This window comes from Nelumbo nucifera, chromosome 1, assembly GCF_055504915.1.
Source record: "Nelumbo nucifera cultivar China Antique chromosome 1, China Antique-T2T, whole genome shotgun sequence".
In the NCBI taxonomy this organism is placed as follows: domain Eukaryota; kingdom Viridiplantae; phylum Streptophyta; class Magnoliopsida; order Proteales; family Nelumbonaceae; genus Nelumbo; species Nelumbo nucifera.
Window position 1 is genome coordinate 174,200,160 of NC_142649.1, and position 72,089 is coordinate 174,272,248.

At 38.0% G+C, this 72,089-nt stretch overlaps 2 protein-coding genes and 1 pseudogene across 4 annotated transcripts; all 3 read right to left on the minus strand.

The window, feature by feature from the left end:
• Positions 1-12,576: 12,576 nt before the first annotated feature.
• LOC104596634 (zinc finger protein CONSTANS-LIKE 5-like) lies at positions 12,577-13,828 on the minus strand (annotated as a pseudogene).
• Positions 13,829-20,922: 7,094 nt separating this feature from the next.
• On the minus strand, positions 20,923-30,366 carry LOC109114641 (CBL-interacting serine/threonine-protein kinase 9-like). Its single transcript, XM_019197615.1, has 4 exons — positions 30,277-30,366; positions 22,890-22,979; positions 22,305-22,445; positions 20,923-21,063 (listed from the first exon to the last, which is right to left on the minus strand). The coding sequence occupies exons 1-4, from the start codon at positions 30,364-30,366 to the stop codon at positions 20,923-20,925; spliced, it is 462 nt and encodes a 153-aa protein (XP_019053160.1).
• A 3,544-nt stretch (positions 30,367-33,910) lies between these two features.
• On the minus strand, positions 33,911-54,324 carry LOC148804176 (uncharacterized). Of its 3 annotated transcripts, none has more exons than XM_088902902.1 (4): positions 54,031-54,324; positions 34,904-34,949; positions 34,414-34,599; positions 33,911-34,086 (listed from the first exon to the last, which is right to left on the minus strand). In XM_088902902.1, the coding sequence occupies exons 1-4, from the start codon at positions 54,124-54,126 to the stop codon at positions 33,962-33,964; spliced, it is 453 nt and encodes a 150-aa protein (XP_088759028.1). In that variant the 5' UTR covers positions 54,127-54,324; the 3' UTR covers positions 33,911-33,961. The 3 variants fall into 3 exon arrangements, 2 of the variants coding, with proteins under 2 accessions (XP_088759028.1, XP_088759026.1); XM_088902900.1 differs by having other exon boundaries at positions 33,911-34,272; XR_016085391.1 differs by lacking the exons at positions 34,904-34,949; positions 54,031-54,324 and adding an exon at positions 34,746-34,886 and having other exon boundaries at positions 33,911-34,272.
• Between the last annotated feature and the right edge of the window lie 17,765 nt (positions 54,325-72,089).

The window sequence follows — 72,089 nt, forward strand, 5'->3', positions numbered from 1 at the left end:
CCTACAACCCTATATAATTTCAGTTTAACCTTACTAAAAATAAAATAATAGCAATTAAATTAAAGCTAATGGGAAAAAAACTAAGCAAACCTGCATATATCAAGTGATCTTGAAATCAGACTGCCTCCTTATTCAAGAATTGAAATATCCAGCGATTAAGCTAGAGCCCACTTATTAGCCATCCATTTATCTAGTACATTTAAACTGTGATAAACTTTTTCTCTTCTACTCCATCTTCTCCTTTTCTTTGTCCATGGTAGAGCTTGGTGTATAGGAGACAGTGGTGACTGAGAATCGATGAGACACAAGAGACGGTGATGAGAAACTTTCTCATAGAAAGCGAACGTGATGAGGTAGAACTTTAGAAGCTAAATCCTCAAAGCAAAACAAAAGGGTAAAAGCCAAAAGGTTTTGAGCTCGAGGATTTTAGGTGTTAAAAGTAAAATTACAATTTTAGACATATCTATAAATCTAAAACATGTATATATAATTAATTCGGGTTTAATCAATTCGGAACAGTCAAAACCGATCTCAAATCAACATTAATCGGAACACATAAAATAAAACCAGAACCAACTCATCGGAATGGATCACAGAACCGGAACTGATATATACGGTTCGGGTCTATCAGGTAAACCCAGGCTTCCGGAAAGCCATTTTAGAAAATAAATGGGGCAGAGGTTGATTACAGAAAGGAGGACCTAGTGGCGTTCATTTAAAAATATAATTACACTAGCTTCACCAAGCCTCAAAGTGTCTTTAGGTGCTCATTGGGATCCTCAATTTTCATTCCTAGTATCTGCGATCTTACGCGCAAGTTAATTAGGTGTGAGTGGACGCTGACTCAACTAGACCTGTTAATGGGCTGGGCCGGGCTTTTACTCTGTATTAACAGATTTTTTTAAAACCCGAGCCCGAGTCCGGTCTGACCATCGGGCCTACAACTTGGACCCGAGCCCAGCACTCATAAAAAGCCCGAAGGCCCGGGCCCGAAATTTAGCCCATACTGTTACTATTGCTGAAGGACTGAAGAGAGAGAGAGAGAGAGAAATTATAAAGAAAAGAATAAAAAATGTATATATTAAATTATAAATATATATTTTAATAAATACTATATTATTTATATATTTTTATATAATATATAAAATACATATTAATTATTTTATAAAATATATAATGCTGAATCGGGCCGGGCCGGGCTCGAGCCAGACTTTTTTGACAAATCCCAAGCCCGATCCAAAACACAGTTGAGCTTACTGTGTTAGGCCCAAGGTCAGGCTCGCGGGCGTAATTTTATGACCAAGCCCGACCGGAGTGTGGGCCGGACCATCGGGCTACCCAGCCCATGAATTCTACACTCAAGTAGTCATTTTAGGGGTCTCAGTCTCACCATTAAGGCATTACTCCATTCACATGATCATCATGGAGCTTTAATGGCAATCTATTTCTCATCATCATGACCATGAATCTGCACTGCAGGGACCAGGTATGAGCATCTCAGTTCTCTGATGGGCAGAATCCCATTTTCTTATGGGCACCATCAGTGTGTGAGGACTGAGGACTGAGGAAAACACAAAAGGAAAAGCTGGCCAAAGGTCTCCCCCACTCTGTAAGCCGGACAAACAGGTCCGGAGCACCATACAATTTGCAAGCACCCATTTACAGCTTTTGGAATTTGGAGGGGGACAAGTGGTTGATGGAAACATTCTTTTCCAATGGTGATAGAGACTACTCGATTTTACTTACATCTCTTCCTTCTTTAGGCTTGCTTCCTACTTAATAGCAAGACCCTCATCTGAGGTATTCAGACCGATGAAAACGAGTCTGAATAGTGAATACAAATTGGGTTTGATATTTAATACAATTAACTATAGTTGTGTTTCATATAATTACTGTCTCTATTTTAAGCATTGGCATAGCTTAAAGATGGAATTAATCAATTTAGTTGAAGTGATTTTCATATGTGATATGATAACGCAAATTGAAACAACAATGGTATCAAATACAACGAAAATTTATATTTATATTGTAAGGGGGGAAGGGTAGATATATAAATGATCTTTTCTGTGTACAGCTTACAGTCAAAAAGCGACCACCCAAAAGCGTTAAGTGCTTCCATTTTCTCTGTCTCTTCATTTTTCTTCATATCTAGAATATCTCATGCATTGAATAATTGATATTGAACAAAGTTTCAGCTTTTGATAATTAAAGGCGTATGGCTAAATCATATTAATTTTAATTTTTTGCTGTATTTATCTAAAACCCCATTTGGGTGAGGAGAGATGAACATTCAGCTATATGCTGCAGGCTCAAACTGCTTTGAGGCACTCTCAAGAGTAGGAGTAGTCACGAGCCGAGCCTTTTACGAATTATTTAAGTTCGGCTCATGCAAAGCTCGATATATATGCTATTTGAGTCAAATTCGAATTTGATATATAGACTCATTTATTAATCGAGCTAAATTCAAGCCCAATAAAACTGGATTCGTGAGACTCGCAAACCTAATATTAAATAAATAATTTTTATTATTTACTCCAAAAAATAAGTGACTAGCAATTCATTTGGGCTCTCCATTTTTTTTTCCGGCAAACACAGCTTAAATCCAACCTTGAAAAGCCTGAACATGCTAGAATTCAGTCCTTTTGAACAGTCGCCAAAGTTGTATTTGGTACCCAGTGTTGTCTCTACCTGATACATTTGTGGTTGTCATTACAAATTTTTAATAAATTGTCTTGTTATATCATATAAGATAGCCACTTCCACCAAAATAGCATTTATATAATGAAAACATGAAATTTAACATTTCATAAAGAAACAACAACAATACTAAATATTGTATTTATCAACACAAATTTGTATTAATCAACCTCAAATGTTGCAAGCAAAAGCAGTACAATGACATCATGCCCAAAAATTACCAGCCACCATGTAAAAAGAGGATCTTGTATTGCCCATTATTTAATTTCAAAAAGTGAAAAATTGATCAGACCCATAGTCTTTACTTTATTTCTTTCAACAAATTCCTTGTGGGCTCTTTCTATGGGCGCAGCTGATGGTATCTTTGTTCTTCTATATATAATATAATATTTTCTTCGGGGAGACAATGTTCCCATCTCCATACTTTCTTGTTTATACTTAATCGTATAATCCTTAGTTTTCATCAACTAAAGGGACATTCATAAACACAGCTAAATACTTTGATTGCTCATTTATGCTGGATAAATATTAAGAAAAGAAGAATGATACCATTGTATATTGATGTTCGTATAATCCTTAATCAGTTCGTTCTTTGAAGTATGGTTTTCAAAATCAGATCGAATTAGATGATTGGACTAAAAAAATTGCGAATTGATCAGGTGATCGGTTCCATTTTTCTTTAAAATCGGATTTTTGCTGAAAACTGTTGATTTTGGTCAATAAACCGTTGATTCGGGCAGTTAATCGTTCGAACGGTTTTGATCATTTTTTTTGTCAGAATGAACTGACCATTCGGTTTGAACGATTAGACCGTTTGACCCAAGAACCAGACCCCTGACCGATTCATTCTCCAAATTGATTTTAAGAACCTTACTTTGAAGAAAATTATCTTAATGGGAGAAGAATGATTGGGCAGCTTATGGCTTTTGAAAACAGCCAAAATCGCTGAACTGACTGATATTTGCTTGTCTCATTCAGTAATTGTCGAAAGAAGGGACGACACCTAGCAAACTTTTGAACTATACATGTAGCGTAGTGATGTGAAGATGGGTAGATTAAATGTCAGCATATACATTTCTTAAAACATTAGTTCTTTGTTTGTGGTCTGCAATTGCATGACTGCATCCAAAGAAAGATGTAGTTAATTTAAAATCATAAAAGGGAAAAAAAAGAACCATTTTTATTTTTGTTATATATAGGTGAATATCAAACCTCACATTTTGATTTCGAATCTTAAATTATTCCATTATTTATGTCCACTAATCAGTAATTATGGAATTTAACTTTTATATTTCAAAAGTTATTTAGGGCTGACTCTAATTATGTCATACCTACATATGAAATTAGTAATTATGGATTTTAAAATCTATCAAAATAAAATGCCCATATTAACAAAATCTAAATTAACACTAAAATGAGACATTTAATTCAAGTATTATATATAAATGTTAAGTAAATTATAAAGACCCCACCAGGCTATGGAGTCGGCAGTTATCCTTATATTTGCAACAAAAAGTCAAAAACCCCCCTCTACTATGGGGTCGGTGGCAATTACCCAATAAAGGTCCTCTAAACGTTAGTTAACTTTGAAAAAAAATATTCTTTTGCAGTTATTTAAAAATTTTTAAATATCTAAATTATTACTTTTCTTATTTATTTGAATGATTCATGATTCGGTTAATTTTCTAAATATAATATTGGAATCCTCTCGATCACTCTAATAGATCATTGCAGATTCCTGATAGAGGCTTCTTTTTTATACATAAAAATTTAAGGTTTTTTATTGGAGAAAACAGTGGATAATTTTTATTTTAAAATAAAGAGAGACATTCATGTCAATGAATTGAAACAAGAATTTAAAGGAACTTGTTTTTCTATGTTAGTGAAATGATTATTGTTATTTTAGCTAGTTTTGTTTATAAAACATAGAAGTATTTTTGGGTCAATTAGGGTTTATGAGAAAAAGGGCAAGGAAAAGAAAATAAGAAAAGTTCAAGTGGGAATTTTAGTAAGTTAATGCATTAGGGGGTTATTGTTGCGGACCCTATAGTAAACAGGGGGTTTTTGTAATTTATCCATAAATGTTCAATTACGAAATTAAAAAAAAAATATTGTCATTAATTTCAATATTTCACAAATATTAATCAAATTAATTAATGATATATAAATGATTAATTGAATCCATTAATCCATATTTATGTCACAAAAGGTTTTTTATACTTCTGGTAATTTATAGAAATAAAAGTAATAAAAATATAATAATTATTTTAGTATTTAAAATTTATGAATTGCTTATGACTTGTATCCCAAAAATTCTAATGGATTTGATATATTTTTAATTTAAGATTATACATTTCTTAAATTAATAATTAATTATTGAATTTATAGTAATTAAAACCTATCAATTATTTACATAAATAAATATATCATTTACATAATTCACCTAATTTACAGTAGAAACTTTTAGGAAGTTACTTAACTATTGGCCAGCACATTAAAAATTGAAGGTGCATAATAGTTTGTCTTGGACTCTTGCATTTATGGATCTTGGTTGGTGCATTATTAGTGTTTTATAATATATATCTAGGTATGTTAATTATAATGTATTTCTTCATGTAAATTATTACAGAATGTATTTTTTTTTCTTTCATGATTATTCTTGGTGATTTGTTCATAATTGTTTCAACCCTAAAATTAGTGATATTAATGCACTTGTCAACATATGTAGGTATGCCAGTGAGTTAAGTGATAAACCCATGCTAAAACTGACCTGGCAACGTTGTGGCATTGAAGAGTTTGGCTTTGATCAGGGCAAAGTCTGTTTGAACAGCCTTTATAGCATTGCATTAAGAATATCTCTGTTACTTGTATGCTTTATTTCATGGGAAGATATTATCAATGCAAGGTTGTAAAATGTGGTTGGAATGATGTGGGCACGGGCTTGCCCTGACGGAAGCGGACCTCGGCATTGAAGGGTAAGGTTCGATACTTGCTCTCCATTTTGCCAGGCCAGGTTGGAGTGTTGATGGATCGGATTCGGTTGAGCCAAACCCATACCGAATCTGATCCATTGACATTCCTAGACTTACCAAGTCATATTGCAATATGTATTCATTCTCTACCTTTACAATATCAATTCTGGTATTTTTTGGCCCCACTCTGTAATCAACAATCTAAACCCTATTTTTTCCCAACCCCACTCTGGAATTAGCATCAACTTCCCATGTACCTGTTTTATTCTATGGGATCAGACCGAACTCATCTATACCTTGAGGCTGAGGCTGAGGAGTTGCATTTGCCCACTGGAATACATGGTCGTTTGTTGAGATCTATTAAATAGGACCAGTTTTGTGTGTGCATATATGTGTGTTGATTGAGAGAGAGATTATTTCGGGTGGGGGTTCCTGAGTGCCATAACTTATTTGGCTTTCAGTGAATAAGCCATTAAGTAGTTCATGGGTCCTTGATGGTTTGAATGGCATGTTGGGTTGATTACCATATCCATATCCTAATAAACAAGTCGTTCAGTTCAGCCACCTTCCGCCATTCAGTGTCCCCCTTGAGACTTGGAGGAATGCTCTGCCAGATTTGATTCTTTTCTGAGGCAACAAGTTGAGACCATACATTTTATATGCAAGTACGTTTGCATTATTCAATGAGATCCACATTGTGTTAAAATTGGACAGCCTCATGTTGAGCATTTGTTAAAATTTCAATGGGCCTGATGGAAGAGTCCAGGCCCAGATAATCAAATGGGGTAACAGGCATACACTCTTACATTCATTTAATGCATTGTGATAAATAAGAGCATTGACCCTACGGCACTCACTATGTCAAATTGTCAATACTAACTAGAAGATGAAGAAATAAACCTGTGGGTTAAATAGGCTTTCTGTTTCATATCAAATATATCTCTATAAATTGATCAAATTACATAATAAAACAAGACAGATAAAATCTTATCAAGGTTTCTGGACAGATTCAACGTATTCCAGGGACAAATTACTCAATTTTATCCATTGGGGTTTCCATGGATTGGACAAACCTTGTTGATTAAAGCTCTGTTTGGATAAGTTTTTGCTTTTTAAGTTTTATGCCGTGGGAAACAAACAATAATATAGCCATTGGGGTTTCGCTTTAAGGCTTTGAAAGCACAACTCCAGTAGCTTATCTAAACGCAAAATGAGCGCCCCTTTGGTCCACAGGAATAGGGGTATGGAATTGGAATCGGAATAGACCACTCTAACTCTAACTGCTTGGTTGGGTGGAATTGGAATGGGTTTCAGGTGGGATGGCATTCCCTCATCCCTCTCCCTCCTTTGGAAATGAAATTCCATTCCAGTTGTTTCTATTTATGAGAATAGAACATTCCGATTCCAATCCTGAAGGATTTCGAGTCCGATTCCAAAAGCAAACCAAATGGACCCTAAGTTATATTTATGTATTGTGAGATAAAACAAAAGCAATGGCTAAGGCCCTGAGTAAGCAAATGGCTATAAGGTGGCGTTTGATAAATCTGAAATTTAAAAGTTATTAAAAGTCTCTAAAATCTGAAAAGAGACATAGATGATTTTCTACATTTTAGAGGCTATGAATAGATAAGGTTGTTTGTGTTGGATCAGCCCTTTAACATTTGAAATTCCCTGATTTTACTATTTTACCCCTAAAATAGACTATTTGGTAATTTTGAGTTCAATTTGCATTATTTCATAAAAAATAATTTATTGAATTCAAAATAATATTTAAAATATGAGTAAATTATAAAAAATAATAAGAATAAATTTGAAAAATACATATAAATTTCTAAATTAAAAAATAAATTATTAAGAATTAAAATAATTATGAAAATAGTAATAAAGTCCATGAAGCAATGAAAAAAACTATTTATTAATTATGAAATTTATAACTTATAACTAGTAAAATATTTAATAATTAATTAAAATTAAAATAATTTATACAAAATAAAAAATAATTTACTAAAATAAGAATAAAATTAATAAAAAATACTTAATAATTAACAAATTAATATCTTAAAAACTATTAAAATAGTTAATAATTAATAAAAACTAAAATAATTAATAATTAATTATTATTAATATCAAACGGCTCAAGTGGCTAAAGATAGGACCGCAAGAAGACAGGGGAGAGAAAGAGGGGGGAAGGAAGGTGCTAAGGGGCAGGAAGATGGTGTCCGCCACTAGTTGATTCAAAATCGCCACTACAACTTTGTTGTAGCGATGGAAAAGGCCGAGTGGTGGTTGAGGATGTTGCCAAGGGAAAGAGAAGAGATGAAATGGAGAGAGAGAGAGAGAGACCGCCACTAGTTTTGGGTTTTGTCGAAGAAGATGAACAGTGCCAAAGTTGCAGCAATGGTGGCAGGAAGACAGGGGAGAGAGAAATCAAAGACAACCGCCGCTTCTGAGAGTGATAGGAAGAGAGAGAGAGAGAATAATATGTCAGGAAATTGAATGGGGCTTCTATGGAATTAAAATAGGGGTATAATATGTCATTATAAAAATATTGAGAATATTTTAGACTTTCGCTAGATCTGAAACGCATTTGACCGCATTCATTGCTTGACTTGGGTCTTATGATTTTAGATTTAAAAATGCATTTCGAGTCTTTTTTCAGACTCAAACCCATACATAGGTGGTGTTTGAAAAATAACATTTTCATATCTCTCCTGCAATTAATCCGCCATCATATATAGGACCTTGCGTTACATGCACCCAACAGATATTTGGCGAGCTTCTGTGGCTGTAGCCAAGTATCAAACATGAACTCTACCCCCATATAGCGCAAATTCAATCTGGATTGTTGTCAAATTCAATCTGGATTGTTGTCAATTGTCAAAACAATAAAGCCCAACCCCAAACTGTTGAGAACAGGGCAACGTACTCTACCCCCATATAGCGCAAGCTACAACTGCGCTTCACCACCCTCGATCATTTATTTTTTATTAATATCAGCATCTGCGGGATAATGCACCACCAAATCGCCAGAGCAAATATGAACTCGAGGTGAGGTGTTGAGCAATCTCATCTTCCCCAAAATTCTTCCGCAAGACGATCCTAATTGTCTTGTGAAAGATTTCAGAGAATGCCATTTCATTGATTATTGAATGTAAAAATCAGAAGATATATATAGAGAATGATCAATCCAATTAAAAACAAATTAGTAACTAAGACTTACTCTAGTCTCATTCTTATAAGAGTTTGATTTTATCTCAACTGCTTAACACACCCCTTCAAACACATGGGGACAAAAGATCTTCATGTGTTTGTGTTTGATCAAAAACTTCTATAATACCATGTTTTTCCGCATCATAGATTTTCTCACGGCAACCTCAATGGGATATAAGTGAAACATGTAAATGGGCCAATAAAGACCACGATGGGTCAACAAAATGCATGCCTTGGTAGGCTAAATGTAAAAACCAGAGCTTTTCTGGTTTATGTTTTTCTGTCTATTATTCATTGAGAATTCAAATATATATACATGAATACAACCACCGAACTCCTAAGCTTATGGCAACTAGAACTCCTAAGTTTATAGGGACTCAATCTTTCTTATCCTATCTGAACTATTCATGATAAGGAAAGAAGATATATACAAAGAGGATATATACATGAACGGACTCCTAATCCTAACACCCCCCTCAAGTTGGAGCATGCAGATTGTGAATGCCCAACTTGTGGAGAAAGTATTCAAATTCTCTGCGACCTAGTGCCTTTGTAAAAATGTCAGCCAGTTGAGCGGTAATCGATACATAAGCAGGACGAATGTAACCATTTTGAATCTCATAACGTGCAAAATGACAATCAACTTCAATATGTTTCATACGCTCATGAAACACTGGGTTTGCCGCAATATGCAAGGCTGCCTGATTATCACAATATAATCGCATTGGGTTTGAATGCGTAACTCCAAGAGCCAATAACAAACCCTTCAGCCATTTTAATTCACACGTGGCCATGGCCATAGAACGATACTCTACTTCCGCTGAAGAACGAGCCACAGTGTGTTGTTTCTTAGTTTTCTAGGAAATCGACGATTTCCCAAGTAGAATAAATCATCCAGACAGAGAACGTCGGGACATAGGACAGCTCACCCAGTCTGAATCACACCATGCATATAACTGCAAGTCACAATCTGAACGCAAAAGAATTTCTTGACTAGGATTTCCTTTCAAGTAGCGCATCACTCGCAATGCAGCCTCCCAATGTCTTTCTTGCGGTTGCTACATAAATTGGGACAGAACATGTACACAATAAGACAACTCTGGACGAGTTGCTGAGAGATAAATAAGCCTGCCCACCAAATGCTTGTATCGCTCAGGATCAGATAAGAGAGGCCCATCTGTCAAGGCGAGATTGTGATTCTGCTTTAGAGGAAAAGGAGTAGGTTTTGCACCAAGTAATCCAACTTCAGAGATAATATCCAAAGCATACTTTCGTTGAGACAGAAAAATTCCTGTTGAGTTTCGAGCAACTTCAATGCCCAAAAAATATTTCAATGGTCCAAAGTCTTTCATATGGAAGCAGTCACTTAAATATTTCTTGAAGACTTGAATTGCCATATGATCATTACCTGACACGATAATGTCGTTCACATACACGAGAACAAGCACATGCACCCTGTCTCGACGAAAGGTGAATAGGAAGTAATCTGAACATGATTGCTGAAACCCATATGTCTTCAAGGATGCGGTTAATTTAGCAAATCAACATCTTAGCGCTTGTTTCAAGCCATACAGAGATTTTCGCAACCGACAAACCATACCTGGTTTATCTGATTGAAAACCAGGAGGCATTCGCATGTAGACTTTCTCATGAAGGTCACCATGCAAGAATGCGTTGTGTACGTCCATTTGATGAAGCTCCCAATTTCTAGCTGCTGCGACTGCAAGAAAGGTACGGACAATAACCATTTTTGCAACTAGGGCAAAAGTTTCATTATAATCAATTCCCTCAACCTACTTGTTCCCAAAAATCACGAGACGGGCTTTGTATCTTTCCACTGTCCCATCAGCGTTATACTTGATTCGATACACCCATTTGCATCATATGGCTCGTTTTCCAGATGGAAAAGGCTCCACGGTCCATGTCTGATTATTTTCAAGTGTCTGTATTTCTTTCTGCATTGCATCCCTCCATTTTCCATCCTTTACGGCCTCAGCATAAGAAGTAGGTTCAACTCCTACAGTAATAGCTGCCAAGAAAGCACGATGTCGACAAGAAAAATTGTTACAGTTCACATAGTTATCTATGGGATAAGGACTACCTATAGAATGTGATTAGCCAAGTGAGCTTGCAAAAGCACGATGTCGACAAGAAAAATTGTTACAGTTCACATAGTTATCTATGGGATAAGGACTACCTGCAGAATGTGATTAGCCGAGTGAGCTTGCAAAGGGACGTGGAGAGGGACTCAATCGCTGTATGGTGTAAAGCACATAATCTCTCAACCTTGTGGACTATTGTTTCTGTTGATGCCCACGCTCCAAATGTAATTCAAAGTGCTGCTGTTGCTCAACATCGCCACCCCCCTTACGTCAGGACTGTCTTCGCTTACATTTTTTGTGGTGGCATCACAAGAATGCATGGGTTCACCAGCATTTGCATTCAGGTCTACGCGGGTTCCTTCTTCTACATGGACTCCTTCTTCAGCGAGTTCACCTCGCTGGTCAATCTCCATCTCGCCATTTGCTTGTCCTGGTAAATAAGTGGACGACACCAACACCTCATCTGTTCCACCTATTCCACAATGAAATTGGCCTTGTGCTTTGTTTGGTTGTTTATCCTCCTTGTGTGCATAAGGGAATTCATCATCTAAAAAAGTAACATCTCTTGATGCAAAGAACGTGCCAGACTCTAAATCATACAAGCTCCATCCTTTCTTTCCAAAAGGATACCCAACAAAAACACACCGTCTGCTTCAACTGACAAATTTATCCCCTCCATGTCCATGATTGTCCGCATATGCCAAGCAACCAAAAACTCGCACATTATCATAAGAAGGAGGTCGCCCAAATAAAACCTCATAGGGAGTCTTTCCCTTCAATAGAATGGACAGTGTCCGATTGATCAAATAACATGCGGTCAATACACATTTCCCCCAAAAATCAATAGGCATGCTAGCTTGAAAACGCAATGCTCGGGCAACATTGAGTATGTGGCGGTGTTTGCGTTCAACCCTCCTGTTTTGTTGAGAGGTCCCGACACAAGTGGTTTGATGAATAATACCATGCTAAGCAAAATAACTAGCCAAGCAGACAAACTCAGTCCCATTATCAGTATGAATCACTTTGATAGATTTGTTAAATTGCCTTTGAACCATAGCAAAAAAATTTCGAAGGACTTGTCCCACTTCCGTCTTATCAATCAGAAGATAAATCCAAACACCTCTAGAAAAATCATCTACTATTGTCAAGAAATAATGAGCACCACAAGAAGCTGCAGTTCTATAAGGACCCTATAAATCACAATGAATTAACTCAAAAATATCGGATGCTTTATTATTACTAGAAACAAACTCTTCTCGACATTGTTTAGCTCGGAAGCATACATCACAACCCTTAATACTGTCATCCTTATTATTTTTAGTACTAACAAAAGGCAGCAACTTAACAATTTTATGAGAAGGATGCCCTAACCTTTGATGCCAAATATCACACGTCTTGCTCTCTGTAGTCTTCATAGCTCTTGCTGATGCAATGCTCCGGAAATAATAGAGTCCCTCTCGCTGCTCACCCGCTCCAATCAGCATCCTCATAGTTCGGTCCTGTATCTATTAGTGAACTGAACAACACAATTCGACTCCTCAATCAATTGCGACATAGAAATTAAATTGCAATTCAAACTAGGCACATATAAAACATTAGTCAGTTTCAAATGATCGTCCAGCGCAACTGTGCCTTCTTTCTCTGCTATTGTCGCTTTTCCATCTGGCAGCCCGACAGAGCATGGAATGACGTTCTTTATGTCTCTCATCGACTCGAGGCTTCATGTCATATGATGAGAAGCCCCCTGTGTCTATTATCCACTCCGACAATTTTCGCTTACCACTTCGTTGTTGACTCCCCTTTTTCTGTGTGTTCAAAAGGTTGAGTAACATGTTCCACTGCTCACTACTTAGTCCATTTAACCCAGTTTTGATTGCATCGATTGATTCTCCTTGAAACACATTGCCTTGTGCAGAGACTTTGGCTGTATTGGCCCTGACTTGGCCGCCATGACCTTTTCCTCCTGCCCCTGCTCCGTGATTCCCCCCGCTTGCTTCCACTCCGCCTTTCCGTTCGAACGGATTCGTTATATCCGATACCGCGTTGCTGTTCCCGTCGGGCACTACTCCAACGTCCAACGACGACGAAGAGACGCTCTAGCTAATTGTTGGATTGGTGTAGCCGTAAGAAGGCTTGGATCGACAGAAACCCATATCGAAGCAGCGATCGGAGGTGTTCATCAGTGGTGGCGGAGAGGGTTTCATATGCACAGGAACTACACTATCAGCATTGGCGCTGTTCTGGTGGTGACACCTCGTCTCCATGGACGACCCGTAGTCGAGATCGAGATAAGGATCCATGTTGGAGAAGAAATAGTCGCCTGACTTCAAATTGGGTGTTTCCATGAGTTTGGTAGGGTTTGGGTTTGGAAGTAACCAAGAAGCAGCTTCGGCCTCCTCGCGGCTTGTCTTCCTCTTTGTCGTTATGATCGTCATCGTTGTCCGAGGACTTGAGGAGACCATCAGGAACAAGGAGGTTGGCTATGTTAGATTTCATGGCAGAGGCAGCCGATTCGTAGAACGAAACGATAGGAATTCGCTCGTGCCGCCGGGTGAGTGGGTTTGCCGAGTGGATGTCTTGGTCGTAAGTAACGCAGAGGGCAGCAACGTCAGTCTTACAGGTGACACTGGTCGGGGCTTGCTCACAGACCTCACACATCCAAACCCGCTCGTGCTGGGAGGCGAGCTTGTTCGCGCCATGAACCTTGGCGTCGCAGTTGAAGCAGAGGAATGCCGAGTCTGCCTGGCAGAACAGTAGGGTTGACGCCGATTTGCACGAATCACAGGGCTTTGCCGACAAGCTCCAACTCGCCGGGTATCCCTTGCCGCTTTCGTCGTCGATGACCATCTCTCTCTTCTTCATCTTCTTTTTCTTCCTCTCTCTCTCTCTCTGTGTGTGACTTTCAGTTGGCTCTGATACCATGTAAATACCTGAGCTTTTCTGGTTTATGCTTTTCTGTCTATTATTCATTGAGAATTCAAATATATATACATGAATACAACCACCCAACTTCTAAGCTTATGGCAACTAGAACTCCTAAGTTTACAGGGACTCAATCTTTCCTATCCTATCTGTACTATTCATGATAAGGAAAGAAGATGTATACAAAGAGGATATATACATGAACGGACTCCTAATCCTAACATTAAACCACGGGCCACTATGCTATGGGATGAGATGAAAATGCCTCAATAGGCTGAAAAAGTTACGAAAATGAGCCTCAATGGACGGAATTAGGATCAACAAGTTGGAGTTTTTTGATTTCTTCATCTAATATTCATTTTGGTCAAGATAATTGCAAAGTGTCTGGAGAGCAGACAGGGGTTGTCCAACAAGAGTCGGATTTGAGCACAACCAAGGTTGGTGGCAATTTCCGTCAATCTTGGCCGGCGGTGAATTTTGCAAATTGTAATACCATAGGTCTAGTGGGTGATGGCATTATATTGTAAAACCTCAACAACAGGTAGTTCAAATTAAGCAGGATGCACATGAGATTCACTGACCTTACTACGAATTTGATCTTCCACCTTTATTTCTGAAAAAATAGGGTTATTTACTTTTATATACCTTATACAAAATCAGAATATATAAAGTGAAAATAAGGAATCAAAAGGCATTCATCTATGAAATGTGATTAGAGATTTCATATGATCGAGACGACGATGATAATTGAAAAAAGGCTTTGATGAGGATGATAACAACGATGAAATTAATGTGTTTTGTTAAAGGAAAACTGTTTGAATCCATCTGTGTGACTGACTGAGACTTTACCTACATTTCCCCCATTATTTGAGCACAAATTCACAAGGAATACTTTCCTTGTCTAAAAGAAAAACAAAGTTTCCTTTGTCCTTTCTGCAATTGCAATGCATTTAGCCCAACGCTAAAACCATGATATTTAAAGCATTAATTCGATCGATGCATTGGCATGAAGCCCCTCCCATTTCTTTCTCCTCTCCTCTGCCGAGTACCAACCCAGAAGTTTTCTATTAGCGGTGACAAGAAATCAACCGGCGGTCATCAATCACTGTATTCTTTCTTCTTCTTCTTTTTAAGCATGTGATCACGGAAGTACATGTTTCAATGCTGGGCATCATGTTTGGCTAGCTGCTTGGCACACCATAACTTCTCTCAACCCTTGAAGAAACCCTCAATCTACCCTATTAGGAGAATACCTGAATCGGTTGAAGTAAGTTGCGATGAGGTTACTTGCGATGAGGTGCATCCTATGGGTTTGGCTAGTGTGCTGGAAAAGGTCTAATTTACAAATTCATCTGGTTAAAAGTGAATTTTGCAAATTCAAGGGATTGTCGAGGAAAGAGAAACGACCGAGAATGACCTCTGATTCTTTCTTTGACTAATCAACAGAGCATTAAGTTAGGATGGTGTCTTTGTTCTATGCCGGGTCAAGCAATATTCAAGGGGAATGGACTATGCTTTAGCAACTACAATTCTACTTTAGTTTGGACAATAAAGATAGCTTTATTATGGGGTTGGGAGGTTAACAGGAAGCTTAATTAAAAAACTCTTGATCAACAACTGACTTTTCTTCAAGCATACTTTTGGGTCTCTAAGAGGAAAAAAACTTTTCCTTCTTCTGCAGATAGACAGTCTTAAAAGGACTAATCACTCTCTTATAAGTAAGCATTTCAGGTAAGGGAAGGAGAAATGGGGGAAGCAAATATTTTATTTACAGAAGTAGTCGAAACTATAAAATGGGCTGCTCTATGTACCCCTTTGAAAGGGATCAGGCCAGACGTAATTTAGTGTGTCTTTGAATGACATGGAAACAAAATGGGATAGAGACTATGTATAATGACGCAAGGATGTTCTCGATGAAAACAGAAGTAGGGTAAAGAGCATTGCCTCCCTACTCCGGAAGCTACATTTAAACTGACGAGGGTGCCCCAATATCAAAGCCGGCATTGTTGTCTCTGAACTTGGTAGGTTTGCCGCTTAAAAGATGTAAACGGTTTTAAGAGGTATTTCAGATATGATAAGGAATTTGGGCTAAATCACAAGGCTTTCTAAATTCTGAATCTTCGAGAATAACCTCTTTTGAAAAAGAACATCAATTATATCATTGTGCACCATTATCTCATATTTTGCTTATTCTCATATGTCCTAACTTTGGCATCTCCCTATCCTCTATTTTTCTTTCTTTTTTTTTTTTGAATTTTGGATTTTCCCCTTTCTTTTTATTTTAACCTTTTTTGATATTTTGGATTTTACTTCCACCTCTCTTTTTTTTTTTTGAATTTTCTTTGTTTTCTCATATCTTGACTTGTTTCCCTTTTTATGTTTTAGGATTTCCTTGTTTTTTTCTTTGAATTTTGGATTTTTTATCCCTTTTGGTATTTTGGATTTTTTGTTTTGTTTTGCACTTTAGATTTTCCCCTTTTTTATTTTGTATCTTTCTTTTCTTTTGAGTTTTGAACTCTTTTGTTTTTGAATTTTAGGTTTTTTTTGCACATTGGATTTTCTCCTTCGTTTTTTTTTGAACTTTGGCTTTTCTTCTCTTTTTTTTTGTATTTTGATTTTTCCCTTTTTATGGATTTCATATTTCCCTTTTTTGTATTTTATGGGTTTTTATATTTTGCGTATTTCCTTTTCTTATTTTTCTTGCATTTTTCTTATTATTGGATTTTCCCTTTTTCTTTTTTTTTTTTTGCATTTTCCTTGGATTTTGGAATTTTCCATTTTTTTTGTATTTTGTGTTTTGGCCTTTTGACTTTCAATATCTTTTCATTTTTATTTACTTTCGGACTTTTATCTTACTTTTATTAACAGAACATTTGTCATTCTTTTGTTTTTTTTTTGTATTTTTGTATTTTTGTATTTTTGTTTTTTTACTTTTTTCTCTTTCTTTTTTTGTTTGTTTCATGTTATCATTGTATACAGATCCCACATTTTACAATTTAGTTAATACTTATATATTATCTCTCTTTTTTCTATTTTTGACTCTTTGATTAATCTAAGGTGATTATATTTGTTTTTTTATTTTGAATTATTTTATTTTTGTTTTTTAATTTTTAATTAATTTGTGTGTTTTTGTTTTTTTTTTATTTTTTTATTTTCTTTTTCTCTTGTTTTTATTCCCTTTAGATCTTTAATTCTTGGTTATTTTTATATATTTTTGCTATAATTAATTACCCTAAAGAAATATTCAGAATTTCTCTTATTTAGATGATTTTGTTTATTTTTGTTCTCTTTCTTATTCGTTTTTTATTTAATTTCCTTTATTTTCTTCTTTTTTATTTCTATTCCCTTTTCTTTTTCTTCTACATTTGCTGATTTTTTTGAACTTCTTATTTGATTTTATTTTGATTTTCCAAATATTTATAATTGTTATATTATGCTTTTATTTCATTTTGTTTTTTCTAACACATCACTTTATTCTTGTAATTTTCAGAAATTTGTTTGGTTTCTTTTTTATGTGTTTATTTTTTTTTTAATTTTTTTGTTTTCTTTACATTTTTTCATTTCTTTTTCATTTTCTTTTTTGTTTTCTTTTTCTTCTCTATCTCTTTGTTTTTCTTTTGTGTTTCTATTTTCGTTGATTTTTTAATCTCTTATTTGATTTTTTTTTTAATTTTTCATACATTTGTAATATTTTGTTTTCGATTATAATTTTTTTGCCTTTTATTTTATTTTTTGACACTTTACTTTATTTTTGTATTTTTTAGATTTTTTATATTTTTTGTTTTCTTTACATTTTTTATATATTTATTCTTTTTATTTTTCATTTTCCTATTTAAAAAATTCCCCTTTAATTTTCTCTTTTTGATTTTTTTTTGGATTTATTATTATACTTTTTTTTTACTTTTTATTTGATTTTTAATTTTTTGGGAATTTTGGTTGTTTCATTTATCTATAGTTGTGCTTAACCAAACCTTATGCCCCTTTTGTATTCAAATTTTTTTTACTATTTTTTCTTTCTTTTTTTTGATGTTATATTTTTTTATTTTTTTGGACTCTTGATTTTTTTATTTAATCTTAACATTTTTTATCCTTTTTTTATACTTTCAATTTTGTATTATTATTTGATGTGGGTCCCACAAGGGGCATGCAATCAAGTAAAGTTGAGGTGGCTAACACCCTAACTAACTAGGTTGACACGTGGAGTGTAATGCATGAAGTTGGGGAATGACACCTAGATCCATGGCTGAGATCACTAGTCTGCATACCTCCACTCATATGGGCTTCTCAGGTTGATGACTGGCTGAGAGCTTTCTACCGACCTCACTGGGTTCCTAGTCCCAATGGCCCAAGTGTACCAGATTCTATCGTAATAGGACGATGGGATGCTAAATTTAAATGCGAGATGATGTGTGTAGTGTGAATGAGCAGATAAAGAGATAACAGGCATAAAGCAATAAAGAACTATCAAATAAACAACAAGATAGTAGTTATTATTCTAAGAGAAGGAAAACAACATAGAAGCATGCAATATATACAAAAATGGCAATTAAGCCAAATGGGCCCATGTGGGCCCCACCTATGGTCCAAGAACTCCCTAGTGGAGTCACCATTCTGTGAGCATCGGAAAATAGCTCACTTGCCACTTGGGTTGGAATGGAGTCGCCACCCATCAAGTAGATGAAAAGGAGGCGATAGGACCTCTAGGATTTACATCGGGAAGAATTTTTGAGTGAGCATAATCACTCAGAAGGGAGAGGGAAGGGGTTAGGCACCCCTCTCCCGGGTCCAATAGGTGGGGCCCACATGGTGTTTTAAGTGAGCATAATCACAAATACATGATTAATAAAAAGCAACAATGATAAAGAAAAAACAAACTAAAATAAACCAACAAAGAAGACCTATTTAATTTATTTAGTACTTTTTTCTTTTCCTTTTTTTATTGTTTCTTTTAAATTTTAATTTGAATGGGACACCTGCATCCTTTTTCAGCTCGGAAAGATGTTCCCTTCCATACTCGCAGACCAATCCCTTTTTGAATGTAGGGCCTGAGCAAAAGGGTGGAAAATTGCTCCCTTACTCCGTTTCCATTAGAGCCCCACCTTCGAACTCAGTAGAATGATCTGAAGAGAGTGGAAGTTCAAACCTCTCGGTCCGTTAAAAAATGCTTAGATTTGAAATTAACGAGAAGACCGACTCTGCTCTCTAAACAAATCCCAGACAGAATTTGCTATCCAAAGACAAGACAATGTAATCAAACCAAATTCAGACAGAATGCATAGTGGGTTTTACTACTACAAAGCAAGACAAAATGTGATGCACGACCAGTTAATAATAAGCATAGACCATTGGAATATATATCGACATTCAAAGCCACAATATAATTAATCATTTCATCTAAAATATTCTCAGACTTTAATAAATAAAAAAAAAAAGAGAACTCAGATGTTATCGGGGATCAACACATTATCATCATATCATTTACTGAACGAAGGGTCAGTGCTGAGATTTTATAGAAGCTGGTTCGGCGGAGACTTCATCACCAGCTCTGAAACTCCCTCAGGTCCGGATTATCCAATAATAAACGATAAGGAAAGCAAAAATAAAAATAAACATAAAGAAAAAGAAAAAGAACAGAACTAGAAGAAAATGTTAGAGTATAACTACCTGGGCGGGAATTTCGGCCTAGACTTTGATCGATGCAATGGGGGAGGTTTCAATGGTCTTTCACTCGCTTGTTTCAAATGACAATGGCGCTGGGAACTTGCCGTTAAGAGATCAGGGAGAGATGGCCCTGTATCAGGTTCAGAACCAAGAAGGGATGCCTGAATTTCTTCTGCAATTGTATGGGTTCAGAACATGATAGAAATATTATTTTCGGTGGGGAAAAGTAGACGATTGAGATGAAATCGTAAGAGGAAACTTGCACTATCGGTATTGTCTAGATTCGCCGCTGCAGCAGGTTGAGGCAACGGGAGAAGTGGGTCGTAGGTAGGTCGGGGCTAGTGATGATGGAAAGCAATGAAGGAAAAGAGAGAAACCAAACCAGTAAACTACGGTTGAGAAATTCCCAAACCAAACCAAACTGTTTCGACATGGAAACCAAACCATTATATTACGGTTTGGTGTGGTTTCTAATATGGTTTGGGAAACTTTGGATTATATTTTGATTCTTTTGGGCTTAACCCAAATAGCATCTTAAAAATTAAAAATTAAATCTTCTATTTTATTAATTTTTTTTTTTTATAAAATAAAAGAGTTTATTATATATTTATAATTCTATGCATTCGATGTATATTATATTATATTATATATATATCATTTATTTATATAATTAAGTTGTATATTTATAGATTTATGTATGACCAAAAATTTGATGTGGATGCACCAAAAATGGACCATTTTCGATCATCCATTCATAATATGCCACATCATCATCTTCTCTCTTGAAACTCTTGTTGCCCATCTAGTATTTATCGTTGGTCCACACACCCTAGCAGTTCCTCTTACAGAACCAATCAACAAACAGAGAAAATAAAGGAAAAGGAAAGAAGAAACTAGGCCAGATTTAGTAGGCACAACATAATAAGCATGTTTAGTGAGCACTTAATAAATACTAGTAAAAGTGCATGTGTGTGTATTGCACGTGGGAGGTTATAATGATAAAGATTAAAGTATGAAAAAATAAAAGGAAGTAGCTTTCAAGATAAATTTAAATGATTGGGAGGTGTCATCCCTAATCAGATTATTGTAGCTATTGTATGACTCAATCATACTCAAGTTGTGCTTAGCAACTTGTGATGGAAACAGGGCATACTTGTTAAAGAGTATTCCAATTGAATATCACACCATATATATTTTGATCACCAACATCAGCAATATTTCAATTTAGTCATTGGGTGATAAAAAATTATTTTCAAGGATTTGTGGCAAGCACCCTAAGTGTGATCCAAGTTACAATATAAGCCATTCAGAATATTTGAACACTGAAAAATCCAATTTCAAAATGCATGTTTCAGCTCTTATGCTTTGGAAACTTGTGCATTCGCCATGTAATCAAGACTCTTGACATTAAAACCTAGTGGCTTTGTGCTCTCCTCCATTTTTTGCATGATTTCTGATGTAGAGCATCTCAGGGTTAATCTCATCTCTCGCTTTCCACCCTAAAACGATCCAAAAAAATAATTTAGCAGTGTAATGAAGACATTCGCCTTTTTAGTTGATGCATTGAATTGGCAATAACAACTAAGTTATGCTACTCAAGCAGAGACCTACCAAAATTTCTCACTATTTTCAATGAAATACCATAAAAATCCCATACTGGTCATTTCTAATTGATGCCATAACATCAAAGCAGCAAAAAGGCCATGCCAGAGAGATTAAGCCCTTCTGATCGAAAGCATTCAAGATTGATGGTTTCCGCTTTTTTGGTACATAAAAGCAGGTCATGCTTCATCATATTCTTGTTTTTGAATGAACAGTTGAACACTTAGAGACATGATATTTTGGTTGGAAATTTAGGATGAAACCAATCTCACATAAACCAAAAACAATATTACATCCTTGTCATTTTTAGTTATTTGTAACCTTGCATTACCTAACTAACAACTTAGATAATCCAACAGTGGTAACATAACAAACTGATTACAAAAGCTTGATTTGAACTGAAGACAATTCATTACCCGTCTGGTGTGATTAAGCCCCAAGTCTTCAAAACATTCGAAGTCCAACATAATCTTCATGGAGATTCTTTTTTCTTTTTGAAAACCATCTTCATAGATCAGATTGCATTAAGCTAATCCTAGCAGATGAAATACATATAGCCCCTGCTATTTTATAGGCTCTGATCCATATAACTACATAACAATATTCTTAAAATGCAGGCATGAAGTGAGGTGGTAGGATCTACTAATGCACGAGAGGTAAAGTGTAGAATTGTGCAATATAAGGGCTACAATTTTATAGAATAATGTATGAATGAATTACTCATAATATGATCAAGGAATACCAAGTAATAATATTTTTCTTTAAACTCTTTCTAGGCAATTAGAAAGCTCTTGATATAAATGAAAAGTTCACAGGGGTTTTGGAAACCTTAATTATTTATACAACTGAAAATGCAGACCGGGAAATTTTTGCTCATTTCATTTTTGTGATGAGAACCGGACTTCATTCAATTAATGCATTCAAAATATGATATTGACATAAAAAACACCTAAAAGTGTGACTAATGTGCATTATACTTCTAATAGCAAATGTGATGATTCAAATCAAATTAAGACAAAATACATACTGAGAACTACCAACAGTTTGAGCCAATAGATCATCCAAATTAAGGGCATGGCTAAAGCTAATAGGCAGAATAGATTTATGTCTAGTGATTACATTTATTAGATATATCTACAGAAAGCCTGAAAGATACACTTGAATTGCTGAAGAGTAAAACAGTTTCACTTGAGGCCACAACCTTCTGATCCTCAAATTTGACAGGTTTGTAACCTTTCTTGAACCATGAGCACTCCAATACATGGGAGATGGAAATCCTCTAAAAGAAGAGAATAGAGAATTTCAAAATCCATTTAAACAAAGAGACACTTGACTAAATAAGCCTATCATATGAGGTGTTGAAAAAAAAGAAATTGGCACACATGTTTGGACAAGGAGAGCTCATCAACAGCTCAGACCACCTAGAAGAGAGTAACCATTTAACCTTTCAAATCCTTGTGGATGCTAGGAAACAAATGAACTATATTTCTCTAGAAAGTTAGCCAAATAGGGTGAAAAACTTTAGTATTAGTTCTGACAAAAAATATGCTCATTGCAAGTTATGGAGCCTCTAAGACCACTGTGCACCTAAAATCTTATTTAATTAATCAAAAGGAAGATGGGGAATAAGAAAATTTAAAAATAGGAACAAAGGAAAACGAGCAACACATTTTTTTTTTTTTTAATATGTAGAAAAGAAACAAAGTGTTGTGTGAAGTTATACCTTCTCTAGGTTTGGCTCAAGAATTCTATTAATCAACATTTGAGCTTCCGAAGAAAACCAATCAGGACAAGTGAAATCTGCCTTGCATATCTGTAGAAAATAAAGTAATGAGTCAACAATATGTCCAAAATGATATCTAATGTTAACCCATAATTAAGACTTTGACCTTTATAACATGAATATACTTTGCATGAGCTTATGATCCAGAAACCTTAAAATTCAGTAAGGGGGCATCAATGATTTCGAAGTAGCTTAAGAAAATAGCCCTCCATATCAATCTTATTTATCGTTATATGTTAGCCATTGAAGTCGCTTCTTTATCTCATCTTAAGCAGATGCATAGGTCTAGGTCTATATTTAAATTCTATGTACCTTGCTTCAGTGAGTAAAAAGAAAAACAAAGCAAAGCATCATCTCCTACACGAGAAGAAGAAACATTTCTGAGCATGGAATTCATCCTTTTTCTCCTGAAAGTGAGGTTATATTTCCTTCCCTCTAATGATTAACCAAGTCAATTCCGATCCAATGTTAAAAGAAGAGTACCTCCTCTAGAGCAACATAATTTGGAATGCCACAAGTCGTGTACAATAGTCAGTCTTCCTAATATTTTGTGAACATATCAATGTAAAGTTCTCAATGACAAAAGCAGCCACACTGTTTTCCAATAACTTGTTATGTTCTTGGGGAATATATAGTGAAGTAAGTGTGTGAAACATCTCTCTTTAGTGTGTTATATGTAAAATGTAAGGTAACCATCTCCACTTTGGAGTTTGGATACTTTTGCACCATGGGGAATTGACTTCTCAAAGCAATGTTATTTAAAGATGCAATTACAAGATATTCCTGCTTGAGGGCAGAACTGGCTATATTATTGCATAATATATGTAAACCAGAAGCAAACTTGATTTACCATTTTTCAGAAAAAAAAAATAAAACATTGATTGCATACCCTTATTTGCTAAGGTGAAGCACTTAGACCAAAATCAAAGATCTTCATCAAGTAGGAGGTTTTCCAACTGCAGAAAAATTACATGGGTTGGTACATCATTTTCTTTTAGGATAAAAGGTATAAACTAAAAAACAAAAGGAAAGGGGCCAGGACGCCCAATTACAAGGCCTAATAATATACAGAAAAAGCTTGAATAACATAAACTGGCTCAGAATAGGATAAAACTAATGGGAGATTTAGTAACTCTATATAATTACTTGGACCACTAGATTCTTATGAGAGAAAGACAACCTTATTAGGAAAGGCAATTACATGTACTCCAGGATCTGTAGAAAGGGCTAGGAGGGAATGCAATGTGGTGAGTTAAATGGGTGAAGCATCCAGCCCAACATTTACAGGAACAGGTCCAATGTGACCCTTACTGTGGTGTTGGGTTTGGATGGTGTCAGATCGATTTTACTAAGCCAACCAATCAGACCATTATATCCACTATCCAGTTAATAGGACAAAAATGAATTGAGCGGGTTTCATATTGTCGAACAGTTACTCAACATCTCATTTCACCAATTGATGAAATTTCACTAGAATCATACCATCATCATATAACAGTACCCTGTTACGGTTTTATTTTGGGAGAAAACAGAGAGTGGCTATAGAAGATGAATGAGATGGAAGAAGGAACAACGACATTATAACTTTTCTTTCGGATTTCGGGTACCATTGTGCTCAGCATGATGAGACCAGAAAGAAATTGACACCATTGACAAGCGGGTACTTGATTCAATAATTTCTTTGTATTTAAGATTTTATTTTATCTAAACATATGAAATTTCTTCCCGGAGTTTTCCATTTGACCTCAGATTCTAACTTAAGGGGACGTGGTAGGTTATCAATGGCAGACGAAAATTGGCCATATTCGATGCGCTCTAAACGCTTAGTGGGGACTTGTGTGATGTATGGGCTTTGTTAAAATAACTTCAAGCAAAAGAAGTTAAGGTACAGCTTGGGTAGGCCTTGTTCGAGCCCAACCCAATTCAACCAAAGATTTTGCATAGATTGGACTTGAGTTTTCAAACTTTAAACTGGACTTAGGCCAAAATACTCTAGTCTAACCTAAATTTAGGTTGAGCTTGGGTTGAGTCCACGGGTAGCCCGAGCCTGATTCGATCAATTTGATTTCGGCCAACATTTTGTGACATACATATCTACATATTATCAATACATTCTACCTAGAAATTGAGCTATAAAACTCAACACGCCCAATCCTTAGCTCAACCCAAGAAGTTGGGTTAAAGCTAAGGTAGGGCTAGGTTGGTAAGAGAAAAATTACTGATAATTTTTAATAATCATTGATAATTTACTAATATATAACAAAAATAGAATGACAATAATTATTGATAATTTACTAACCCAAGCCCGAGTTTACCAACTTAGGCCTGACCCAAGCTTAACCTAATATATTGGGCTAGATGCCCCAATCTATCTTAAAATGTTGGCATGAGCTCAAATGGTTTGAATCGAGCTCAAACTACCCGAGGCCTCAACCTAAGTTTAGGTTAGCCTCGAGGATTTTTGGCCTAAACCCAATTTAAAGTTCAAAAACTCAAGCCAAACTTGTGTCAAAGCTTGGGTTGAGCTAGGTCAAGCACGGGTTAGACCCACCCAACCCAAGCTACGATTCTATCTCCTTTTATTTCAAATTCTTTTAACAAAACTCGTGCATAGCACAGGTCCCTACTAGTAATTAATTTTCACTAATGGTTATTAATAACATTATTAACTACTAAAAACAGTAATGTTTTATGGTATTTTTTAATAATTCACGAAAATAATTAATAATTCTTTGAAATTTTATAATTAATATTTAAAAAATATGAATAAATTTATAATTATCGTTAATAAATCTTAAATATGAATTAATAAGTTTTATAATTGTTATTTTATAAAAAAAAATATTACTATTCTAAATAGTAACATTCAGTAATATTATTAATTAATAAAACTAATATTATGAATTATCAAAACAGTAATAAAATAATTAAAATAAATAATTATTATTGGTAATTAATTAATTTGTTGGTAATATGTCACTAACATTAATTATTAAAATCAGTAATATATTTTTGTATTAAACTTTGGTAATTTTGAATTAATGATGAATATAGAAATAATAGATTTTTAAATGAATCTTGGGAGTTTTTAATTAATCCCAATATTAAAATAGTACTGAAAGTAATTAATTTAATTATTCATGAAAACAATTATTAATTTTTAAATTTTAATATTGATAAAATAATTAATTAATTTTGATAACGTATCACAAATTAATTAATAACAAATTATTAACATATCGCCAATATTAATTACTAAAAAAGTAATATATTTTAGTAATTATTAATAAAACATTGATATAAATAATAGATTTGAAGTGAATATTGGTACTTTTTTAATTAATCTTGAAAATAATTAATTAATTTTGCTAAACTATTAGTAAATTGTCAAAAATATTAGTAACTACTCCCAAAAATATTAATAAAAATATTAATTATTATAAATTATAATATTGTTTGGGAATTTTTTAATTAATCATGCAAATAATTAATTAATTTGGTATGAGTTATAAAAAATAAAATGAAATTACTAATTATAAACAATAGATAATATACCATTCAAAGTAAATAAGTCGTAACTAGGTTGGATTAATGAAACCAAACCATACTCAGTCTAGTAGTGGGGGGGGGGGGGGGAGAGAGAGAGAGAAAAAGAGAATCAAGTGGTGAAGTGGGGATTAATTAGGAGTATAAAAAATGTTAGTTATAAGCAATATTTAAAGAATGAGGAGAGGATTTAGGAATTAGGAGATGGCGTTTCTTAAATAAATGGAAAGTTGGGTTAGAAAGGGAGATACACTAAGAGTGGGCAAATGAGAGTTTTAAAGACAATAAATTAGGAGTGTGGAGAGATTTTAGTAGAGAGGAGATGAAGAGAGAGAGAGAGAGAGAGAGAGAGAGAGATTTTGGGAATGTTTTAAGGAAATTTTAAAGACTAGTGACTTGGTAGTTTCGGAGTGATGGGAAGGGGGGAGAGAGAGAATTAAGGAGAGACAAAATGGGAGGTTTGGAGCAAGGATAGGCCCTCTAATGTGGTCCACCTTGCTTTAGATATATATACTAGTGGGGACCCGTGAGATGCACGGGATTTATTAAGCGAAAGCTAAATAACAGAAAGGGTCATTTACTAAAATCCCGTGCGATGCACGAGATTTGCAATGGATTTAATCAATTTTCCATTAGATGATAGTGAAAAATGATAATGTTGACCCTAATGTTTATTTAAATAAATTTAATAAAAAATAAAAATAAAATACCATTTTTGCCCTTAATAAGACACGGACAACCACTCTATTGGCTATATTTGGTCAATTTTTTTTTTTTCTGTATAAAAAAGTGTTAAGAGTATTTTTGAAATAAAAAATCATGGGCCTAATGGCAAAACAAGCACTCCTTAATGAAAGGTAAATAAGTTGTAAAATATATGGGATGTTTTAATAAAATGAAAATTATAAGGTAGGTTTAAGTAAATATGTAAAACTATAAGGTGTGATCTAGTAAATGACCCTAATAGAAACACATAAGAGTATACAATTGTTTTATATTTTCAAATTTTTAAATAATTAATAATTATTCATATTCTATATACTATAATAAATTTTTATAATACAAAAATTAATTTTAGTTAGGTTTATTCATCAAAATGATGAAACCGATCAGCTCGACCCGAGTTGGTCGGTTTTCTAGTATTTTAGGTTGGCTTTGTTTCAAAAATTTCCCGATTTGACCAAGTTGGATCAGTTTCACTTTGGCCATTTGTAAACTAACCAAAATCGAACGACCTAACCATGGATATATATTAATATTTTACATTTTAAATATAATTTTTAATATGGAAAAGTGGGAAATTTCACATATATATTTCTTAGTTTAAAATGTTTTATATCATAAATCTAATTTTTTAATTTATTTCTTTATAATTGCACTATAATTTTTAAAAATAAATTTAATTTTTAAGTTTAAATCTTTTGAAACGACTGACCAAACCAAAAAAACGACCCAAACCGATACAACTTGAGTGGGCCGGTTTTCACAAAAGGTTAGTCGTTTTCAGCTGACCAACTCCCCAACCTGACTAGATCAATTTGGTTGGCCAAATAACCTACAACCAAACTAAACCAACTCATGAATGCTCATATATTCAGTTATATTAATAGTCTCATCTCTGATAAATAACATTAGTTTAATCTTCAATAATTATTGAAAATTTATAGCAAAAATACACAATTATTGAAAACATCTTGATAATGAAAAAAATACAATAATTACAAAAATAAAATAAGTACTAAAAATATATTAACTTAGTCAATAAATTGTATAATCTCAAATAAATTTTAATTAATCAATAAGTTATTACAAAAATACAATAAAGTTCAAGAAACTAAACTAAAACCGCAAATCACAATTTAGCAAAAAATATGAAATCGAACCAAACTATTTTCAAATGCAGACCGAACCACAAATTGGTTTGATTTGGTTCGATTTTGTGGTTTGAACCAAACAATGAACCAAACTATTAATTAATCTATATTTTTTTTCTTTTGTTACATTTTTAAACTAGACTATGAAATTGGAATGAAAGATTAACATAAAAAATGCAAATTCATTCAACCTTTTACCACAAGGTACAAACTAATAAAGGTCTTTGGTTGGTCATAGCAGATACTTTCGATTGATCACCCCTATGATTCGAGGGGAAGCCTTCATACAGATCATGTAGCCAAAACTCGTATAAGGCTTGGATGATGATGGCAAAGAAATGTGTTTTGTTAACATGGATAAGTCCATCAATCCATTTGAGACTTGGGTAGAAATAGACATGTTAACGGGCTAGGAAGCCCACCAAGTTGGCCCGGTCCGACGCGATCTAAGTCAGGCTTGGATAGGATTTCAAGCCCGTGGGCTCGGGCCCAACCTTTTTTCGGGCTAGGCTCTGACTTTCTCAAAAAAGCCCAGCCCGAGCTCGAGCCCAACTTGATAATGTATTATATAATAAAATTAAATTTTATATAACAAAAAATATATAATACATTTTTTCTTTATTATCCTTCTCTTTTTCAACCAATAGTGAGATCTCTCAGAATATTGTTAGGTTTTGAGGTCATTTAATATAAATAAAAAATTTTTAACTGAATAAAAAAAGAAAAAAATCTTTTTCCTAAATTTCTAGCCAAGCTCGGGATCAAGACCTAAGCCTGATAGTCGGACCAGGCTCTAGCTCGAGCTTGAGCATATTCTATTAATGCAAAGGCAAAGCTCGGCCCGAACCCAGCCCAGCCTAGCCCATGAATAGATCTAGGCGGAAACTCGTCATCTGTTTCATTGATTTATTTGCATACTCCACTATCTTCCAATCTTAAGCTTCCATAATAATAAATTACGAGCGGAGGGGCCCTGCTTCGTAGGGGCTGGAATTGCAACATTGTTATTTGCTACATTAGAAAAGGCAATGGATTTTTAATAAGAAACTTGCAAGTATAAGTACCCAAGTATTGAAACTCATATAAAGACTTAAAAGAGATCATCATGTGTTCGTTTTTAAAATATTGTTTCAGCAAAGCATATCATATAAAAGAATCAATACGATCGTGCAGTGATAGTTCTAAATTCTACTTCATAGTTGTCCTTTGTTTCACGTTGAGAACTCCCAATTGACCCTGATAGTAGGACCGTTCAACCTGAGAACCGTCTAGGCAACCGGTTTCATTTTACCCCAAACCCGATCCCTAGCCAAAAATCGTTGAATCAGTCAACAACCCATTGACCCGGGCGGTTGACCCCTGTTAAATGGTTTTTGGCCATTTTTCATTTTTTAATTTTTTTAATTTTTGTTGTCAGAACGGGTCATTTGTTCGAACTGGACAATCGAAGGGTCGACTTGGAAACCGGTGGCCAAAACGGTTCCGTTTCCGGGTCGGATTTTCTAGATGTCAATAATTAGACGAAATAACTTTGTAGTCAGTTATGGGAAGGGTGGACATGCAAGGGATTCCAAAACCTTGAAAGATAAATCCAAAGTGACCTTAAACACAAAAAAAAAATTGGCGGTAAATCCACCAAACTAGAAAACCCAAAGAAAAAAATCAGAAAATCGAGTTCAAAGTTCCGCTTTGAAATGGAGCTAACCATACATGCAATCAAAGAAAGAGACAAAGTAGATCATCTTGTAAGAAAAAAAAACATTGCACAAGAAAACCCAAAGAAAAAACAAAGGGAAGAAATAAAATGGTGGTAAACCCTAGACCGTTTTGGAGGATCTTGAAGAAGAAGACCAAACACAAAAAAACAAAAAAAAACAAAAGCAAAAAATGAAAAAAAAGGAACATACCGCATACGCTCGAATAAAGCCAATAGTAGAAGAGACCTTTGAATAGTGAAAATCCAAAAGCACAAAAAACCATGATTTTCGAACCGCCATTGATCCGAACGGAAAGACATTTTGGCCTGAGAACCGTCCAGGCAACCGGTTCTGTTTTACCCCAATCCTAGTCCGTGGCCAAAAACCGTTGAATCAATCAAAGACCCATTGACCCGGGCGGTCGAACTGTCGACCCGTTGACCCGTTCAATGGTTTTTGGCCGTTTTTTAGTTTTTAATTTTTGTTGTCAAAACAAGTCGTCTATCCATAATTTTTGTTGTCAGAACGGGCCGTCCGTCGAACCAGATGATCGAACTGTCATTTTTTTTATTTTTTTAATTGGGAACCGTCCAAGCAACTAGTTCTGTTTTAACCTAATCCCGGTCTCTGGCCAAAAATCGTTGAATCAGTCAACGACCCATTAACCCGAGTGGTTGAACCATCGACCCATTCAATGGTTTTTTGGCCATTTTTTATTTTTTTTTTAATTTTTGTTGTCTGAACAGGCCGTCCATCGAACTGAATGATCGAATCACCATTTTTTTAGTTTTTTAATTGGGAATCGTCCAGGCAAGCGGTTCCATTTTACCCCAATCCCGGTCCCTGGCCAAAAACCGTTGAATTGGTCAATGAACAATTGACTTGAGTAGTCGAACTGTCGACCCGTTCAATGGTATTTGGCTATTTTTATTTTTTTATTTTTTGTTGTCAGAACGGACTGTCTATCCTTTCGAATTGGACGGTCAAACCATCGACCCAAAAACCAGTGGCTAGAATGGTTCCGTTTTTGGGTCGTATGATTCACGCACTCAAATGACATAACACGTATGATACTACTTAATGGACCTCACACACTCAATTTTTTCACTGTAATTTTTGTTGTCAGAATGAGTCGTCCGTTAAAACCGGACGGTCGAACCGTCAACCCAAAAACTGGTGAGTAGAACGGTTCCGTAATTTTTTGCTTGTAATTTTTGTTGTGAGTACCGAATATTCATTTGAACCGTCGACCCAATAATAGATATATATAAAGGGCTGCCATTTGGCAATAGGGGAGACCACCCCTATCCCTGTAATAGATATACTAGCGGAGGGGCCCTGCTTCACAGGGGTTGGAATGGAACTATCGACCCATTAACCCGGTCCTTGGCCAAAAACCATTGAATCGGTCAATTGAACCATTGACCCATTGACCCGTTTAATGATTTTTGGCCGTTTCTTTTTATTTTTTTAATCGAGAACCATCCAGGCAACTGGTTTCGTTTTATCCTAATCTCGGTCCCTAGCCAAAAATCATTGAATTGTTCAACAACCCATTAACCTAGGCGGTCGAACCGTTGACATGTTCAATGGTTTTTGGTCTTTTTTTTTTAATTTTTATTGTCAGAACGGGTCATCCGTTCGAACTGAATAGTGGAACCATTGACCCAAAACCGGTGGCCAAAATGGTTTTGTTTTCAGGTTGTATGAGTCACACGCTTGAATGACATAGCATGTATGGTATTGCTTAATGGACCCCACACACTCAATTTTTTGCTTGTAATTTTTGTTGTCAGAATGGGTCGTCCGTTTGTTTTATTTTTTAATTGGGAACTGTCCAGGTAACTAGTTCCGTTTTACCTCAATCCCGGTCCCTGGCCAAAAATCGTTGAATCGGTCAACGACCCATTGACTTAAGTGGTCAATCTGTCAACCTGTTGACCCGTTCAATGGTTTTTGGCTGTTTTTTTATATATTTTTTTTATTTTTGTTGTCAGAACGGGTCGTCCATTCGAATCGGACGATCGAATCGTCAACCTGAAAATTGGTGGCCAAAATGGTTCCATTTTTGGGGCATATGAGTCACATGCTCGAATGACATAACATGTATAATACTGCTCAATGGACCTCACACTCAAGATTTTTCCTGTAATTTTTATTGCTAGAATGGGTCATTCGTTCGAACTGGACGGTTGAACTATCGACCTGAAAACCAGTGGCCAGAACAGTTCCATAAATTTTTGCTTATAATTTTTTGTTGTCAAAACGGGCCGCCCATTCAAATCGAACGATCAAACCGTCGATCCAAAAACCGATGGCCAGAATGGTTCTATTTTCGGGTCGTATGAGTCACACGCTCGAATGACATAATACATATGATACTACTTAATGGACCACATAAACTCAATTTTTTGCCTATAATTTTTGTTGTCAGAATGGACCGTCCATTCGAACGGATGATCGAAGTGTCAACCCGAAAACTGATGGCCAGAATGGTTTTGTAATTTTTGTTGTCCGAACAGGCCATCCTTTCGAATCGGACGGTCGAACCATCGGTTGTTAGAATGTTATTAACAACATTTATCAATAATAGTAAGTAATTATACTATTTAATTAAATAATCATTAATGATAGTTTTAATAATATTATTTAGTTATTTTAATATAACAATAATTATTAAATTTATGAATATGATTTATTAACAATATTGATTAAATTAATAATTACCAAAATTAAATTAAATTAACAGTATTTATCAATAATAGTCAATAATTATAATAATTTATTAAATAATCAATAACAATATCTTTAATAACATTTTTAATTATTTTTAATATAACAATAATTACTAAATTTATTAATAACAATATTTATAATTTTAATTTAAAGTAAAATTAAAGTAAATATCTTTTTATTAACAATATTTATAATAACAGTAATTATTAAAATCGGGTTATTAAATTTATTAACAATAATTTTTAATAACAATATTTATAATTTCAATTTAAAGTAAAATTAAAGTAAATATCTAGTTATTAACAGTATATAATAGTAATTATTAATTATAGTCACTAATTATATATTTATTAAATTACTATAATAATCAGTAATTATTATTATAGTAATTATATTACTACAATAATTGTAATTATAATTATTATTATTATTATTATTATTATTATTATCTATAAAAAATGGGTGCTCGCACGTGGGATCTAATCGCACGAGAGAACCCATTTCCTATTAATATATATATATATATATATATATATATATATATATATATATTTATTAATGGATAGTTTTTCAAACCAAAGTACTTTCCACGTGGACAACAAATCATGTCATGTGGTCCATTTTTGAGACAACCAAATTCTATATGGTATAAAAAGTTGGTTATGTGCCATTGTTTCCACCGGCGAAAGCTATCTACTAATAAGGCCATGTTCTTTTTTCGGAAACACATTTACCCACGTTCTTTTTTTGTTTGATTTACCCAGGTAGATGAAGTTTCTTATTTTTCCCATGTTTTCTGCAACACCATTTTCTTGGGTAAATTGTTATTTTTTTCATCTCTTTCCAATTTTACCCTTTGGACATGGATTTGAAAACCATGTCACAAAGTCTTAAATGCCCCTAAAATTTTTGGAAATAAACCATGCTGCCTCTTCTTTATAATCCCAATTTGACCCTAATTCAAGTTTTTCCTCTAGAACGATAGAAGAAAACACCATCTGCCATTATTTTGGGCTCAAATTTTGGGCATTTAAGACTCTTGTCATAATTTCTGGTTTTCTATATGAAAATCAAACTAGTTCTAGTTATTTAATGAACCATTGAATTTTCACAAATAACAAATAGCAGAGGAGAGTTTAAAATGTCAATGCTTATAAGATCATGTCAATCCTTTGACCTTCAAAATCACAATTATGAAATTCACAAATGGGCATATACAACAAATGAAGAAAAGAATAATGTGAGGACCCGAAGCACTTGCAACATAAGTTTCTCTGCTACTTCCTGTAATGAAAGAAGTGAAGTGTTATTAACAGAGATCCCCCACCTCATCCTACCAAAATAAAAAAAGATATACTAGCAAGTGAGAATCTGTTGGAAGCTCAAGAGTCCATTTCTTGTTCACTTTGTCATAAACCTCCCCACTCCCCAGATATTCGTAATTCTTCAAGCAGATTCCTTCAGCAAGCTCTGTGAGATTCCACAAATGCATTACCCATGAGGCCATGATTATAGTGACTGCTATATGAGTTATCCCATCCAAATGGAAGCAACTGTAATAAAAGGTTCAACCTAGGCCTATAAGCAAGAGTAAAATATAAGAAAACTTACCCCTGATCCTTTGCACTGTGTAATCAGCTCGGACACTGCTCTGTGGTAACAAACCTTTAAACCATTCTCCTTTCATTAGAGCATGAAGCCTTTGGTGTTCAGTTATAGCATCAATGCACTCCTGTATGGCAGGGACAAATGAATGTTGATGAGGCTGTTGTTGCAGATTGGGTAAAGGCAACTTTGCTGCAAACAGAAAATCCACATGAAAACATCTAAATATAGGCATGACAAACAATAACTAGTAATAGAAAAACAAAAGAGGATAATAACAGTGTATGAGCAAGTGCCATGCAGCAGTATCAAGAGACTGCACAAGAGCAGCACGTAACTAATGAAGGAGCCCATCTTCGTCCAAAGTAAATGTTGGTTGCCATTCTTTAGACCCATCAATTGGAGAGATAGTAGTAGGAGGTCCAGTGTTTGGGGAATCACTTCCTACTTTATTGACAGTAATTGAGATACCAAGTTTGCTAGCTGCTTGCATTACCTGAAAAGTGGATGCTCCATTGATATTCCAAGGCCAAGTTAAATATCTGGAATTCAAATTTAAAACAAACTAATTAAAAGAGCTCTTGCTCTTCCTAATTAATACCAGCATACCCAATAAGCTACTAAAGGAGTAGAAATGCAACTTAAAACTGAGCAAAACCAGAACTTATTTTCAAGGTCAAAAGCCAGGAATTGAAACTCAAAACAGAGGTCCAAGCAAAACTGGGGAGAAAAGGTAAGTGCATAGCATAAACCTATTAAGCTCTAAGTGAGTCCATTTAAAGAGACTAGTGCATCTGATTATTAGAAGAATCATACGCCCTTGAGCTCCCAAGTTCCATGTATTGCCTGCTTCCTTGCTGAGAAAATTCAAGCTCACGGGAGAACTAGCCGTCAACAGACTGTGAGAATTGTCTAATGCCTAAATCATGAGGAATCTCGTGCGAGCTGCTACTACATTCATTTCTCTTGAAAGCCCATGAATTGCTTGTTAAGTTGTTTGGTATAGCACCATGAGGTGCTGATGATAATTATGGCCATTCCTGAAGAAGATGATAATAAGCTAGAAACTTTTTGGGGGAAGTTAGACCTGTTAGTCTCTATAAATGCATGTACAAAACTACAAATTTCTTCAGAATGTTGGATATATATATATATATATATATATATATATTGTGTTTTGCTTATGTATATAACAGAGTTATTTCAAGGGAGAATGGTGATTTTGTGCCAGGGAGGAGCATCACAGAGAATGATACCTTGGGGCATGAATGAATTTAAGTACATAATAAAAGAAAGAGAATGCTATATTTTTATATTGAACACTGTTAAATTTTATTGAGGTTGTTACATACAGGGTTCCTAAGGATACACTCAATTGTAAGTGTATCTTTTTTATTTGAAAGGCTAGAAATATAGAAAAGGAACCAATTCAAAGAAGATAAACATATCACAATTCAAGTGAATGAATTTAAAAGAGATAGAGGAAGGCCAACAAGGAGAGTGATTGTAGTAGCAGAAACTGAACTGGGGACTTACAATCCATTAATTAAGAGGATAAGGCCCTAGAGTGGAATTGCAAAAAAAAGTTTGCATTGAAAGCATATTTTGAATCCCATGCATGTTCTAACTATATAAATGGAAATGAAACTAATCAACTTCAACATGAATCTGATACGGGATGGCCCCCAGTTTAACTTTTGATTGATAATGGAAACTTCTTTAGCTGAAAGAAAGAGATACAAGCAGCAAGCCTTCCCAAAAACTACAAACAATGTTGCATGGACATAGTCACAAGAATCAGAATCCAACACATGTTCAGGAATCTGACTTGGCAAGATGAAAAACCAAAGATTCATGGACACATCTATGAATTATTAAATACTAATTATTTTAATAATTCCGATTTCCGACTGCCAACCAAAATGAATCCTTACTAATAGTGAAAGATTTTGGTTCCTTAGGCTCCATTTGAAAAGAACGCTGATACAAATATGTTTAGTGAACTGCATGTGCAATAAATGTTATTTATAAGCCTTATTTTCGCACTGTACATGTTGCAATTGTACACTCTTCCCAAACTGAGCCTTATGGCATGTTTAATTGATGTGAAATGGAATCATTTCAATAATTTCCTGAAACCATGAAATGACCTCAACTTTGAGACTACTCTTAGCAGTTGGAAATTAATTGCTCCAGTTCAGACTTGAGATGGTAATTTCTGCTATATATGAACCAGGTAAGAAGAAGGTAGCACCTAAAACGTATTGCTACTATCAACAAACATTGTCTTCATTCTCGACAGGCTTGCTGATGGATCAACTATCAAAATTTAACTTGACCGCACCATGAGCATGAAGATCCATTTTTGCATAGTGCTCTGCCTCTACTAGTCTGAATGCCATAGCAGATGGTCTCCCTACTTCAGAAATCAGTAGTTTTTTTTGTTTTGTTTTTATGGAGCAATATCTCCATTCCCATGCATCGTTCGTTAGGAGAAACTGCTTTTCCATATTTTGTATATTTTTTTTTGCTTTTTGGATGTAATATAACTCTTACCTTTTGTTAGAAACGGCAATCCCCAAAATGATAGAACATTTGAGATATGCCAACTCTTACCTTTTGTTATCTTTTAAGTTTTACCAGATATGTCAACTCTTACCTTCGCTGAACCTTCCGTTGTTCCCCCAGTGATCAACCAAAACCAGCTCGAAGACCTGATGTAGTGCATGCGAGTCATGCAAGCTCAAATGCAATAGTTCCAGCAGTTTCAACTCTACCAACAGCAAGTGCTGCATCAAGTTTCTCAGTACCAGTACCAACAGCAGTTCCCTTCATTGCCTCAGGCCCGGCAGCTGCTTCTTCCTCGGCATCCGACCACAAAGCAAGCCAAGCCCTCCCGTCGGAGTGAACGTCCTCGCCGGGGGTGAACGTCCTCGCCGGGGGTGAACGTCCTCGCCGGGGAGAGGCCTCTCAAACCCAGAATCCTTCCAAGAGCCAAGCCTCGTCCCACGGCAGGAAGGAGAGACCAGTCACCCCTACCTCACAGTCTGTAGGCAAGTCGGGGGGCCTCCCAGCCGGTCAAGCCCGCATCGCCTCAACACTCTTAGTTTGAGCTCCCGCTCGCTGAAAACCAGTTTGAGGTCCTAGCTGCAGATTACAGGCAGGGCCCTTCGGTTCACAACTATCATCAACAGTCTGAGCCCAATGAGCTCGGTAATACTAAAGCAAGTAGCACCAACGCCGAGCCGGCAAAGTAGCAGCAGAGGCGCCGATGAGCTCGCCGAACTGCCAATCGTGTCCTGCCCGAGCTCAAGGGTAAGGAGGAGGTAAGCTCAGATGAAGTAAAAGCTACTCCTCTCCTTTTAGTTCCTTCCCCTCTGTCGCCAGAACTTCTTGTTGCTCCTATGCCAAAGGACTTCAATCTTCCTCCCCTGGATAAGTATGACAGATCCTTCGATCCGAATGACCATGTTGATGCCTTCCAGTCCCAGATGCACCTGGCAAGGGCCAGTGAATCCTGTATGTGAATGGCTTTCTCCACCACCTTCAAAGGGGTAGCCCGCACATGGTACCGAAACCTTGCGCCCGGATCGGTAAGAAGCTGGGCGCAGTTCGTGCAAGTCTTTGTCTCCCATTTTGTCACCAGCAAGAGGTGCCCAAGAACTCAAGAGAGCCTCCTTGGCATAGTCCAGAAGGAAGGGGAGTCCATTCGGAGTTATATCAAGCGGTTCAATGACGCTTGTTTACAAATACCCGACTTGGACCCCGAAGTTCGGCTCACCTGTCACGGATACTTAAGAAATTTTGTACAAAATAATAATAATAATAAAGCAGGTCGGCAGGGGGAGCAAAGTAGAGATGCTCCCGAATCCAACAGGCAGGCAGAGCAACCGCAGAGGCAACCCCTGGAAGAGAGACCAGTTTGGGGGACTATCCACGTGATCGTCGGAGGTTCGATTGTCACGAGCTGTACCTCAGCTGCAGCTCGGACATCAGCTTACGAGGCCGCAAGGGAAGAACAGAATCCCCCGAAGTGGCCAAGGATGGAAGATCTGATCTTCTTCACAGAAGATGATGCACGCGGGGTCCACTACCCCCATGATGGCATGCTCGTCATAAAGATAAAGATTAATGACTTTGAAGTCAGGCGTGTCCTCATCGACTCGGGCAGCTCAGCAAATATCCTTTTCAAAGCAGCATTCGACCAGCTCCAGCTCCAAGAAAGCGACCTGAAGCCCGCAAATACTCCCCTGGTAGGCTTCAGCGGAGAGGAAGTCAGGCCCCTGGGAAGGATTATAGTACTTGTGGAAGTCGGCACTTGGCCTAGCATTGTGAGGCTCAACCACGACTTCTTAGTGGTCGCAACCCCCTCCCCATACAATGCCATAGTAGGTCGGCTGATCATCCATGCCCTACGTGCTGTGGTCTCCACTTACTATTTGGCAATGAAGTTTCCCGTGGACTTCGGAATCGGGATAACGCGAGGTGACCAGCTTGAGTCTCGCAAGTGCTACGTCGCCGCACTCAAAGGGAAAGCCAAGGTGACCGATGACCTCGAGCTGGAGCGACCTACGGAGCAGTGCGAGGAGCGAGCTGCACCCACAAAAGAGATTGTCTCCATCCCGGCATCAACAGAGGACCCAGCTCGGACACTTCAAATCGGCGCTTCCATTGAGGAGCCCCTGCGATCTCAACTGGTATGCTTCTTACTTGAAAATTTAGATGTTTTTGCATGGTCCGCGGCGGAGATGCCTGGCATAGACCCTAGCATCATAACTCACAAGCTTAACACTGATACTATAGTTAGGCCCGTTAGACAAAAGAAACGCAACTTAGCCCCGGAGCGATGGAGGGCAGTCGACGAGGAGGTCGGGAAGCTCCTCGTAGCCAACTTTATCAGGGAAGTCCATTACCCGAGCTGGGTGGCCAACCCCGTTCTGGTAAAAAAGGCTAACGGTAAATGGCGCATGTGCGTCGATAACACCGACCTGAACCGAGCTTGCCCAAAGGATTGCTTCCCACTCCCCAGGATCGACCATCTAGTGGACGCGACCTCAGGGCATGAGTTGCTGAGTTTCCAAGATGCCTATTCGGGCTACAACCAGATCAGGATGGATCCAGTTGATGTAGAAAAGACTGCCTTCATAAAGCAGACCCGAGGAGGGCGATGTTTTAGAGCTGTACCTCTCGGCAAGTGACGAGGTGGTCAGCTTAGTACTGATAAAAGAGGTAGATCGGGACCAACGACCTGTCTACTATGTTAGCAAAGTGTTGCAGGGAGCAGAGACGAGATATCCAGAGATAGAAAAGTTGGCCTATGCACTAGTTATTGCAGCCCGGAAGCTTCGTCCGTACTTCCAAGCTCACACTATCATCATCCTCACCAACAAACCTCTGAGGCAAGTTCTGCTCAAGCCCGAGGTCTTCGGTAGACTGATGAAGTGGGTCGTTGAGCTCAGCGAGTACGACTTCCAATACAAGCCGCGAACTGCTATCAAGGCCCAAGCCTTGGCAGACTTCATCGCAGAATGCACTTTCAGCTCCGAAGTCCCCAGGCCGGTCGAGCACGAGGCCCCCAGCTCGAGCAAGCTCGAAGTTCCCAAGCTGGTTGAGCTCGAGCACCGTGAGGTAGCAAACAGTGCGGCATCTCTCCTAGTTAGGCCAAGCGCGAACTGGGATGAGGAGCCTTGGATCCTTCACATAGATGGCTCATCAAACCAGTAGGGCAGCAGAGCCAGAATCGTTCTATACGGCCCAAGCGACACAAAACTGGAGTATGCACTACGCTTCGAGTTCGCGGCATCCAACAATGAAGCAGAGTACGAGGCATTAATAGCCGGGCTGGCTCTAGCCAAGGAAGTGAAAGCCAAGCATATTGTCATCTGCAGTGATTCCCAGCTCGTGGTCAATCAAGTCACAGGCGAATACAAAGCTCGCAAACCAACCATGATCGCCTACTTAGCCAAAGTAAGAGAGGCCCTACTCAACTTCCAGCCACACTTCATCAAGCAAATCCCGAGATCGGAGAACGCTGAGGCCGATGCCCTATCCCGGTTAGCCAGCACCAGTGATAATACCATGAGAACCATGTACATAGAGAACCTGCCTCGGCCTAGCATTCTCGGAGGGGGGGTGGGGGGACAGAGGAGGTCGCTCCTGTCGTTTAAGCAGAGCCAAGCTGGATTGATCCACTCGTGAGCTTCCTACTACACGGGATCCTCCCTGCAGACAGCAATGCCACCAGAAGGGTAGAGCGTCAGGCGGCCAAATACGTCATAATAGACGAATGCTGTACCGAAGATCTTACACGCTCCCCTACCTGCGCTGCTTGCGACCTTCCGAAGCTGTGCTCGTGCTCTGCGACACTCATGAGGGCCTGTGCGGTGGACACTTGGGGGGTAGGGCCCTCGCCCAAAAAGCGCTACGACAGGGGTACTATTGACAAACAATGAATGCAGATGCGATCGAGCTCGTTAGAAAGTGTGACAAGTGTCAGAAGCATGCCAATATCCACCATCAACCTGCTGCCGACCTGAAATATCTCACCAGCCCGTGGCCTTTCGCACAGTGGGGGATCGATATACTCGGACCGTTTCCACCAGCAACAGGCCAGAGGAGGTTCTTAGTGGTAGTAGTTGATTATTTCACTAAGTGGGTAGAAGTTGAACCTCTCGTAACAATCACAGCTCGGAACATGCAGAATTTCTTCTGGAAAAATATAGTGTGTCGCTTCGGGTTACCTCGGGTACTGATCTCTGATAATGGTAAGCAGTTCGAGTACATTAAATTCCAGAACTGGTGCCAGGACATGAGAATTCAATAGAGCTTTACCTCAGTCGCACACCCTCAAGCAAACGGCCAAGCGGAAGTCACGAACAGAGCTATCCTCCGCGGACTAAAGGCACGCCTAGACAGAGCTAAAGAACTATGGGCAGACGAGCTAATGTTCTATGGGCTTATCGGACCACAGTGAAGACCGCTACAGGTGAGATCCCCTTCAACCTCACCTATGGCATTGAAGCAGTCATCCCAACCGAGGTCGAGGTTCCCTCGCTACGACTAGAAGCGTATGATGACAAGGCAAATGAAGACAAGCTACGCACCAACCTCGACCTACTTGACGAAGTACGGGACCTCGCATATATGAGGACTGCGGCCTACCAGCAGAGAGTAACTCGGTACTATAACGCCAGGGTCAAGAAGCGGAGCCTCTGCGTCGGCGACCTGGTCCTCCGTAAATTTATGGTGCCTGAGCCCGGTGTTGGTAAGCTCGGGGAAGAAACATACGAGCTCGAAACCCTAGAGGGGAAACTAGTACCTCGGGCATGAAATATTGTCAACTTAAGGCAATATTAGCTATAAATTACTAAGTAGACCACGAGTCACTCCTAGAGCCTAAGGGCCAAAATGCCGAGCTAACGAAGACCTCGGTGCAATAAGACCCAGTCGCCTCCATGGCATGGGCGAACTCTAAGAGTAGACTATAAGTCACTCCCTCAGCCTAAGGGCTAAAACGCCGAGCTAACTAAGACCTCGACACTGTGTAAGACCTAACCGTTTCATCAACAAAGGCTAAGTATTAATACCGATGGCATAGGCAGCTCGGGCGGGAACCCTATGAAGCGTAGCTCGCCTCGGTATACTAGTTGAACCCGATAAGGGACAACCTATGTCAACTTAACCCAGGTGCATACAGCTCGGGCTTACTATGATAACCACCTCGGGTATACCATAAGACTACCCCAAGTACCAGGGAACAATTCGGGGTAACAATTACCGAAAGGCCTTACTTCGGGTATGTAGCTCTAACAACTCGAGTGATAAAGTCGCTTCGGCAGAAAGTAAAGAGCATACAACACTTAGCAGAAAGGAAAAGCATCTCATTACCAGTTCTTAAAAACAAAAAACCAAGCTTAACAGCCCGAGAGAAGTTCATCAAAAACAAAGAAAAAACAGGGCTTAACAGCCCGAGAGAAGTTCATCAAAGTGAGAAAAAATTGTGCCCAACCTCCTAGGAGAGTTCATCAAAAGAAAAAATATTTAAAACCGGGTTCAGACACCCGGGAACAACCACTTCAGAATTCATTCAGAAGAAAGAAAAACAAGAGCAACCAACCTCAAGGATCCGCCGCCTCCACGTCCTCGTCATCCTCCGGAGAGTCAGGCTCCTCCTCCTCTGCCATGTCCGTCGTCTCTAGATCCAGGCCCTTCATCGTTATGCCCTCAAGGTTGAGCCCGGAGAACTTCTTCCGGACCAGCCAGCGGCAGAGTTTGAATCCATAATGGTAGGAGCTCGAGCCGTACTCCACCTAGAGGTCGTGGTACTCCTGGGAGTCCTTGAAGTCCCACACCGCCTTAGCTCGCTCAGCCTCCACCATGGCGTCGAAGTTCCGAGTCCGGTCTTGAAGCATGGACTCCAGGTCCTGGACCTGCTGGTCAAGAAGCTCCCTCTCCGCTATCACCCTCGATGATTCCTCTTGGTTGCGAGCACTCTCCTCAGACAGCCGGGTGATCTGTGCTTCCTGGTCCCGGACGAGCAACTCCTGGGCCTCGCTCCCCTTTCGAGCTTGAAGGACTTCACCTCGGGCCTGGTCGAGCTCGCCCTGGAGCTTCTGCACGCTTGACCTCTGAGCGAGAGCGTCGTTGGAGTGAATGTTGGTCTGGAGGGCCATGGCATGAATGGCAGAGTTCACCTGCCGACAAAAGGCCGAGGTCAAAAAAGAAAAAAGAAGGAGAAGAAGGGAAAAGAAGAAAAAAACAGCCACTTACCACCATGCAGTGAGCTAAGGCTAGCCTAGCGAGCTGCTTAGGGTCCATCCCTCCCCAACTGGCGACCTCCTCGTGGGTGACCGCCTTCCAACTCCTTCGCGAAGCCACGGTGAAGTCGGTGACAATTTCCCACTCTTCGGTAGGGAACTACGAGAAGGCGAAAGGGTGGGACTACTCAGACGGAGGGTACTACCCTTGCGCCAGGACCTCGCGTTCTTTTGCGCCACCCTCCGTGGATACTCCCTCGAACGGGACTGGTGGGACCTCAGGCGGTGGTGAAACGAAAGCTAGATCAGTAGCCTCGAACTCAGCACTCCCGGAAGTGGAAGCTCGGTCAGGGCGTGACCTCTTCGCCCTACACTTTTGGTTGCTTGACAGAAGGCGGCACACATCTACACCAGACATGTTGGCTGCCAAAAATCATAAGGCACTAGTCTAGCAAAAGAAAATAAAAAATCACAAGGCATTGCGTGACCTAAAAGGCAACCTACCGGGGCTCAGGCCGGCCTGCGCGAGCTTGTCCTCGGTCAAGTAGTCCGACCAATGGAAGCCAACCGCTGCCCAGGATTGCAGCATTCCCGGAACTTTTGGATCCAAGTCAACACCCGAATCCTGGATGGCGGCCCTCTAGTGGGTTGGGAAGGGCCACCCTTCGGGGCTGCGAACTACAAAATAATCCCGCTTCCAGGCCGGGATCCTGTTCGGCAGCTCGTGTAGGAGCTTGAAAGTGGGACAAGGAGGGAAGTAATAGGAACGCCTTTCTGGAGGCACTCCGAGGGAAGCATTCTTGATAGAAAGGATGGTGGAGAAGATGTCGAGGTCAAGAGAAAGACAGTATTCATAAAACAGAGAAATTGTCCCAACTACATTTCGGATTGAGTTAGGGTGAAGCTGGTCTATGGTAACGTTAAAATGGTTTAAAACCTCCACTATCAAAGGATGCAGAGGAAGACGAAGGCCAGCGATGAGCTGTTCCTGGAAGATCACGATCTCATCGTGACTATGTTCCCAAAGATAGTCACCGGATGGGAGATTGTAGATGAGGTTTCTGGGAAGGTTGAATTGGAGGACCAAGGTCCTGAGTCTCTCCATCGACATGCTGGAAGGACCAAAGCTGTCTGGCTCCCTACTCCGGGAGGTGGAAGCCATTTCGTCGGAGGCCTCCCAAGCCTCTAGAGCCTGCCCCCAAGCTCCCCCTGAGCTCGAAGGGACGTCATCTTGGTTATCGCCCTGGGGAAAGACATTGTATGGGTACCCAGACATTGCTGACAAAGCGATAAGACTCACCAGGAAAAAGCCGAACCGAAAAGACGATGTGAACAGGAGAAGAGCTCGAGCAGCTAGGTGAAGGTGCGACCTCAGAATCCGAAAGCAAAGCAAGTTGGCGTAAAGGGAATGAGGCCTGGGGCCCTCCTATTTATAGCCACTGTGCCCACAAATCGACGGCTCAGATTAAGGCGAATCTGACAGTTCACAGTCAAGCTGACCGCACGTCTTCTGAAACCGAAATGTGACTGGCTGCACGTCTTCCATGATTAAGGTAATGTCGGCTACACGACTTTCGGAAATGAGAGTCATTTTGACGCACTTTTTGGCATTCGAAAAGTCCAGAAATTGCTTGACATCCACGTGTGTATTTAATGCGATCAGTCAATCAAGTTTGAATTTCGGGTCAAATCCACCCGTCACACTCCATGAACTCCTCGCGCTAGGGTAGAACCCTTAGCCCAAGGAGTGGGGGGCAATTGATGGAGGGTGATTTAACCCGACCTCATAAGAAGGCGACACGTGGATGTGACTCAACGTAAGCAACAATTCAGCATGACAGCCTGGCTACAACTGGGTAACGAGCTCGTTAAAGTCCTCGCAGGACAGCTCGCTACATTACAGCTCCCCACGGAATGAGCTCGCCACAGCGTGAGCTCAAGGACCTTGGTATGTGGAAAGGGAATACTCCAAGCCAAGTCTATCTCAGCTCGCGAGCTGAGAGAATCAGCTTGCTCCAATACTTAGGCAAGAAGACTGCCCCAAAGGCAACCTCAGGCGAAATCACCTCGGGATACATCACGCCTCCTGATTGACGGCGCAGTCCCTGCCAGCCCAGCAGACTGCACCCACGTCTCTCGACAAGTGGTGGCGTGTCTGTCCTTTCCGGGTCGTGTCTCTCATCCGATTGGGCAGTACTCTGCAATAGTTACTTGCACAGCCCTGGCAAATAATGGCTGCAACAGAGGGCTGGTGGCGATTACGCCCGATTTGACAAGAACATCTACATTTAAAGGCCCCAGGGTTGAAGGGGCGAAGGTATCTTGAACTTGAACTGATCTAGCGCTATCTACACTCTTAGCTTTCTTTACATCCTTTACAGCTCTCTCAAGTGTTCTAACTTAAGCATCGAAGTATTCCCACCGGGCGAGCTCCCCGGGAATCCTTCATCTTCCTCTTCTCAGGTACCGTCCGTCGCCAGCTAGGAGCCAGGTGCCCGCTAGATAGGAGTGTCCGGATCGTGCTGCATCAGGTATTAATTAGGAGTATAATAAAAGTTAGTTATAAGCAGTATTTAAATAATGAAGAGGTTTTAGATGATATTTGTTAAATTATTAGAAAGTTGGATTAGAAAGGAAGAGAGAATAAGAGTGGGGAAATGAGAGTTTTAAGCAAGGTTTTTAAAACCGACCCGGATAATGAACCGGTTAGGGGTCCGATTCTTGGGTCAAACAGTCTGACTGTTCGAACCGAATAGATGGTCCGTTCTGACAAAGAAATAAAAAAATAAAAAATAGTCAAAACCGTCGAACGGTTCAAATGGTTCAACTGTTTGGGTCAGCGGTTTGTTGACCAAATCAATGTTTTTTTGGCAAAAATCTGATTTTGGGGAAAATCGGAACTGGTCAGGCTGGTCACCTGACCAATTCCTGGTTCTTCTGATCCGACCGTCCGGTCTGGTCCAGTTTTGAAAACCATGGTTTTAAGGATCATAAAATAGGAGTGTGGAGTGATTTTAGGACAAAGGAGATGAAGAGAGATTTTAGTAATGTTTTTAGTAAGAAAATTTTAAAGATTGATGACGTGGTAATTTGGGAGTGGGAAGGGGGCCAGAGAGAGAGAGAATTAAGGAGAGAGCAGCAAGGAGCAGTATGGGTTTTGAAACAAACCCATTTAGGTTGTCTCCTTTGTATAAGTGATAAAAAGGGTTCTACATTTCAAATTTTCATTAATTTTTTATATCATTTTTAATGGGTCTTCTATTTTATAAAAATTTCTTGTATAGTATGGGCACTATGCACAATAAAAGTCTCAACTCATAAAAATTATTAATTAATTAAAAACATATTAATATAAAGTTATCTAATAAAATAAAAAAGAATAAACAAACAAAATACAATAGTGGAATACAAGTTCTATTTGCAATATATCAAACCCATATTTAAATCATAATATACAAAATATTATTAAAACTATCAATTAATATTATTGTTTATTAAGTTTGATTTTTAAGTGGAATTGAAATGTTTTTAATTTTATTATTGGAATTTTATTTAAGTTTCATATTATTAAGTTTTATTTTTATTTGTGTTTTTAATTTTTATTAAATCTTGTAAATGTTTATTAGTTTTAAGTGGAGGTTTAGTGGATTTTTAAATTAAGGGAAATTGTCTAAAACTCACCATGAGTTTTTCAACATTTCTCTTAAACTCACCACAACTTTTCAAAATGTCTCAAACTCACCATGTCAGTAAGTTTTTAATTTCCAAAACTCATCCTCCATTAGTGCACCATTAACGCTTCTTAACAGAGGTGTCCATGTCAGCATAAATAACAATTTTCATGACCAAATTACCCTTGAATGGTGAGTTAGAGGAAAATGGTCTTTTTTCCATTTTCATTGTTTTGAAAATGGAATCCAAGATCAAGTGTTGACAAATTGGAAACCAAGTATAAGACACTTGAAGATTTGGGGTTGTTCGGCACATGTTAAAAGAACAAGTGTTGACAAATTGGAATCCAAGATCAACCATTGCCTATTTGTAGGTTACCCCAAAAGCTCTGTAGGTTACCTATTCTATTATCCAAAAGAGCACAAGGTGTTTTGCAGTCAAAATGCCTACTTCCTAGAGGAAGATTACTTCCTGGACAATCATCATCAGGAAGTTGTTCTTGATGAGGAGAGCCCAAGGGTAGTGAGAGATGTTCCATAGTCTCCAGATAATACCTAACCTAAAAGATCTACCCGGGTTACCTATTCTATTATCCAAGTGTAAGACAGTTGAAGATTTGGGGTTGTCCGACACATGTTAAAAGAATAAGTTTTAACAAATTGGAATCCAAGATCAACTATTGCCTATTTGTAGGTGACCCCAAAAGCTCTATAGGTTACCTATTCAATTATCAAAAAGAACAAAAGGTGTTTTGCAGTCAAAATGCCTACTTCCTAGCGGAAGATTACATCCTAGACAATTATCATCAGGAAGTTGTTCTTGATGAGGAGAGCACAGGGGTAGTGAGAGATGTCCCATAGTCTCCAGATAATACTTAACCTAAAAGATCTACCCGGGTTTCTAAGCCTTCAGTTCGTTACGGCTATGCTCAAGAAAGTTACTTGATGGAAGCCACGATCAGTGAGGAACATCCCCTGACTTATATGAAAGCTATGTTGGACATAGATTAATTAAGTTGCATAGATGCCATGAGAGCCGAAATGGACTTGATGGAAATGAACAAGGTCTAGACTCTTGTAGACCCACCCCTAGGATAAAAGCAATTGGTTGCGCATGATCTACAAGAGGAAGAATGGCCCTGATGGGAAGATTGAGACCTATAAAACTCATATTGTAGTAAAGGGGTACACTTAGAAAAAGGGGAATCGATTATGAGGAAACCTTTTCACCCGTGGCCATGCTTAAATCCATAAGGATCCTGTTAGTTGTAGTAGCACACCATGACTACGAGATTTGGAAAATGGATGTCAAAACCACATTCCTGAATGGAGATCTTATTGAAAATATATATATGTAATAACCACAAGGGTTCATTGTTGCAGGTCAGGAACAGATGGTGTGTAAACTTAATCGATCCATACATGGACTTAGGAAAGCTTCTACGAGTTGGAACATCCGGTTTGATTCCACAGTCAAATAATTTGATTTTGAGCAAAATTCGAATGAGCCCTGTGTTTATAGGAAGACAGTGAGAGATAAGGTTACATTATTGGTTCTGTATATAGATGACATTATACTCATTGAGAATGATGTACGAATGTTAACTACAGTGAAGGTGTGGGTTTCATAGCAACTCTCCATGAAAGATCTTGGAGAAACCTCCTATATTTTGGGAATTTGACTCTATAGAGATAGATCAAAGAGGATAATAGCATTATCCCAGTCTACTTACATTGATAAGATTGTCAAAAGATACAAAAGAGTTTTGTTTGATATTCGATGGTAGTTCACTATAGATCCTAGGGTATACCGATGCCGACTTTCAGTCAGACCCAGATGATATAAAGTCTACATCTGGTTACATCTTCATGATGGGGTCCTATGTAGTTAGCTGGAAAAGCAGCAAACAATGGTCCACAGTAGATTCCACGACCGAGGCCGAGTACATTGTCGCAAGTAAAGCTTCCAAAGAAGCTGATTAGATGAAGAAGTTCATTTACGAATTAGGAGTAGTTCTGTCCAACACATCATCCATTCCATTGTTGTGTAACAACACTAGAGCCATTGCTCAGCTTAAGGAGCCCCGAGCCAATTCGAAGTCAATGAACATCGAGAGGAAGTACCATGTACTACAGGAGATTATTGATGGAGGGGACGACTAGTTCAGAAGGTAGCATCAGTGGAGAATGTGGCAAACCCATTGACTAAGCCACTTACACAGAAAGTGATTGAAAAACACATGGAAAGTATGGGACTTCAGCTTGTACCCGGTTGGACCTAAGTGCAAATGGGAGCTATTAGATAGTGTATGCCCTTATTTCCAATCAGATTGATGTACTTTTGACATTTATTCTAAATGAATAATAGTACATAATCGATTTATGTTATATTTGGTGTGTTTCTGTGTAATACCCTTAAACTATACACTTACGAGACTCGTGTTAGTTTAGAATCTTTACAACCGTTGGATAGATCTAGGGGGGTTTATCCTGCCAAGGCTAACACTTATGTGCTACTAAGTCGGTTGGGGTGGCTTGTCTCAGTTCTTGGGGTGAGACCCGGAGCACATGTAGTGTAGATTTGTTTGAAACTCTGAACTAGACCATTTTCCATTTATGCCCTATACCTTGGAGACAAATGGGCAAAACTAGAAAGTTACACCTAACCCCTAGACTCGATTATGGAACTGCACTAGGTGTAGGATTGGGCTGTCTTTGATATGCCAATCAATGAGATCCTTAGTGGGGCTCAAAACCTGGGTATGTTGGGGCAGTCTAAAAATTCACTTGAGTGGGTGGGTCATCATAGTGACAAAATCAGCCCCTTTGTTGGAAAAAGTGAATGATCGGGGACAACACTCTCTCTGATGGAAACCTAAACTACCGACAGTTGATTTTGAACATGTTTGAAATTTGTTTTGCAATATATATACATATATATATAATATATTGTTTTTATGAAAATTATTTGCAAAGGTTTTAATTCTCGGGATCCATCCTGAGTAGAGAGTGTGACACTGTACCTAACAGCCGAGGGAGAGGTCCTCTCTTGTTAGGTAGTGTTTGATCATTATGGGCTGAGAGGTTAACTGTAAAACCATTTAGGGTTTTTACCTGATGGGCTAATCTCACTTAAGTCCATAGTCCTGGGGTCTTCATAAGGTGGCTGGACCCAAGGACCATTTAGTATAAATGTTGGGCCTACTAAGAGCCCATATTGATGGGCTCAGGGGTTCACCGTGTTCAGCAGTGAATTCGGCCAGGCCTTGTAACAGATGCTAGGCTGAACCTATATGGCTTTTGTGGAGATCAATGTTAGGGCCCCACGCTATACAAAGAGAGACAATCTCTCTAGCAAATTAAAAGGGAAGTGATCCTGATAACTTAATGGGCCTAAAGCCCAATTAGATCTGGATCTAGAACAACAGGAGGATAAGATAAGTTTTATCCACTTATGAGTTCCGATCCAAATAAAGATTTGGATCAAAGAACCCTTTCCTGATAGGATTAGGAAACTAATCCATAAAGGTTATAAATAGAGGGTGAATTCCTTCTATTAAACACTTTTACTACATCTAGTTCTTTCCACTATTCTTACCGCCCTACCCAGTTTGATCTCCATAGTCTTGGACTGATCAAGAATTGTTCTTGATTCTAATTTTTGTTAGAAAAATCAGATCTAAAGTTATGCTCACATCCCCTGTTTGATCCTTGCTGAAGGATTGTAGTTCTTGTTGAAGAACTGCTTTGTTAATCCTACTTCATCCTAAGCTGTGTCATCTTTAGTGGAGGCAAGATTTGGTGACCTCTTTGGGCATGAACACCTATGTTGGGAGCTACGTTTGAGGATTCCGTATCAGGTACATCCCTCCCTTATTTTTGGTTACAGAGATGGTCCGATTTGTTTCAAGAACAAACCTTGAAAAATGTAGTTTTTCTAAATCAGGGAATACAATTCCCGGAGTGGAGAAAGAAAATTTTTAAAATTTTGCCCAGCCACCGTGCATGGTTCGGCCATCCATATGACGAATCTCCCCTCCCTTCAGTGGTATCAGAGCCAGGTTCAATTCTTGGACCAAATTCAAACCAGATTTGAACCTGCGCAAATCTAGAAATTGTTTTGCCCGATTTGCGCAGATTGGCGTTTTCTAAGAAATTGGTTCTCAGTAATTGGGCGTATGATCTGAAAAATATTTCATTATAATTCTATTATAACTATGGAATAGTTCTATGGTTGTTTCTTGAATTTTGGTCTATAGGTGGGATGGATATCGAAATCTTTTTGGCGGCAAGATTAGCGCACCTTGTTTTTCTTTTTCTATTTGATTTGGTCTGTAAATAAATTTTTATTTTATTTTTAGACAAATATTATAGGATTCAATCTGATGTAATTAATAGAAAATTAGGGTTTTTCTATTTTTTACATCCGAAGAATTGCTGGAGTGCGCGGAAGAGAAGAAGAAATTTCGCAAATTCAAGATCTATGATCTACGATTTGCAGAAATCAATTCTGCTATCTGCAATTAATTTGTTTCTTGCAGGTTTGCAGATTGTCCTAGATCATCACACTACAGCCCTCTAATTTTGTTTCTTTCTGATCTTAATTGTCTTGTTTGGCTTTAATTATTTTTCATATCATATTCCTGTGAATTGGATCATGTTTTGGACACCAAACCCTAAGCCGATTTGACTTAGTTTGGTTCAAATTGGTTGGACCGAACTCATCGTTCGATGGGGTCTATTCTCAGCCCCATGGGCCAAGGGTCTAATGGCCTGTCACATGATTCAATTCGGCCCACACCTATAAAACCCAATTTTTATAAGTTAAACCAGAATTGACCCACTTTTAACATAACAACTATATGGGCCGAACTGCCTTTTACAGTTTAGCCCATGTACCTAGATAATATTATTGGATAATGTGTTAACTTTAATTAATTAGGGTTTTATAGTTCTTTTAATTGATTGCATCAATTTCATGCATGTGGATGTATGTGATGTGTAATGTGCTACGTACAAGGGTCATTAGCACTTGACCCATGTTTATTCGTTAGTGGCTCTCTATGAACACCATGGCTCAATGCACATCATTGTCATGGTGCCCTTAAGATCATTGGAAGATCTCCCTTTCCAATGGGCCCCAGACTAGCTTCCTCCCTAAGAGGAATCGTACGGAACCCTAAATTTGACTTTAAGAAAGTCAGTGAGAGCCACTTTGGTTTGACCTAAATCAGATCTAGGGACGTTTCAACTTGTTCCCTCCAGATATATAAGTGTATGTGATAAAGAAATTCATATGATGAATTCTCTAAAGGCCTTCCGTCATTAGCATGAAGATGGGATGTGTTAATAATGAGGAGATGCACCATAAAATTGGGTTATCCATTTGTTGATCCAGTCTGTTTGATTGCTTCATAAGATGATAGGGGTGCCATAGACTGCTGTGGGAGAGGCCTATCCTAAAATGGAAGACTCTCTTACGGTACCTTGGGGCCTACGAATTTGATGGGTCAGCACTTACTGGATATAAGGGTTTTAACCTAAAATGGCAATGAACCTTGTCTGACAGAGGCCAAAGGGAAAGCTCATAAGATGAGAGGATATGATCCTTCACAGAAGTTGGTGGGGCTTTGCAGCTGAAATAGTTGACTCCATGCACCTATATGATTTCTCAAATTTCCAGAGGCATAATCGCGTCTCCGTCACTGAGATGTAAGGGAAATCTCGAAGATGAAGAAATGGAAATGGAATATAGATTAAAAGCCTTTTCTATGTAATTAACATGAATTAATTCTTAGGTCGTGGACTAATAATTTGCATTGCCTTTTATCAGAAATGGAAAACAGACAATTCGCCAAACTGTTGAATGATAATAATCTTAAGGGCTCAAATTATACTGACTGGTTCTGTAACCTTATGCTGGTTCTGATGTCCAAAAAATTGGACAAGGTTGCTAAAAACCCTACTCCGGAACGTCCGAGTGATATGACTTATGAGGCCCATAATTGGGAATATCAAGAATGGGAGGAGAAGAACTTCCTTGCCCGTTGTTATATCATAGCCTCTTTAGACAATCCGATAAAGAGACAATTCGATAAGATCAAAGTGTCTAAGGATATCATGGATAGTCTAAGGACAATGTATGAAGAGCATGGGGGATTTATGGCTCATCATCCCAAGCTAGGGCTTCTTGGGCCAGGGCAAGTGCCGCATTGGTCGACACCTTGTCACTCGTAGAGAAGTACAGCTTGAGCTTGTCCCCGGACTCGTGTTTGGTCAACAAAGGTGGAGAACTTAAATACCTTTTTAGCTCGTCAAAGGCGAGTTGGCACTCTTCAGTCCATTCAAAGTCTTGGTTCTTTTTAATGGCTTTAAAAAATGGTAGATACCGCCCAGTCGACTTAGACATGAATCGATTCAGGGCGACTATTCGACCAGTTAATTTTTGTACTTATTTTACTGTCTTGGGAGGTCACATATCTAAAATTGCCTAAATTTTTCTAGGTTGGATTCGATGCCACGTCGACTAACTATAGATTCGAGGAACTTGCTTGACGTAACACTGAAGACACACTTGTTCGGGTTGAGCTTTATGTTATACTTTCTTAAAACGTTGAAAACACAGTCTAGGTCGGCGATTAAAGAGTTAGAAAAATTAATTTTTACAACCATGTCGTCCATATAACATTCCACATTATTGCCAATTAGATTTGAGAAAACATTGTTTAGAAAGCGTTGGAAGGTCGTTCCAACGTTTTTCAGACCAAAGGGAATGACTTTATAGCAGTACAAGCCCATTTCAATTACAAGAGGTTTTTCCTTCATTAGTCGGGTCCATTGAAATCTGGTTGTAGTCAGAGTATGCATCCATGAAACTCAACAGCTCAAACCCTGAGGTCGCATCTACCAAGCAGTCGACGCACACGCATCACTTGCCATTGGCTTTCTTTACGAGTATTGTGTTTGCAATCTAGTTCAGATATTGGACCTCTCTAATGAAGTTTTCTATAAGTAGCTCACCTACCTCCTCGTCTACTGTCTTTCCATCTTTCCAGGGTGAGGTTCATTTTCCTCTGCCAGATTGGTCTAACTAAGGGTTCAACATTTAACTTATGAATTATTATCTTAGAGTCTATGTTGGGAATTTCTATGGCCGACCATGCAAAAACATCTAAATTATTAAGTAAGAAACTAACCAAATTGGAGCACACAGGTTCAGTCAGGCGAGCTCTTATTTGCATTGTCTTCTCTAGCTCGGCTTCTAAGATGGGCACTAGGACAGCGTCTTCCATTGGGCGAGCTTTATCATCGATATTCTTTGATAGTGGCTCCAAGTCGACGTCGATGGCTATTTTGCCTTTTGCCTTCAGTGCTACTACGTAACATTTGTGAGATTCGAGCTAATCGCCTACGCATGACTCTGATGCCTCCAACAATCAGGAACTTCACTTCCAGATAGTAGATTGACACTACAGCTTGGAGGGCGTGCAGAATAGGTCAGACCTCCTTGGATGAAGATAACAAAGAAATGTGATTTGTTAACATGGATAATTTTATCAATGCATTTAAGAATTGCACGGAAACTTTCCATCTTCCAATGTTAAGCTTGGAAAAGGACAGAAGCTTTCTATCAATCCATTTAAGAGTTGCACACTCCACTATCTTCCAATCTTAATATTCCATATTAATAAATTATGCCAGATCAAATTGTACTCGTAGAAGGAAAAGGACAAAGATATTAATAGAAAGTTTTTCAAACCAAAGACCTTTCCACGCGGACAACAAACCATGCCGCATGGAACCAAATTCTATATGGTATAAAATCTGTTACGTGGCCACTGTTTCCACCAGGTGAAACAGCAATTAATGCTAGCTTGCAATGCTATCTACTAAGAACTAACCCGGTAGCTCCACATTAATATTACTATTAAGAACTAACTTGGTAGCTCCATATTAATATACAATTAATGCCACAGACTTTGAGTTTGATCGATCCTCATACCTCCCCAAAAGATAAAAAGTAAGACAAATTAAAAAGGAGAGAGAGAGAGTCATGTCTTAGTTAGACAAACAATGAACATCCCTAATAATATTTTTATATTTTTTTTTTCTTTTGTTATATTTTTAAATTAGACTATGTTATATTTTAATATAGCATTCTTTTGTTATCAATCCATTTGACACTTGGACAGAAATCCACCACCTATTTCATTGATTTCTTTGCATACTCCACTATCTTCCAATCTTAAGCTTCCATAATAATGAATTATGCTAGCTCCAAGTTGTCCTCACCAAAGGAAAATGACAAAGATATTAAAAGAAAGTTTTAAAACGAAAGTCCTTTCCACGTGGGCAACAAATCATGCCATGTGATCCATCTTTGGGAGAACCAAATTCTATATGGTATAAAAAGATGGTTACGTGGCCATTGTTTCCATCACCGAAAGCTATCTACTAAGAACTAACTCGGTAGCTTCGTAATTCGTATTAATACAATAGCAACAACAATTAATGCTAGCTTGCAATGCTATCTACTAAGAACTAACTCGATAGCTCCATAGTAATACAATAGCAGATATTAATGCCACCGTCTACAAGTTTGATCATCATGCTTCCATGTTAGGAGGGGTGCCGACTGATCATCTTAGCTACTGGGTCATTGCCCCATTCATCCTGCAGATAATGCATTGTAATCTTTTGAACTGAACGGAGAATAAGAGTATAGAATACCAAAAGATAAAGAGAAAGAGAGAGAGTCATGTCTTATAAGTGGGAAATGAGGATTAATTAGGAGTATAAAAATAGTTAGTTATGAGCAATATTTATAGAATGAGGAGAGGTTTTAGGAATTAGGAGATGATTTCTTAAATAATTGAAAAGTTGGGTTAGAAAGGGAGAGAGAATAAGAGTTTTAAGGACAATAAATTAGGAGTGTAGAGAGATTTTAGGAATGTTTTTAGTAAAAGATTGATGACTTCGTGGTTTGGGAGTGGTGGGAAGGTGGGTAGAGAGAATCCAAGAGTGAGCAACAAGGGGGGGGGGGGGGGGGGGGGTTCGGAGCAAGGAGAGCCCTCCTATATGGACCAACTTTTATTAATAATTTTAATAATATTTATTTTAGTAATTTGTTATAAAAATAATTTAATAATTTATATTATTTACAATAATAATTTTTAGCAAAAATAATAAATCATTGCTAATTACTCAATAAATAATTATTTTTTTCATATTACCCATTAGCGTTTTATTTTATTTATTTTACTTATTAATTATTAAATGTTATAATTAAATTAATCTATAGATTAAATTTTTAGTCATAATTAAATTAACCTAAGTCCTAGCTCGAGGTTTAAGACTGTGAAACAAATCCTAGTCCCCATCCTTGCTTGGATATCATTATCAATCTCCATCCCTATCAAAGCAATATCCATCCTCAAGGTTTGGGAAGCTAAGTCCCATATTGGATGGGGAACATTGCCATCCCTATTCACATTCAAACCCTATTAATTGGTTAATTTCATAAAACTATAGCTCAAAACCCAATAAATAAAATAAAATTTTAGCAAATTTTTATCTAGCAACTATTAAAAATTAAGAAATTAATAAAAATTAGTAGTTGATAAAATAACAATCAAAAGTAAAAAAAAATTATTAAAAATAATAAAATAAATCACTTGCATTCTATATAAAAACTAGAAAATTTATTTAAAATATTAAAACTAATAATGACCTAATTATAAATGTCTTAAGGCTCATACTTAGGTATGATCATTTATAACTTAGCCTAAACCCAATTAAACCAACAAATTTTCGAGCTCAAGCAACTATTTTCTTCTGAATTAGGTCTTGCTTAGATCTACACCAACCCCATACAATGCAGATAGTAGGATTGTAAATGATTTGGATTCAAATTAGAACCAACTGCATCCCCATCTACATTCGATTATGAAATCCAAATCCACATTTGCATTTGATTATTATGTTGGGTTTTGGATCATCTTCGCATTTAATCTGCAACCACATCTTATTGTGTTTAAAATAACAAAAATTTGAAAAATGTTTTAAAAAAACCAATTATTTTTAAAGTATATATGTATAATAAATGTAAAATATTAAATATATAAATTATAAACTTTATACTAACAATTTATTAATATTTTATTATTTTATTAGTACTTCTTTATTATTATTTTAGAGACTTTAACAATTAATATCTTAGTTAGTCTTTAATATTAAAATATTTATAATGAATATTTTATATTAATATTTTACTTATACTTAATATTATATATTTATTAATATTAATATATTTATTTATTACTTAGCTAGTAGTTGTATTATTATAGCTAAAATTATTTTTCTACCCTAAAATATATTTTATTAAAATTTTATTCATATATTATTATTTAATAATTAATATCTTTGTTTACTAGTATTATTTTAGTAATATTTTATTATAGTACTATTATTTTATTATTATCTTATTATTAATTTAATAATATTTTATTACTTTACTAATATTAGGTTTTTTGGCATTTTTTATCATGAGTTCTTTAGTCCTTAAGGAGGGTCCTATAATACCCAAAGGTTCATACATCACCCCACCCTCCCTTTATTAATATAAATGCTCTCTCTCTCTCTCTCTCTCTCTAATAATATAATATCTTGGTAATAGTGTGCAACTTTATTTATTAATGATATACAACTTTGTTAATGACAATAATTAAAAATTTATATTTTTAAAACAAAAGAAAAAAAAAGAAAAATACAAAAATTTTGAGAAAATAGATAATTACCTATGCTATTTTTTATAAATACAAATTTAATTATTATTTTATATTTTTAATAAATGGTTATTTTATTATTTTTATATTTTTTACTTTTTATTATTAATTTTAATTCTCCTATTAATATTAATTATACTAAATTTTTAAAAATTGTCATCCCTAAGTACAAATTAATACTAATTTTTATTAATTTCTTAACTTTTAATAGTCACTAGATAAAAACTTGCTAAATTTTAATATTTGTCTTAAATTTAGTAATTTTTATTAATTATAGTTATCATATTCCAAATTATATATAAATTATTATTATTATTATTATTATTATTATTATTATTATTATTATTGTTGTTGTTGTTGTTATTATTATTATTATTATTATTATTATTATTATTATTATTATTATTATTATTGTTATTATTATTATTGTTGTTGTTGTTGTATGTTGTGTGTCACACGTTAAGGTTTCTAAACAAACCCATTTAGGTTGTCTCCTTTGTATAAGTGATAAAAAGGGTTCTACATTTTAAATTTTCATTAATTTTTTATATCATTTTTAATGGGTCTTCTATTTTATAAAAGTTTCTTGTATAGTATGGGCACTATGCACAATAAAGGTCTCAACTCATAAAAATTATTAATTAATTAAAAATATATTAATATAGAGTTATCTAATAAAATAAAAAATAATAAACAAAACAAAATACAACATTGGAATACAAGTTCTATTTGCAATATATCAAACCCATATTTAAATCATAATATACATAATATTATTAAAACTATCAATTAATATTATTGCTTATTAAGTTTGATTTTTAAGTGGAATTGAAATGTTTTTAATTTTATTTAAGTTTTATTTTTATTTGTGTTTTTAATTTTTATTAAATCTTGTAAATGTTTATTAGCTTTAAGTGGAGGTTTAGTAGATTTTCAAATTAAGGGAAATTGTCTAAAACTCACCATGAGTTTTTCAACATTTCTCTTAAACTCACCACAACTTTTCAAAATGTCTCAAACTCACCATGTCAGTAAGTTTTTAATTTCCAAAACTCACCTTCCATTTGTGCACCATTAATGCTTCTTAACAGAGGTGTCCATGTCAGCATAAATAACAATTTTCATGACCAAATTACCCTTGAATGGTGAGTTAGAGGAAAAATGGTATTTTTTCCGTTTTCAATGTTTTGAATGGTGAGCTATGGATAGGTATAAAACCAAGTGTAAGACACTGATGTTAAAAGAACAAGTGTTGACAAATTGGAATCCAAGATCAACCATTGCCTATTTGTAGGATACCCCAAATGCTCTGTAGGTTACCTATTCTATGATCCAAAAGAGCAAAATGTGTTTTGCAGTCAAAATGCCTACTTCCTAGAGGAAGATTATATCCTACACAATCATCATCAGGAAGTTGTTCTTGATGAGGAGAGCCCAGGGGTAGTGAGAGATGTCCCACAGTCTCCAGATGATATCTAACCTAAAAGATCTACCCGGGTTTCTAGGCCTCCAGTTCGTTACAGCTATGCTCAAGAAAGTTACTTGATGGAAGCCACGATCAGTGAGGAAGATCCCCTGACTTATATGGAAGCTATGTTGGACATAGATTAATTAAAATGGATAGATGCCATGAGAGCCGAAATGGACTTGATGGAAACCAACAAGGTCTGGACTCTTGTAGACCCACCCCCTGGGGTGAAAGCAATTGGTTGCGCATGATCTATAAGAGGAAGAATGGCCCTGATGGGAAGATTGAGACCTATAAAACTCATATTGTAGTAAAGGGGTACACTCAGAAAAAGGGGAATCGATTATGAGGAAACCTTTTCGCCCATGGCCATGCTTAAATCCATAAGGATCCTGCTAGCTGTAGCAACACACCATGACTATGAGATTTGGCAAATGGATGTCAAAACCACATTCCTAACTGATGATCTTATTGAAAATATCTACATGCAATAACCACAAGGGTTCATTGTTGCAGGTCAGGAACAGATGGTGTGTAAACTTAATCGATCCATATATGGACTTAGGAAAGCTTCTACGACTGGGAACATCCGGTTTGACTCCACCGTCAAATAATTTGATTTTGAGTAAAATCCGAATGAGCTCTGTGTTTATAGGAAGACAGTGGGAGATAAGGTTACATTATTGGTTCTGTATGTAGATGACATTATACTCATTGGGAATGATGTACGAATGTTAACTACGGTGAAGGTGTGGCTTTCATAGCAACTCTCCATGAAAGATCTTGGAGAAACCTCCTATATCTTGGGACTTTGACTCTATAGAGATAGATCAAAGATGATAATAGGATTATCCCAATCTACTTACATTGATAAGATTGTCAAAAGATATAGCATGGAGAACTCCAAGAAGGGATTTGTCCCTTTCAAACACGGAGTCATTCTCTCCAAGGGTATGTCTCCTAAGACTCCCAAGGAGAGTGAGGGCATGAGAGAGGTTCCCTATGCCTCAGCCGTAGGGAGCATCATGTATGCCATGCTGTGCACTCGGCCAGACTTTGCTCAGGCAATGAGTGTGGTAAGTAGATAATAATCAAACCCAAGACAGAAGCACTAGACAACTGTGAAAAAACATACTTAAATACCTTCAAAGGACAAAAGAGTTTTGTTTGATATTCGATGGTAGTTCAATATAAATCCTAATGTATACCGATGCCGACTTCCAGTCAGACCCAGATGATAGAAAGTCTACATCTGGTTACATTTTCATGATGGGGTCCTGTGCAGATAGCTGGAAAAGCAACAAACAAGGGTCCACAGTAGATTCCACGATCGAGGCCGCGTACATTGTCGCAAGTGAAGCTGCCAAGGAAGCCGTTTAGATGAAGAAGTTCACTCACGAATTAGGAGTAGTTCCATCCAACACATCACCCATTCCATTGTTGTGTAACAACACTATAGCTATTGCTCAGGTTGAAGACCCCCGATCCAATTTGAAATCAATGAACATCGAGAGGAAGTACCATGTACTGCGGGAGATTATTGGTAAAGGGGACAACTAGTTCAGAAGGTAGCATCAGTGGAGAATGTGGCAAACCCATTGACTAAGCAACTTACACAGAAAGTGATTGAAAAACACATGGAAAGTATGGGACTCCGGCTTGTACCTGATTAGACCTAAGTGCAAGTGGGAGCTATTAGACAATGTATGCCCTTAGTTCCAATCAGATTGATGTACTTTTGACATTTATTGTAAATGAATAATAGTACATAATTGATTCATGTTATATATGGTGTATTTCTGTGTAATACCCTTAAACTAGACACTTATGAGACTCGTGTTAGTTTAGAATCTTTACAGCCGTTGGATAGACTTAGGGGTGTTTATCCTGCCAAGGCTAACACTAATGTGCTACTAAGTCGGTTAGGGTGGCTTATCTCAGTTGCCAGGGTGAGACCCGGAGCACATGTAGTGTGGATTTGTTTAGATTTGGATATGGAACAACAAGATGATAACGTATGTCTTATCCACTTAAGAGTTTAGATCCAAATAAAGATTTGGATCAAAGAACCTTTTCTTGATAGGATTATGTAGTTGATCCAAAAAGGTTATAACTAGAGGGTGAATTCCTTCTGTTAAACACTTTTACTTCATCCAATTCTTGCCACCCTACCTAATTCGATCTCCATAGTCTTGGGCTCATCAAGAACTGTTCTTGATTCTGATTTTTGTTAGAAAAATTACATCTAAAGTTGTGCTCACATCCCTTGCATGATCCATGCTGAAGGATTGTAGTTTTTGTTGAAAAACTGCTTTGCTAATCCTCTTTGGGTGTGAAGACCTACGTTGGGGAACTACGTTTGGGGATTCGATATCAGGTATAACCCTCCCTTATTTTTGGTTACAAATCTAGTTCGTTTGTTTCAAGAACGAACCTTGAAAAATGTAGTTTTTCTAAATCAAGGAATACGATTCCCGGAAGGGAAAAAGAAAATTTTTGAAATTTGCCCAGCCACCTTGCATGGTTCGGCCATCCATATGATGGATCTCCCTTCCCTTCAGTGGTATCAGAGCCAGGTTCTATTCTTGAACCAAATCCAGACCAGATTTGAATCTACGCAAATCGGCAGAAACTGTTCTACCCGATTTGTGTAGATTGACGTTTTTTGAGAAATCGGTTCTCAATAATTGGGCGTATGATCTGAAAAATATTTCTTTATTATTCCGTTATAACTGTGGAATAGTTCTATAGTTGTTTCTTGAATTTTGGGTTGTACGTGTGATGGAGATCAAAATCTTTTTGGATGATCTCTGTTGACAGATGTTATTGTATGTACTGTACACAGATTTAGTACCTGTAGGGGTATTTTTGTAATTTCTATACCACTTGTGTTGTACGACCAGTATAGTATAAATACAAATGCTTCACTCGCATGAAGCAAGTTCTCTTGAGGCATTAAGTCCGCCAGCCTCTTCTCTCTTCTTCCTTCTTCTCTTCCTCTTCTTTCTCTTGCTCAACATGGTATCAGAAAGGAACCGTCCAGGCCTGGAAAACAACCAGCTGAGGTCACTATATTCCTGATGTTCGAAGGCAAGGAAGAGAAATCATTCTCCAATGCTGTAGTTAGTCTCCAATGCCGAGTAGAATTAGCTTGACTGTTCAACTTCCTAGCGCAGAAAAGGGTTCTGCTACGAAGTTTTTTTTATCCTCCAGCCCAGGTGCTGGTATCTGTAGTTGCTCGTTTGAGAAGACTGTAGAAAATTGTCACCTGATGTACGAAGAAGGGTTCTGGCTTGCAGAGAAGATGGTGTCCAAGAGTGTACTGCCTATCCACTGTTCGGGTGACCTGGTACTCAACTGAAGTTTTTTTTTATTGTTCTCTTCTTGCTCTCTTCGATGGACTGTTAATGCCCTAAAATCTGAGTAGGATGAGTGTTCGACTACATTTTTTTTCTCTTCTCTTGTGTGTTGCTGCTATTCAGCTACTCTAAGTAACTATTGATGCCCTAAACACTCAGTGACTGTTCGATTGCCTTGAAATTGGTATCAGCTGATTAGATGTGTGGTGAACTACCACTTTGTATTTCTGTTCCTACTGAGAAGTTGCATGAAAGTTGTAAAACTGTAGGTCATTCAGACCTGGTTACACTGCAAGTGCAGTGTTCGTATGTTGTTCTGTGGACTCCTACAAACTATAGGTCATACAAACTAGTACTGCAACTACAGGGTTTGTGCTTGGTTCTCTGTGAAACCGAAAATCATCAAGTGCCTATTTGTGGACTGTAGCAGCTCTATAAGGCACTGTGCCTTGGGTTTTGTGTACTCCTAAACCTGGAATCATGAATAGTGAAGATTCAGCCACATCCGGAATCTCCACAATGCTGAATGAAAGTGGGGGCAGTGACCTATCCTTCCCTATGGCTGTTGTTCCTCTTGATGGGTTAAATTACCTAGAGTGGTCAAGAGGGATCAAGTTATACATAACTGCAAGGGGAAAAAAAGACTATATAAATGGAACAATCAAAGAACCACCTTCTGGAAATGCTGAACATGATAGATGGGATCAAGAGAATCGTATGGTTATGTCGTGGCTCTTGATCTCCATGCAACCACAAATAAGGAAGAACTTCATGTGGGCTGAAACTGCAAATGAGATCTAGGAACAGGCAAAATCCACATATTCTGAACTATGACACTATGCCAAGATCTATCAACTGCAAGCAGCATCATCTACTTGTCAACAGGGGGAGAGAAGTTTATCAATTTATTACTCTGACTTGACCTCTGTTTGGAAGGAGTTGGACCACTACCAGAATATTGATTGGAAGTGTGATGAAGTGCCAAATTGTATAAGAAACTCGTCTCACAGCAAAGAGTGTTTGCCTTTTTGCATGGTCTCAATCCTATATATGAATCCATCAGAGTACAAATTCTCAGTTCTAAGGATCTTCCATCAATTCAGGAGGTCTATGCTCTTGTCCAGTCTGAAGAGAGCAGGAGAAACTTGATGAACAACACTGGAGGGGATGCAATTGTGTTGGCGGCAAAAGGGGGTGCCTCTACTAGTGGTGGATCTTCTTCCAGGAGAGGGGATCTACAGAAGAAAACAAAAGATAAGGAGAAATTGTGGTGCACTAACTGTCAGAAGCCCCAACACATCAAAGATACTTGTTGGGATCTTCATGGGAAACCAAAATGGGCTCAAGATCTACCTAAGAAGCAAGGCTCAGATGTAATTAAAAGGCTCGGGCAACAAGGTACCAAGAAACACCACATGGCCAACATGGTTACTCGGGAGAATCAGCCCTCCACTTCTACTGTGACTCAAACACCACATGGCCAACATAGCTACTCTGGATCTGACCCAAGGGAGGATATTGTAAACTCTTTCCGTGACCATCTGGAGCTTTATGGTAGAACAATTTGCCAGATGGATGCTCCTCCCACAACCTCATTTGCATCCACGTCAGGTAATACTGCCACAACTTTCCATGTTGCTTCTCACAACCTTGACTCTCCATGGATCATTGATTTTGGAGCGTCAAAACACATGACTGGTATGTCCTCTTACTTTCAAACTTATCACCCTCTTTCCGGAAGAGTTAAAGTGAGACTAGCTGATGGATCATACACTTCCATAGTTGGTCAGGGAACTCTCTTTCTTCCTCTTGGCCTTACACTTTCTGATGTTCTTCAAATTCCAAAATTTCCTATGAATTTGTTCTCAGTCAGTAGTGTTACTAATTCCTTAAACTGTTTTGTGACATTTTTCCCTTCCTATTGTGTGATTTAGGATCTGGCCTCGGGGAGGATGATTGGTAGGGGACGTATGGTTGATGGACTCTATATGCTGGAGAATACGGCTGGCCTTCATGTTACAGAGTCTATGAGTCAGTTCATAAAGAGTAAAATGTATTTGTGGCATTGTCGCCTGGGTTATTTGTCTTTTGAGTCCTTGAAAGTTGTTTTTCCAAAACTTTGTAAGTCAGTGTCTGTTTCTGATTTCTCTTGTCAAACGTGTCAGTTAAGCAAGCATTGTAGAACTCATTTCCTTCAAAAAAATAGTAAATCTGAGTTTCTTTTTCACATTGTGCATTCTGATGTGTGGGGCCCTGTTACTTTACCTTCTGAGAGTGGCTACAAGTATTTCATTACTTTCATTGACGATTATTCCAGATACACTTGGGTTTACCCAATGCGAACCCGTGAGGAAGTACCAAAAATTATCCAAGATTTTCAGTGGATGATCTTCACCCAATTTCAAACCGAGATACAAATATTTCAGTCGGACAATGCAAAAGAGTTTTTTCATAGTGACCTCACGGAGTTCTTTGCTTCACATGGCTCACTTCATCGGAGCTCTTGTGCCCGCACACCACAACAAAATGGTGTGGCTGAACGGAAGAACCGACACCTCCTTGAAGTGGCACGGGGTTTACTACTTCATGTGAATGTTCCCAAACGATTTTGGCTTGAGGCTGTTCTTTGTTCTACATACCTCATTAACCAAATGCCCTCTCATTGGTTAGAGTACAAAGCCCCACATCAACTTCTCTTCCCTAAGGCCCCTCTTCCTTTCTATCCCTCCTCGTGTTTTTGGATGTCAGTGCTTTGTCCAAAACCTATCTCCCACCCGGGGGAAATTGGACTCTCGTGCTATCCCATGCATATTTCTTGGCTACTCATTCTCTCAGAAAGGGTATCATTACTTTGATCCTGTTTCTCGGAGATTCTATGTCTCCATGGATGTTACCTTCTTTGAAGATGAGCCCTTCTTTCCTGTTTCTCCTCAGGGGGAGTGTAGGCATGAGGAGAAACTGGTTCAACTTCCTCCTCTTCCTAATCCTTCTCCTTCTCCCCCTTCTCTTCCTAATCCTCCACCTTTCCATGTTTTTTCTCGTCGTTGTAAAGGCCAACCAAGTTCAAGAGCTGTGGAGAATCCAGAAGTTGTACCTCAAGTCCCATCAAACTCCTCGGGGGAATATCATACTCACTCAGGTAACTTGACTCCCAATGATGGTCCTGACCTCCCTGTTGCTAATGATTTTGACCTTCCTATTGCCCACAAGAAAGGTGTTAGGTTGTGCACCACTAAACACCCCATTTCCAACTTTGTTTCCTATGAGAACATCACCTTCATTTCATGCCTTCCTTACCTCCATTGACAGTATCCCTATTCCCAAGAATGTGGAAGAAGATCTCTCAGTTCCAAAATGGACAAATGCCATGAAGGAAGAAATTGATGCTCTTCATAAGAATGGCACGTGGGAACTTGTTGATCTCCCTAAGGGAAAGGATCCAGTTGGATGTAAATGAGTGTTCACTGTTAAGCATGGGGCTGATGGAACCGTGGAGAGGTACAAAGTTCGTTTAGTGGCAAAGGGGTTTACTCAAGTATATGGAGTTGATTATGCAAAAACCTTTGCCCCTGTTGCCAAAATGAACTCTATTAGAGTATTTTTCTCTCTTCCTGCTAATCTGAATTGGAATTTACATCAGCTCGACATCAAGAATGCCTTCTTGAATGGTGACCTTGAAGAGGTAGTTTATATGGTTCAACCCCCCGGTTTTCTGGCTCAAGGAAATGAACAGAAAGTGTGCAAGTTAAAGAAGTCTTTATATGAGCTAAAGCAATCACCAAGAGCTTGGTTCAACAGATTTCATACTGCAGTTCAGCAAAGGGGATACAAGCAATGTTAGTCAGATCACACACTATTTGTGAAAAGGGGAGAAGGTAAAATGGCTGCCTTAATAGTATATGTGGATGGCATAATTTTTATTGGTGACTGAAAGGATGAAATTCAAAGTTTGAAGGGTTTCCTTGCCACTCAGTTTGAAGTGAAAGATCTAGGACCTGCCAAATACTTCTTTGGAATTGAGGTTGCCCGATCAAAAAAGGGTATATTTATCTCCCAAAGGAAATATGTCCTAGATTTGCTTAAGGACACTGGAAAGATTGGGGTTAAGCCAGTTGACTCTCCCATTGACCCCAACCATAAGTTAAGTGACAGCCAAGGTGAACCTCTGAAGCAATTTCAGAGGCTTGTAGGGAGATTGTTGTACCTCTCTATGACCCGTCCAGACATAGAATATGTTGTTGGTGTCCTCAGTCAGTTCATGCATGCACCTAGGACCACTCATATTGAAGCAGAAGAGAGGATATTGCGGTATCTTAAGAAGTTCCCTGGTGCTGGCTTATTATTCCAGAAGCATGGACATTTGAGAATTGAAATTTATACAGATGCGGATTGGGTTGGATCTCAAAGTGACAGAAGGTCTACTAGTGGTTACTACACCTTTGTAGGAGGGAACCTTGTTACTTGAAGGAGTAAGAAGCAAACGGTGGTGGCTAGATCCAGTGCTGAAGCTGAGTACCGTGCAATGGCACATGGAGTAGCCAAAGGTATGTGGATAGAGAATCTATTGGGTGAGTTGGGTTTTGCAGTGAACAAACCCATGACTCTACTCTATGATAACAAGGCAGCTATAAGTATTGCTGCTAACCCGGTACTACATGATAGAACAAAGCACATTGAAGTTAACAAGCACTTTATCAGAGAGAAAGTCATCACAAGCAAATTATGCACTCCATATATCAGCTCTGAAGACCAACTAGCAGACATCTTTACAAAAGGGCTAATCCATTCCAGACATCAAGATCTCTATGACAAGTTGGGCATGATTGATATCTATGCTCTAACTTGAGGGGGAGTGTTGACAGATGTTATTGTATGTACTGTACATAGATTTAGTACCCGTAGGGGTATTTTTGTAATTTCTACACCACTTGTGTTGTACGGCCAGTATAGTATAAATACAAATGCTTCACTCACATGAAACAAGTTCTCTTGAGGCATTAAGTCCGCCAGCCTCTTCTCTCTTCTTCCTTCTTCTCTTCCTCTTCTTTCTCTTGCTCAACAATCTCCCTTTTTAATGGCCCTAGATCAGCTTCCTCCCTAAGAGGAACCGCCGGAACCCTAATCTGTTTGGGCCCATTTAAATCTGACTTTAAGAAAGTCAGTGAGAACCACTTTGGTTTGACCTAAATCAGATCTAGGGACGTTTCAACTTGTTCCCTCCAGATATATAAGCGTATGTGATAGGGAAATTCATATGATGAATTCTCTAAAAGCCTTCCATCATTAGCATGAAGATGGGATATGTAAGTAATGGGGAGATGCACCATAAAATTGGGTTATCTATTTGCTGATCCAGTCTGTTTGATTGCTTCATAAGATGATAGGAGTGTCATAGACTGATGTGGGAGAGGCCTATCCTAAAATGGAAGACTCTCTTATGGTACCTTAGGGCCCACAAATTTGACGGGTCAGCACTTACTAGATAGAAGGGTTTTAACCTAAAATGGCAATGAACCTTGTTTGACAGAGGCCAAAGGGAAAGCTCATAAGATGAGTGGATATGATCATTCACAAAAATTGGTAGGGCTTTGCAGCTGAAATTGTTGGCTCCATGCACTTATATGATTTCCCAAATTTTTAGAAGCATAATCGCGTCTCCGTCACTAAGATGTAAGGGAAATCTTGAAGATGAAGAAATGGAAACAGAGCATAGATTAAAAGCCTTTTCTTTGTAATTAACATGAATTAATTCTTAGGTCGTGGACTAACAACTTGTGTTGCCTTTTATCAGAAATGGAAAACGGATAATTTGCCAAACTGTTGGATGATAATAATCTTAAGGGCTCGAATTATACTGACTGGTTCCGTAAACTTATACTGGTTCTGATGTCCGAAAAATTGGACAAGGTTCTAAAAACCCTACTCCGAAACGTCAGAGTGATACGACTTCTGAAGCTCGTAGTTGGGAATATCAAGAATGGGAGGAGAAGAACTCCCTTACCCGTTGTTATATCATAGCCTCCTTAGAAAATCTGATTTAGAGACAATTCGATAAGATCGAAGTGTCCAAGTATATCATGGATAGTCTAAGGACAATGTATGAAGAGCATGGAGGATCTGTGGCTCATCATCCCAAGCTAGGGCTTCTCGGGCCAGGGCAAGTGCCGCAATGGTCGACACCTATGAAGTGGTGACTAGCTCGACAATTTCAGGGGTTAGTGAGCTAAAGGTATACTTGACAGCAAAATCTTCAAGCACCTGCGCCTTGATTGCTAGTCGCGGCTCAAACCGGATGTCATATTCATTGAATTCGATTGCCCACTTCGTGAGTCTCCCTAAGACTTTGGGCTTCTATAGGATTTGCCTCAGAGGTTGGTGGGTCATGACCATGATAGTGTGGGCTTGAAAGTAAGGTCTTAGATTTCAGGCTGCTAACATTAAAGAGAAAGCGAATTTTTTAATGTCCGGGTACTTAGTCTCAGCAGTGTGCAGGGTTTTACTTACATAATACACTAGTCATTGTACCTTTTCTACTTCCCTAATAAGGATCGAGCTGGCTACCTCGTCACTCGTAGAGAGGTAGAGCTTGAGCTTGTCCCCGGGCACGTGTTTGGTCAACAAAGGTGGAGAACTTAAATACCTTTTTAGCTCATCAAAGGCGAGTTGGAACTTAGACATGAATCGATTCAGGGCGACTATTCGGCTAGTTAATTTTTGTACTTATTTTACTGTCTTGGGAGGTCACATATCTAAAATTGCCTAAATTTTTCTAGGTTGGATTCGATGCCACGTCGGCTAACTATATATTCGAGGAACTTGCCTGATGTAACACTGAAGACACACTTGTTCGGGTTGAGTTTCATGTTATACTTTCTTAAAACGTTGAAAACACAGTCTAGGTCGGCGATTAAAGAGTTAGAAAACTTAATTTTTACAACCATGTCGTCCATATAACATTCCACATTATTGCCAATTAGATTTGAGAAAACATTGTTTAGAAAGCGTTGAAAGGTCGTTCCAACGTTTTTCAAACCAAAGGGCATGACTTTATAGCAGTACAACCCCATTTCAATTACAAGAGGTTTTTCCTTCATTAGTTGGGTCCATTGAAATCTGGTTGTAGTCAGAGTATGCATCCATGAAACTCAACAGCTCAAACCCTGAGGTCGCATCTACCAAGCGGTCGACGCACATGCATCACTTGCCATTGGCTTTCTTTACGAGTACTGTATTTGCAATCTAGCTCAGATATTGGACCTCTCTAATGAAGTTTTCTATAAGTAGCTCACCTACCTCCTCGTCTACTATCTTTCCATCTTTCCAGGGTGAGGTTCCTTTTCCTCTGCCAGATTGGTCTAACTAAGGGTTCAACATTTAACTTATGAGTTATTATCTTAGGGTCTATGTCAGGAATTTCTATGGCCGACCATGCAAAAACATCTAAATTATTAAGTAAGAAACTTACCAAATTGGAGCACACAGGTTCAGTCAGGCGAGCTTCTATGGCATCAAAGGTTAAGGCATCCTTCTTATAGAATTGTTAAGTTGCTGCCTTTTATTAGCACTAAGAATAATAATGATGACAATATTAAGGGTTGTGATGCATGCTTCTGAGCTAAACAATGTCGAGAAGAATTTGTTTCTAGTAATAATAAAGCATCCGATATTTTTGAGTTAATTCATTGTGATTTATGGGGCTCGTATAGAACTGTAGCCTCTTGTGGTGCTCATTATTTCTTGACCATAGTAGACAATTTTTCTAGAGGTGTTTGAATCTATCTTCTGGTTGATAAGACGGAAGTGGGACTTGTTCTTCAAAATTTTGTTGCTATGGTTCAAATGCAATTTAACAAACCTGTAAAGGTGATCCGTACTCATAATGGGAGTGAGTTTGTCTGCTTGGGTAGTTATTTTACTGAAAGTGGTATTATTCATCAAACCACTTGTGTCGGGACCTCTCAACAAAACGGGAGGGTTGAACGTAAGCACCGCCACATACTCAATGTTGCCCGAGCCTTGCGCTTTCAAGCTAGCTTGCCTATTGATTTTTGGGGGGAATGTGTCTTGACCGCATGTTATTTGATCAATCGGACACCATCCATTCTGTTGAAAGGAAAAACTCCCTATGAAATGCTATTTGGGTGACCTCCTTCTTATGATAATGTGCGAGTTTTGGTTGCTTAGCATATGCGCAGAATCATGGACACGGAGGGGATAAATTTGTCAGATTAACTGGCGAACCCAGAAACCGTGGAGCATTCCCAATCCAGCTGTTAGGTATCCTTTTGGAAAGAAAGGATGGAGCTTGTATGACTTAGAGTCTGACAAGTTCTTTGCATCAAGAGATGTTACTTTTTTAGAGCATGAATTCTCGTCTGCACACAAGGAGGATGCACAGCCGAACAAAACTCAACGTCAATTTAATTATGGAATAGGTGGGACAGATGAGGTGTTGGTACCATCCACTTGTTTACCTGGACTAGCAAATGGTGAGATGGAGACTACCCAGTGAGGTGAACTCGCTGAAGAAGGAGTCCGTGTAGAAGAAGGAACCCACGTAGACCCAAATGCAAATGCTGGTGAACCCATGCATTCTTGTGACGCCACCACAGAGAATGCAACCGAAGACAGTTCTGATGTCAGGGGGGTGGTGATGTTGAACAACAGCAACACTCTAACTTTCATTTGGGGCATGGGCATCGACAGAAACAACAGTCCACAAGGTTGAGAGATTATGTGCTTCACACCACACAGTGCTTGAGTCCCTCTCCGCGTCCCTTTGCAAGCTCACTCGACCAATCACATCCTGTAGGTAGTCCTTATCCCATAGATAACTATGTGAACTGTAATAGTTTTTCTTGTCGACATCGTGCTTTCTTGGCAGCTATTACTGCAAGAGTTGAACCTACTTCTTTTGCTGAGGCCGTAAAGGATGAAAAATGGAGGGATGCAATGCAGAAAGAAATACAGGCACTTGAGAATAATCAGACATGGATCGTAGAGCCTTTGCCATCCGGAAAATGAACCATAGGATGCAAATGGGTATATCGAATCAAGTACAACGCTGATGGGACAGTGGAAAGATACAAAGCCCATCTCGTGATTTTTGGGAACAAGCAAGTTGAGGGAATTGATTATAATGAAACTTTTGCCCTAGTTGCAAAAATGGTTATTGTCCGTACCTTTCTTGCAGTCGCAACAGTTAGGAATTGGGAGCTTCATCAAATGGACGTACATAACGCATTCTTGCACGGTGACCTTCATGAGGAAGTCTACATGCGAATGCCTCCTGGTTTTCAGTCAGATAAACCAGGTATGTTGGTTTGCTAAATTAACCTCAGCCTTGAAGACATATGGGTTTCAGCAATCAGGTTCAGATTACTCACTATTCACCTTTCGTCGAGACAAGGTGCATGTGCTTGTCCTCGTGTATGTGGACGACATTATCGTGTCAGGTAATGGTCGTATGGCAATTCAAGTCTTCAGGAAATATTTGAGTGACTACTTCCATATGAAAGACTTGGGACCATTGAAATATTTTTTGGGCATTGAATTTGCCCGAAACTCAACAGGAATTTTTCTGTCTCAACGAAAGTATGCTCTGGATATTATCACTAAAGTTGGATTGCTTGGTGCAAAACCTG

Excerpts from the sequence above, each read along its gene's own strand:
- LOC109114641 (XM_019197615.1), bottom strand. The coding sequence starts at position 30,366 with ATGGCGGTTCGAAAATCATGGTTTTTTGTGCTTTTGGATTTTCACTAT. Across the intron at positions 22,446-22,889 it reads TTGAGCCAAACCTAGAGAAG|AGGATTTCCATCTCCCATGT; the intron begins GTATAACTTCAC and ends CTCTTCTTTTAG. Across the intron at positions 21,064-22,304 it reads GTGTATCTTTCAGGCTTTCT|GGTGGAAAGCGAGAGATGAG; the intron begins GTAGATATATCT and ends GGATCGTTTTAG.
- LOC148804176 (XM_088902900.1), bottom strand. The coding sequence starts at position 54,126 with ATGGAAGACGCTGTCCTAGTGCCCATCTTAGAAGCCGAGCTAGAGAAG. Across the intron at positions 34,950-54,030 it reads AACCTGTGTGCTCCAATTTG|ATATTTAACTTGGCCTTGGA; the intron begins GTTAGTTTCTTA and ends TTTGAATTCCAG. Across the intron at positions 34,600-34,903 it reads ATGGAGCATCCACTTTTCAG|CAAAGTTGCCTTTACCCAAT; the intron begins GTAATGCAAGCA and ends TTCTGTTTGCAG.